Raw genomic sequence first — 64,032 nt, forward strand, 5'->3', positions numbered from 1 at the left:
TTTATGTTTTCGTCAAATAACCTATGGTACCTGAGGTGAATAAGAGTACTGAGCAGTATACTAGTGTTTGTTTTCTAATTTCAAAAAATTTACGTCTAACTAAACAACTTATGCCAGCTGAAGTGTAAGACTTATAAGTAGTACAACCGGATTTATATATTGTAACAACTGTTATAATGTTGTACAACCGGTTACTTTCAATATTTTAAAAAATGGCATATATATCTGTATCATAACATTATCTCAGTATCATCTCAGGTTTATCCTAACGGTCGCCATTGCGCATGCATCCTGCATCTTAAACGAAACGTGAGAACTTACTTTAAGGATAAGCATCTAGGTTATCTAGTTGGGAAAGCTGCTCGTGCATTTAGACTTTCGGAGTTCTACACCACCTTCAACGAAATTAAGAGAGTCAATGCATCTTGTGCCGACTATCTCATCGGTATAGGCTTCGAACACTGGGCAAGATCTCATTTCAAGGGTAATCGATACAACATCATGACAAGTAATGTTGCGGAGACATGGAACTCGGTTTTGCGTGAGGCCCGGGAATATCCCATACTATCTCTCATTGAGTACATTCGCACGAAGCTTATGACATGGTTTGCCAACCGACGAGAGATAGATCCAGAAGGTTCTAACTTCCTTACTCCCCGGGTTCAAGAGATCGTCACTTCAAATTTTGAAAGGAGTGGAATGTTTGGGGTGACAGTAGTCAGAAATGGTGAATATGAAGTGACAGATAAAACTGGCGAAACTTTACACGTCAATCTGAACCGTAAGTGTTGTACGTGCAACGAATTCCAAGCTCTAATGATTCCTTGCACCCACGCCATCGCAGCTGCAACGAGGTACAAAGTCCGAGTAGATTCATTGGTGGGGAAGTGTTATAGTTTGGAAACATACAAGACAGCATATGCGAGAATCATCTACCCCGTGGTGGAAGATGAGGTGATTGAGATAATTTCCAGCGATAGTTCCAACGACCAGCCTGACATAAATCCCCCAGCAAGCCGGAGACCACCGGGTAGACCAAGAAAAAACCGGATTTTATCTCGAGGAGAAATTCAGGTATTTTATGTACTTCTCCAATATATATCTACCACACACAATATTAATTTTATTGTTATAATGCAGACAAGTGGACCTAGGAAGCGCACACTATGCGGCAGATGCAAGCGTCCTGGACATAACAGGGCAACATGCAAAATGGCAATATAATCTTATGCTTGTTTAAATAGGAAAGTTAGAGACTCGGATGATGAAGGTGTATGTACGTTAGGAGGGTTAATGGATGTTTGATGTATAAAGCATCCATTTGTGGGATGTGGCATGATTATTAATATTCCCGAGTTTGTTTAATAAATAAAATCTTCTTTCCATGATAATCCTGAACCACATAAAATGTCCAAATGAAATTTAATCTCGAATTGAGATAAGACCATATTTAGAGGAGAAACTGTTACCAATAGAATTGAAAATAATAATGAAAATTTGTAAACAGTTTGAAAACAAATATTTAAATCCAGTTAGTTGCTCACGAGTAATGGTAACTTAAATATATATCCGGGAACAATAAACCGACCCTGCTTATAGAAATAACAGATTCCAATATATTAAGTGGTTAAAACAAGCGAACTTTTTTATATTTACAAACATGGCGGTATATAGTGAACACATAAAGATTGGTCGTATCACCAAACCCCCTTCAATCTTTAAACATTCCCCAAGCGGACTATTATATGAAATCATATTAATCCGGATATTTCCAATATTACCGTTTTCTGAATTATTATTCGGAAATTCTTGTGGTGATAAGTTATGTTTTTCAATCTACATATATGTCCGCCTTCCATAATCAAATAAAAAACCTGTGTAATCAAAGATACAAATATTACTTCCAAATATGCCTACAAATATTACTTCGAAATTGTCAAAAGATGGTCCAAATAAATTAGTAAATTCATAGACAGTTAATTTTTGGTGATCTTTAAGTAAAAAACCGGGGAAATAGCTTCCCTGGTTAGACATGTCTAAACCTGGTTCCGTTAACAATTTGCTTTAAATATATAAATTACATAAATCCCAAAATAGTTAGACCAGTAGTTCTGTTACGGACAGTAGAAAGACACGTTTTAACAACAAAGAAACGGTGCTAGATATTTTAGTTAGCCCCTTCTAGTTAAAGAAGAAGATTTCGTTTCAGGTTTTATAGATAATGATGAATTAAAATAATAAAAATCATTATCAACCTGTTTTGTCATGTCAGACTGCGTAATGATGATGGTATAACAGTAGGTAGCCTGCAAGCATTTAATGCGGGGGATATGGTGTGATTCTCTGGTTTAATTTAGAACCAAAAAATGACCGGTTTCCAACAAATGTATTTTGCTATAAAAAGGTACATCCATTTACATCTACCGCTACACATAAGTAACCATCAAGTACAGAAAGAAGTTAAGCAAACCGGAGAAAACTCTGAGAAAACTGTAAGTATCTTTAAATTTCAGTTTTTAAAAAAAAAAAATTATGGTTTGATATCGATGCCTTTTTAATAACTGAAAATCGAGGGTTTCTTTTACAATGACAATAGTGGCATTTTTGGGTTGGTGTTTTTTGACTACTCATTGTTGTATGAAAACAGATGGCTCGGCTAGTTGTTATATCCAAAGGAGAGTGGTCTAAATCGCAACAAGGTGTCTGGAGATTTGAAGAAGATGCTACGGTTATGTCTCACTCCATTCTGGTTAGGAGAAATGAAGAATATGCTTCCATAGATCTGAAAGTGCGTGGTCTCTTCAATCTTGGCCGACAATCACCACTTGTTGTCACTTTCCAACTCCCGCAATGGATGCTAGAACCTGATGGTGAAACATGTCCGCCTCACACAATGCGCACAAACGCCGACGTTGACATGCTGCTGAGCGTCCACGAGTGGAACACTGAACCAAAACTGTGTATAGTGAGTGGTCCCCAAGAAGTAGCCAAATACCACTACTTATGCAGGAGTCCGTTTGACATTGGTCGCTTCAGTTTCCTCCAAGAAGGTGTAACCGAGGAACAGCACCTCGCTATGATAAATGGTAAGTATATTAACTTTCAGACAAAATAGTCAGAAAAACCTGTATACTAGAGATTGATATCTATACATATTGCAGATATAATGAGTCGGGGGCGGCTGACGTGCAGCGAAGAGGTCATCAATGAATTTAATGACCCGGAGAAACTCATGCTTATGCATCGGTTTTCGTTGGAAGTTGATAAAGCCACAAACTCTCTAGACCTTAACGTTGGAGTCGACCCTGGAATGGGTGATCACATTGTGCCGATTGCTCCCACTCAACCCGTCGTCAACCAACCAATACAGGATACCAATCCATTTGGTATACTTGAAGATAACGGTAGTATATGTATTCTTACCTATGGTTACATTTGATATCCAATACCCACTACAATTATATGCTTAATGTAGAAAGGAAGTAACGAAATATATGTAAAATGCAGCGAGGATTTCTCCAGTATCAGTCTTGAGAACTGCTTACGATCCCTCAACCTACAGTGGGATTAGTGGTGGATACGTTTCCTATGATCAAGCTCGGTACTGGGCGATGAGAGACAGCTATTATGAAAGCCTAATGGCATCAAGTTACGCGCTACAACTAGGCCGGATATATGGGGTTCCTGGCTCTGAATTTACTGGATATGTTCCCAGCGATCTCAACATAGTCAATTCAGGGGAGCAGGAAATCCCTCAATACCAAGCTCAAGTGGATGTATCTTCCACTGCCTCGTCAACTGAGTTCAATACCGGGCTTCAACTGGGAGGTCAGATCAACAACTCTACACTAGGAAATGGTAGAGGCCATGGTCAAGTTATATCTGAGATAGGTTTGTCGCTCTCAGCCAAAATATAGAAAACCTGGATAATGCCTTGTTATAACCGTTATTTTATTTGATATCCGGTTTTATACTGTGTAAATTGTAATTTAAGCTTTCTCGTTCATCACTGTAATTACATAGGTGAACCATCGAGGCGGGTGTTTGGTGAGGTTAACATAAAGCAAGAGGTGAAAGACGAGACTGAAGTGACGACTCAGGGTGGACAGAGAAATGCAGATGATGCAGTTGAAGGAACTCCCGGTGAAAAAGCCGGAGGCATTTGATGAAATTAAAGTATGGTTGGTTTGGAGTCTGGAAGATCAGTAGCAGTTATGTGTTTATAAATAACAGTGAACGCATGGAAGGTGTCCTTTTTAGGAGTTTCTATATTGGTTGCTTGTAAGATAAACTTTATCTACTATCTGTCCCTGCTTTGTAAGATAAACGTTATCTTATTTTGGGGTGTTTGTAAGATGTGGTAGTATGGGTTCATGTAATATGGTAACTCGTCTGTAACATAAATTAAGAACGTTTTCAATGTGAAATAGTTTGTTTCCCTTATCTGATTTGGATCGGGTGTTATAACAATCTATTGAAGAAGTTACTTAAGAATAAAACCGGTTTTACAATATCCTCTACCTTCAATTCGAAGGAATAACCGGTATTTCAGGATTTTCCTATTTAATATTGCAACGATTGACCGTTTTATCTTTCAACCTCCTAATCTTGGATGCTTTTAACATAACATCAAATGGTTTTAATACTAGATAACAGAAACTGATAAACTTATAAAGGTAAATAAGCATTATCCTGGTTGACATAAATAAGCATTACATAGCAGTAACATATAATATTAGATCCTCAGTAAAAAAGAAAGTCGTCCTACAACTTGGCATGAAACTCGTATATCATAACAGCCGCTCTATGTGCTTCATCGGTGATAATTGACGGAGTTATCCCACGGCATGGGTCAGAACCAAACAAGGAATGTGTTTGAATCAGGAGGGTTGCTGTGATAGCCGCTTCGCCAGGGTTTTCATTCTTGGCAACACCTTGAATCCTTTCTACAATCAGGGGAGTATCAACACCCGCAATAGATATGGAAGATTGTTTTACCAGTAGAGGAAACATTTCTGAGATAGGCAGAAGAGATTGCCGAAGTGCAGAATCCTCGTTTAAGTCAGGGTTGCAATCAAAAACATAAAGCTTTGATGCACTGAAATCCAGACATAATCCTATCCAGTGCTCTTTTCTGATGCATATTGGAAAGTAAAAACGGGTTCCAGGGGTAAAAGCCTGACAGCTATTAGCGAGCCCATCTACTAGACTCTTGCTGAATAGGAAAGCACCCTTATTCTTTTGCTTCTTGAATTTTGCATGGTTCCTACACAACAATGCTGCAAACCGACTGTCCAGAAACGCAGCACTTATGTCCACTTTACCGATACAATGATTATCGAAGGTGGATCGGACAACCCTCATAAGAATATCTACGACCTGAATTTACAGTTAGCTGGTGTCATAAATATACTCCACTTCTCCGTAGATCAGTTTTAAAATAATAACTTGCCTTGCCAGGTAACAAACGAGTTCTGTCCGCTATATCAATAAGGTCTTTATGGGTAACCGAGAGTCCACCAACGTTTATAAAACTGCAATAAAAAGGCTTTACTATATTATTCTACCAATCCACATGTCAAAATATATGAAATATTTCTGATGGATAAAATGAAATTTACCAAGGTTTCTTAAGTAGTGTGGACAGTCGAGCATACTTGTCACGAACAACCGACATATCATAATAGCTACCCCCACAAAGTTGACCTTCTCGAGCACGATTAAGTATGCTACTCCCGCACTGGTAACCGCTAAGTAAATACTGTGGGACTGTCTTGATACGCTTGCTTTTTCGAGAGAGGAAAGTATCTAGATGCGTCTCCAAACCATGATGAGTATTATTCTCTCCCATCTGATCGTGTTCACGCGAGGGTAAAGCATCTTTCTCTTGAGTCAGGCCCAAAGAGAAAGATGGTTGATCGAACTGCAATATCATATATGTGTTAATATTGTTATGACTGCGCTTGTCATAAATTGAGCATTATAATCAAGAAGAGGTCGGAGACCATACATCTGATCTAAGGCGATCCTCCGTTCCGCTGTGCCCCGATAGTGTACTCATTTGAGGTCTGCTATCTCCGACATTCACGTTTGTAGCGGCATAAGCGAGATTTTGTTTCGACTGCCATTTTTGGACCTTCGATTAAATAATGTTATACATCATGTTAAACATAAGGCTTCTCATATTAGTAACAAAAGGTAGTGCTGGGGGTAACTACTCTATACTTACGGGGGCAAACAGTTTTGATCCTGAGGAAGCTTCGTTGTTAAATTCAAAAAGAGGAGTACGTCGAGGAATGGTATTTTTATCTTGATGGGCGAGTACGAGGGTCCCCTTTAAAATAAAAGATATTATGAAGGTAGCAACATTTTGATAAATATCTGTAACCCAAATCAACATATGTAGTAAGTTACAAAATTTAATATAGACATACTTACATTAAGTTCCGGACGAGATATAGACCTGAGTTGATGTTTGCTTTCACCCAGCTTACCACCGGTTGGTAGTGAAGAGATTTCGTCTTGACCACGTCCGTCGGAAACCTAAAAAGTGAAATCGGAATACACTAATTGAAACCGGTAACACACTTATAATTATGGATTTAATATATGTTTACTCAATCTATATGATGAGGCAATCATGAAGCCGGATTTATCTTCAAATAGCCGGTGATTTCTTTCTTACAAATAACCGGTTATGCACTACAGGAAGATTCTTACAGGTGGTTGGTTGGGTGATCCAGGAGGAGTTGAATAATGACTGAGATTTTCCAACACATTAGCGATCACCCTGTTATTCTCGTCATCACCTTCCACTGCAGGTTGGTTGGAACAAGGTGGGATAGATGCATTGGAAGAAGACGGATTGATTGGGTGACACTCTGAAGCAGCATGCCCATTACCGGCCTCGCTTCGACCGGTTAGTTGTTTCGAAGAACTTGGCTTCGAGACATGACCATCTGACAGGATGATATTGTGACACCCTGAAACCTCATGTGCATGACCCTGGGCAAGTGAAACCAGAATTTCCGATTTCATTTGCTTTATCATTCCAGACACAGTGGCTAGAACGTCATCTTTGTACTGTACAGATGACAAAGCTAACTGTTTCATGGAGTCAATGCCAGACGACACTTTGCCTTCGATCCGCTGGAGCTCAGGTTTGAGAAGGGAAAGCACAATTGGTGAAATTTTATCTTCTTCTGCTTCTATGCTCTGTTTCTCCTTCCCTCGGGTCTGCTTCTTCTTGCCATTTGGTTTGGAGTCTTCCCGCATCTTCTCAACATCAGATTTTGTTACTCCACCTTTGAACATATCTTTGGAGAACACAAACTTTTGAAATATAAGCTTCAAAAGGTTGTCAACTTTGATATCAAACACCTCGTCTGGCCAACCCAAAACAGAATCATTGAGTGGCCGATGAGGATCTTCGGGGATAATGCTGTTCACAACAGCCTACACAACATGGAAGTATCCAATTCCGGTTAAATAATTACTACAAGCACGATTAATATAGGTAATAATATTAGTACTAATTATTCAGTTAAATATGATGTTTACCTCCGATTTTCTGTCTACTTCCCTTGCGTGGGCAGGATTCAAAGTCTTCCTCCTTGCCTTGCTAACAGGGGACTCTATTTCATCATCATCACTTTCCGATTCGGAAGAAGAACACGCATCCTGAACCACTTCTGTCAAAGCAGGGACAGCTTCAACAATTACAAGCTGGAGAGCTAGAGCAAAGCCTTTAAGCGCAATGGTATCTTGAGACAAGGATATCTCATCCCTTTTTTTGATACTGGTCATCAGCATATCGAATGCAATACGACCCCATGGAAAAGACAAAAACTCTTCTATGTCTCCAAGTAGCTCAGCGTACTCCTTTAGCATTTTCATCTTAAGATTTGTTGACAGCAACACAGATGAAACTATTGCAAGGCATGCCAATTTCATCCGGATATCTGGATCTGTAACCGTTTTTTTTCGTAGCATCTTCACAGCCTGAGATACTCGCATTTCTTCCATACTCCCAAATAGTTCGGGCCAATAAGGTTTCTCGTTGATATTCTTCTTCTTCATCTTCTGCTTTTTGGGGATTTCACCGCAAGGAAGCCCAGTGACTATGGCAAACTCCCTCAATGAAAACCTAATAGGATTTCCGGCAAACCGAAACCAAGCTTCGTGTTTTTTTTCGACCTTCAACTGTCGAGATAGTAGATATCTAGCAAATCTACCAGAAAATGCAGGTTTTTCGGCTATCTCGATGAGTTTACCAAACGACGACTCTCTCAGGTACTGGATCTCAGCTTCGTTGAGAGCATTAAGTATGGTGTTTATTGCTCGAGAAGACTGGTAAGTAAGCACTCTGACGCCGACTGGTTCCTCGCCATCCGCAAAAACCATCTGAGGTAACTCAACTTCGGGTTCTTCCACGAGATCTTCATGGTAATCGACTATTCTCGAAGAAACCATTTTGATTTTAGAGAAAACAGATTTTTTAGAAACGTCTATGAGCGATTTGTAGAGAAAACAGAGGTTGGTGGCAAATAAATAAGACCTGAGATTTAGTTTCAAAAATCACATATGTTGTAGAACGAAAGTCTGAACGAAAAAATCTAGGGGTCTTTGCACTTTTAACACTTATAGATATTTCAACACCTTATGTTCTTTGCATAATTATCTTTTCCTTTATGCAACCGCCTCAACCTGTTGTGACGTCAGTAATTTGACAGGCGCATGTGCTCCACTCTTTTATCAAATGAGGGATAGTTCTGGGATTACCGAAATTGCTACAGCCCTTTTACCACCTAGCTAATATCGAATATTGAGGTATCTGGAAACCTTTAAAGCTTTACTGGTAGTGTGTACTTAAAATCTTAAGGTTTAATGAAATTAGTTTCTGTAGAGAGATGAAAACAAATTTGACGGTACAATAAGAAGTGTTTGGTAAGTGAGCGATAAAAAATAACAGTGCAGAAAATGTCGACGGTATTTTAGTTGATGCGAAACTTAATGATTTTTTTTAAATGATATTTTTCAGTAGTTGTATACAGAGAATTTTAAATAATTTCAATTCAGTATTACAAATGTTAAATGTATGAACCAAAAAAGTTTATTGGAAAAATAGAATGCGAACTCATTAAATTGTCTCGAGTATTGTTAAAAAACTTAGTGTGTGAACGCATTAAATGTCAAATGATTGTGAAGGCGATACATCAGCATATTCAAAAAATATACTGTAAACACATTAATTACAAATGCTTATCTTTTAATATATAGAAAATTGATAAAAGAGGAAGATAAAAAATAAGAGCGTACGTAGTTTACTATTATAAGAAAATAACATTTAATTATTCAGGTATATTGTAACCATTATCACATAAGTACATAACAACACAATAAATAGTTCATTATTTAACACAAAAAGAAAAGCGGGCTTCATTATATAGACAAAAAGACATCAATTCATTATATAGATTTTGCCTAAGCACATTCCACTATCGAGGGGATCTAAGTTCTTCGATATGTGATTTGCTACGTGGACCCTGCGTACGAATGAATTGACGGTATTGATCGTAGGTCGTGGAGGTGTAGAGAGCTGGTGAATCTACGGTCACTATTTCCTTCAGTGGCTCGATCGGAACATTACCCTTTGGGTTGTAGAAAAACGCCAATGACAACCTCTCTTTTGCAGGGTTCACGATCACTCTGTGCTCTATGCTTTTATATACCGAATTGCTTAGCATCTAACCAGTAAGAAAATGTTCAACGTATGTTAATAAACATATCAATGCAAATAATGCGAGATATTGAATATTCACCTGCAAAATAACCTCACTATCTCGATGTTATCCTCAAACTAATATTCCGTTTGTAGTCATTGAAATTTGATATATTTTTTATCAACACCATCAATTTACTGACGTTGAACCAAATGCCAACTGATACAACGATTATGAGATATGGTCAAAACTAGTTTTTTCGAGAAAAGGTCAAAACAAGTTTATTTTTTTATAATCCAGAAGTATCGAGATCCAATCGACTAGTTTTCTGATAATCTGACCAATGGTGCCAACCACACCCGAGGTCATAACTAGTCTGGAAACATTTGTTTTGTTTTCTAGACTTTAACTACTATAATAATATGCATATCTTTTCATCTTCAGATTATTAAAAAAAGATATTCATTAATATTTATGTCAAAAATGATTGATTTCATAAATCTCAATGTTTTGGATATAGTTATCTTCTTAATATATCTATATATATATATATGATCTGCATTGGTTACTAAGCTAACAAAATGTAGTAAATTTATTGTATTTGTATCCAATACTTTGGGATGGATAAATTATATAAATTAAATCATTTAAAGGTATTTTAACACACTCTATTTATATATGTTTAAAAGAGTTTTTCTTGTGTTCACTCTCTAGGCTAAACCATAGATTCATCAACTAATAATATTTTATTATTTTATATTTAATATTTTTAAAAATGAAATAAAATATTTGTCAAATTATATTATGATTTTAAAATAAAAAATAAAAATAAAATGAATAAAAATAGTAATGGTTGCCAGAAAAACACTAAACCATAAATCTTAAATACTAAATTTTAAATACTAAATACTAAACCCTATATTTTTAGATAAACTTTAAACCTTTTGATAAATCATAATCTTAAATAATAAACACTAAACACTAAATCTTTAAAAAATTAAATATTTAATCCTAAATTCTAAACGCGTGGACAAATCCTAAACCATATGGTTTATGGTTTACCCAAAGGTTTAGAGTATAACGTTTAAGATTTAGTGTTTAAGGTTTAGTGTTTCGCTGACGGTGTTAAAAATATTAAAATAATTTGTTTTTGGAAATTACTATTATTTTTTATTTATTTTTACTTCTTTATTTTAAAAATATAATATAATTTAGAAAATTATTATTATTTGTTTAAAAATATGGGCGGGGCTTTTGAGAAAATAGGATATATGCAACTAATATATGCAGATGAATTATTCATTAGTACATATAGATTATTTTTTTGGTCAAATAGTACATATAGATTATAGGTCAAACTGTGAAGATTCATTTTATTTTGAAATATATTAATTATAAGTGCCTATTTAGCTCAATATCAAAATTTTGGATGGTATTTGCAGAAGTGTGCAAATTTTTTATTAATTGGAGAACCATGTAACTTAACGCACGGCTTCACGATTCTGTCCTTGAGAAGTCACGTGTATGGCAAAATTGAGTAACCTGCAACCGGCAGTTTTGACGATATAACAGGTTATTGAAAAAGTCAACAGAGATTGAAAACCGGTTATTTTTGGCGATGTGAAGTGATGAACATAAGAGAAGAGAGGAAGATATTTTAGTGCTTTTATAATATTTTATTAACAAAAAGATATTTTCGCAGATGATAAGATATTTTTAAGAAAGGAGAGAAGAAGATATTTTTGAAGATGAGATCATTATTTTCAAAATAATGATCACAAATTCAGTAATGGGCCATCGTATGCTCACAAATTAAGCATGGGCCGTGTAACGGTTATATACTACGGGCTTTTAAATTGTTAAGTGGGCCTGATTATATTTTAGAGAACCTTTGATCGAACTGCAATATCCTAATGTTATAAAAATGTAAATAATCGCATTATTTAATTATTCCTGGTCAGCCTATTGCAGCAGCCTCTGAACTTTACGTGTTGTCAGTTTAATGCAGGAGACTGTAATTATTACGAAGGGTTTTGTTTCAAAAGATGCTAAAACCTTTTGAGTTTCCCATAGAACATAACGCCATCTCTCACATCTTCTCATTACTCTCTCACCTTCAAACTTTGAAGTTCACCAAAAGAAAAAAAGTCCAGAAAATGGACGAATCTCCCAACCGCGATGAACCAGTTCGCGATCCTGCGGAACCTCCCCTTCCCATTCCGGAGATGATGTTTGCGGCGGGCGATGAACCGGTAGGTGTCAGAGTTCTTACCTACCAATCCTCTACGGCTATCAATCACATACTAGATTCCCTGGAAGAAGATGAGATCCAGAGATTGCGCTTGTCTCCCTTTGGTAAGATTGTTGACATCGCGGAGAAACCGGGTTTCTCGGGTAGATTTGCTAGATACATGTTGTCTAGACAGTTGAAGGTGGAGAAAAAATATGAGGCTTGGTTTCGGTTTGCGGGGAAACCGATAAAATTTTCTCTTCGCGAGTTCGCGATTGTAACCGGTCTCCACTGCGGTGAATACCCGAAGAAGACGAAGGTGAAGTCAAAGTCGAAGATGAAGGAGAAACCTTATTGGGCCGAGCTATTTGGGAACAGAGAGGAGATTCGGGTTTCGACGGCCCTAAAGATGCTAAGGAAAAAAACGATAACCGATTCAGACATAAGGATTAAGGTGGCTTGTCTCGCGATAGTCTCTTCGGTCCTCCTCTCCACAAACCTCAAAATGAAGATGATGAAAGAACATGCTGAGGCAACAAAAGATCTCGACCAGTTCTTTTCGTATCCGTGGGGTCGCCTAGCTTTTGAAATGCTTATGGGTAGTATAAAGCAAAGAGACGAGGTCGCCTTCTCCAATGATACAATAGCACTGAAAGGGTTTGCATTGGCACTACAACTGGTTATGGTAGAGGCTGTACCATCTCTAACCGAAGTTGTCTTGGAGACTTGTGCATCTTCTGATTCCGATAGCAGCGACGATGGAGATGATATCGTGAAGAAGAGGAACAAACAAAAGACACTGAGCCCCGGGCATGCTCGCAAAGAGGACAAAAAAACTGATGTAAGTTGATGTTTTTGAGTCCTCCGTTTTAGTAATAACAAACACTCGATATTTTTGTTAAATTTGTGTTGTTGGTTAACAGTTAAGCTTTAATATTTCAGGTTTTGGTTAGAAGCATTATCCCTGATGATCCGGATAGACCAATAGATAACGTTATACTTGTATGGGCAGACGAGGTGTGCGACGTTAAAGTAGATAATCTTCTGAAGCTTCTAGCAGAAGGTTACTCTTTCACGGCTACGATGTTCAAAGGTGGCGCTACCAAACTTGACGTTGAGAGATTGCGTGACATAGCAAAGGAGGTGGGTAAGAAGAAGCGGAAAAATAACCCGGTTACACACAAGGAAACGGACGACGACAACCGTATTGCAGGCATTGTGATGTCTATTCTCAAAACGGAGCTCCAAAGAGTTGATGCGAATGTGGCCAAAGCTGTATCAGTTGCCGAAAAAACGGCTGTTCAAGTGGACTCCTTGGAGACCACTATCATGGTTTCAGTCAATAATCAGCTTCAAACCTTCAAGGATGATATCATGCGGTCTTCCATGGACGGTGAGGCCAACCCAAACCTCAGAACACAGAAACCTGGGGGGAACCTAAACACTGAGGTAAATGAGGAAGAAAATGGTGACAACAGTCAACCCAATGGCGACAGAAGATCAACATCAGTGTTGGAGGTAATTGAAAAATACTAGAACTTGCCGTTTGCGATTGTAATATCCGATACCAATATATAGTAACTGGTATCAACCATCATATGATGGTAAAACCGGATATGTATAACAATATATTTTTGTTTTTGGATTGGGGTTGATTGACAGGGGTCTCATGGGAGGGTAGCTAATTCTACTTCACGCTTGAATAACAATGATCAGGGCTTCGAGGCTGACTTCTTATCAGCCAATAGCCACACCAAAGAATCTTCTATGGTCTCGGTATGTATAATGAATTAATTTTTTAGTGGTATAAGTGATTTTAACCACAATAAATGGATTTACTATGTTTTTCGTATAAGTGATTTCAAACATGAAAATTAATTAATATGTTAGGGGTAATAAGTGATTTCGAACATGTTGACTTGTTATTGTGCCGGTTATGAGAATTTAAATTTGTAAATAATATTTAAAAACTCGATAATCAATGTATCAACCTGCTATCTTGATAATTTGATATCTCAGTTAACCGTGCAAAAACCAAATTCGATACCAAGGTTATTATCTGGGGATATTTAGCCAATAAATTTCATTATGTATGTTTGTCCTCAGTTATTAAATATGTTAATCAATTTAAATATGTTGTGTGTCAATTTACAGTCAAGAGCAGAGGTGAATGGGGCCAATGTTTCACGTAAGATCATTGGAGAGCTGTCAGAAGGATCTCATAATGTCCACTATGGTTCAGACAATATTGAGACTAACTTTGGTGGCTCGAAAACTGTGGTATGTTAATTCATTGTCAATATAATAAGCATGAATGTGGTATGACCTACGCCATTTTACAGGCTCCATCTCCATCGCTTCCGGTAGCCACAGAAGAAATCACAACAACCGCCATTTTACAGGCTCCATCTCCATATCCATCGCTTCCGGTAGCCACAGAAGATATGATTGACACAGTTCCAGAACATAGGGAAGAAGAAGCAACAGACGACCCGTCACATCCTCCACTAAGTCCTAAAAGCAAACGCAGTAAGGTGGTTCCAGGTGAACATGTACAAGAGATTGAAAGTGGGGATGATACACTTGCCCGAGCTCGTGAAGCCGACCCTTTTTTTACTGCATACTCCTGCCCTGATTTGGTAATGTCCAAATACACAAAGCTCGTTGGTAAACTAAGCAACAACTTGTAAGTTACCTCAATGCCTCTTATATTATATATTTTGTAATAATTTGAAAACCTGGATATCTAATACGCTATTGTTAAATATGTTTTTGTTTGAATATATAAGTGTTATAAATGTTGCCGGGCTGGCAGTAACTTCCAAGGACATCACGGGAATCGTAGAACTCAGCCGTTCCTTACCAGCTAGGGTATGTCTTCTTTATATTCAGTTTTCTCAGCTACAATCGTGGATATACATTTTGAATCCTGTTTTGTTTTTAAATATACAGATTATTGATATCTTGGTGAGGTTTGTACGGACCACATACAACAGTGCACCGAATTGTAGCCGTGAGAGAAGTCCCAACTTTCTTGACACCAGATATGTTGTGTTGTTGTTGAAGCATTATCCAAAGTTTGAGCGTTCAAGATCACAAGAGTCATATAATTTTCCCAAAGATCTTGTTCACTATCTTGGTCAGGACGAGCCGACAATGGCACCTTTCACTCATCACTACTTTCCGTTTGATCTAGGGAACAAAGACTGGGTTGTTGTGTGTTTCGACCTGAAAGCGTGGAAGTTAACTGTTCTTGAGTGCAATATGGGGCTCCGGTCTGATGAAGAATTGGCGAAACAACTCCAACCCTTCAGAGATATGATCCCCCCACTTTTGAGGCGTACCGGAGTGCTCTCCACTACTGCTTCTTATCCTGCTGTTGTGATAGAGAGGCCTAATGTGGTGCGTCATAACAGCAACCGCTCACACTCTGCCCTAACATCCATATTGCTCATGCAAACGCATGCAAGGTTTGGGATTGAAATCTGCAGGTCTATCACTCCTACTACTCTCAAGGAAGAAGCGCAAAGACTTGTGGTGATGTTGTATGAACTACATGAGAAGCTGTAGAAGACTAGATAACAGAAACTGATAAACTTTCCTATTTAATATTGCAACGATTGACCGTTTTATCTTTCAACCTCCTAATCTTGGATGCTTTTAACATAACATCAAATGGTTTTAATACTAGATAACAGAAACTGATAAACTTATAAAGGTAAATAAGCATTATCCTGGTTGACATAAATAAGCATTACATAGCAGTAACATATAATATTAGATCCTCAGTAAAAAAGAAAGTCGTCCTACAACTTGGCATGAAACTCGTATATCATAACAGCCGCTCTATGTGCTTCATCGGTGATAATTGACGGAGTTATCCCACGGCATGGGTCAGAACCAAACAAGGAATGTGTTTGAATCAGGAGGGTTGCTGTGATAGCCGCTTCGCCAGGGTTTTCATTCTTGGCAACACCTTGAATCCTTTCTACAATCAGGGGAGTATCAACACCCGCAATAGATATGGAAGATTGTTTTACCAGTAGAGGAAACATTTCTGAGATAGGCAGAAGAGATTGCCGAAGTGCAGAATCCTCGTTTAAGTCAGGGTTGCAATCAAAAACATAAAGCTTTGATGCACTGAAATCCAGACATAATCCTATCCAGTGCTCTTTTCTGATGCATATTGGAAAGTAAAAACGGGTTCCAGGGGTAAAAGCCTGACAGCTATTAGCGAGCCCATCTACTAGACTCTTGCTGAATAGGAAAGCACCCTTATTCTTTTGCTTCTTGAATTTTGCATGGTTCCTACACAACAATGCTGCAAACCGACTGTCCAGAAACGCAGCACTTATGTCCACTTTACCGATACAATGATTATCGAAGGTGGATCGGACAACCCTCATAAGAATATCTACGACCTGAATTTACAGTTAGCTGGTGTCATAAATATACTCCACTTCTCCGTAGATCAGTTTTAAAATAATAACTTGCCTTGCCAGGTAACAAACGAGTTCTGTCCGCTATATCAATAAGGTCTTTATGGGTAACCGAGAGTCCACCAACGTTTATAAAACTGCAATAAAAAGGCTTTACTATATTATTCTACCAATCCACATGTCAAAATATATGAAATATTTCTGATGGATAAAATGAAATTTACCAAGGTTTCTTAAGTAGTGTGGACAGTCGAGCATACTTGTCACGAACAACCGACATATCATAATAGCTACCCCCACAAAGTTGACCTTCTCGAGCACGATTAAGTATGCTACTCCCGCACTGGTAACCGCTAAGTAAATACTGTGGGACTGTCTTGATACGCTTGCTTTTTCGAGAGAGGAAAGTATCTAGATGCGTCTCCAAACCATGATGAGTATTATTCTCTCCCATCTGATCGTGTTCACGCGAGGGTAAAGCATCTTTCTCTTGAGTCAGGCCCAAAGAGAAAGATGGTTGATCGAACTGCAATATCATATATGTGTTAATATTGTTATGACTGCGCTTGTCATAAATTGAGCATTATAATCAAGAAGAGGTCGGAGACCATACATCTGATCTAAGGCGATCCTCCGTTCCGCTGTGCCCCGATAGTGTACTCATTTGAGGTCTGCTATCTCCGACATTCACGTTTGTAGCGGCATAAGCGAGATTTTGTTTCGACTGCCATTTTTGGACCTTCGATTAAATAATGTTATACATCATGTTAAACATAAGGCTTCTCATATTAGTAACAAAAGGTAGTGCTGGGGGTAACTACTCTATACTTACGGGGGCAAACAGTTTTGATCCTGAGGAAGCTTCGTTGTTAAATTCAAAAAGAGGAGTACGTCGAGGAATGGTATTTTTATCTTGATGGGCGAGTACGAGGGTCCCCTTTAAAATAAAAGATATTATGAAGGTAGCAACATTTTGATAAATATCTGTAACCCAAATCAACATATGTAGTAAGTTACAAAATTTAATATAGACATACTTACATTAAGTTCCGGACGAGATATAGACCTGAGTTGATGTTTGCTTTCACCCAGCTTACCACCGGTTGGTAGTGAAGAGATTTCGTCTTGACCACGTCCGTCGGAAACCTAAAAAGTGAAATCGGAATACACTAATTGAAACCGGTAACACACTTATAATTATGGATTTAATATATGTTTACTCAATCTATATGATGAGGCAATCATGAAGCCGGATTTATCTTCAAATAGCCGGTGATTTCTTTCTTACAAATAACCGGTTATGCACTACAGGAAGATTCTTACAGGTGGTTGGTTGGGTGATCCAGGAGGAGTTGAATAATGACTGAGATTTTCCAACACATTAGCGATCACCCTGTTATTCTCGTCATCACCTTCCACTGCAGGTTGGTTGGAACAAGGTGGGATAGATGCATTGGAAGAAGACGGATTGATTGGGTGACACTCTGAAGCAGCATGCCCATTACCGGCCTCGCTTCGACCGGTTAGTTGTTTCGAAGAACTTGGCTTCGAGACATGACCATCTGACAGGATGATATTGTGACACCCTGAAACCTCATGTGCATGACCCTGGGCAAGTGAAACCAGAATTTCCGATTTCATTTGCTTTATCATTCCAGACACAGTGGCTAGAACGTCATCTTTGTACTGTACAGATGACAAAGCTAACTGTTTCATGGAGTCAATGCCAGACGACACTTTGCCTTCGATCCGCTGGAGCTCAGGTTTGAGAAGGGAAAGCACAATTGGTGAAATTTTATCTTCTTCTGCTTCTATGCTCTGTTTCTCCTTCCCTCGGGTCTGCTTCTTCTTGCCATTTGGTTTGGAGTCTTCCCGCATCTTCTCAACATCAGATTTTGTTACTCCACCTTTGAACATATCTTTGGAGAACACAAACTTTTGAAATATAAGCTTCAAAAGGTTGTCAACTTTGATATCAAACACCTCGTCTGGCCAACCCAAAACAGAATCATTGAGTGGCCGATGAGGATCTTCGGGGATAATGCTGTTCACAACAGCCTACACAACATGGAAGTATCCAATTCCGGTTAAATAATTACTACAAGCACGATTAATATAGGTAATAATATTAGTACTAATTATTCAGTTAAATATGATGTTTACCTCCGATTTTCTGTCTACTTCCCTTGCGTGGGCAGGATTCAAAGTCTTCCTCCTTGCCTTGCTAACAGGGGACTCTATTTCATCATCATCACTTTCCGATTCGGAAGAAGAACACGCATCCTGAACCACTTCTGTCAAAGCAGGGACAGCTTCAACAATTACAAGCTGGAGAGCTAGAGCAAAGCCTTTAAGCGCAATGGTATCTTGAGACAAGGATATCTCATCCCTTTTTTTGATACTGGTCATCAGCATATCGAATGCAATACGACCCCATGGAAAAGACAAAAACTCTTCTATGTCTCCAAGTAGCTCAGCGTACTCCTTTAGCATTTTCATCTTAAGATTTGTTGACAGCAACACAGATGAAACTATTGCAAGGCATGCCAATTTCATCCGGATATCTGGATCTGTAACCGTTTTTTTTCGTAGCATCTTCACAGCCTGAGATACTCGCATTTCTTCCATACTCCCAAATAGTTCGGGCCAATAAGGTTTCTCGTTGATATTCTTCTTCTTCATCTTCTGCTTTTTGGGGATTTCACCGCAAGGAAGCCCAGTGACTATGGCAAACTCCCTCAATGAAAACCTAATAGGATTTCCGGCAAACCGAAACCAAGCTTCGTGTTTTTTTTCGACCTTCAACTGTCGAGATAGTAGATATCTAGCAAATCTACCAGAAAATGCAGGTTTTTCGGCTATCTCGATGAGTTTACCAAACGACGACTCTCTCAGGTACTGGATCTCAGCTTCGTTGAGAGCATTAAGTATGGTGTTTATTGCTCGAGAAGACTGGTAAGTAAGCACTCTGACGCCGACTGGTTCCTCGCCATCCGCAAAAACCATCTGAGGTAACTCAACTTCGGGTTCTTCCACGAGATCTTCATGGTAATCGACTATTCTCGAAGAAACCATTTTGATTTTAGAGAAAACAGATTTTTTAGAAACGTCTATGAGCGATTTGTAGAGAAAACAGAGGTTGGTGGCAAATAAATAAGACCTGAGATTTAGTTTCAAAAATCACATATGTTGTAGAACGAAAGTCTGAACGAAAAAATCTAGGGGTCTTTGCACTTTTAACACTTATAGATATTTCAACACCTTATGTTCTTTGCATAATTATCTTTTCCTTTATGCAACCGCCTCAACCTGTTGTGACGTCAGTAATTTGACAGGCGCATGTGCTCCACTCTTTTATCAAATGAGGGATAGTTCTGGGATTACCGAAATTGCTACAGCCCTTTTACCACCTAGCTAATATCGAATATTGAGGTATCTGGAAACCTTTAAAGCTTTACTGGTAGTGTGTACTTAAAATCTTAAGGTTTAATGAAATTAGTTTCTGTAGAGAGATGAAAACAAATTTGACGGTACAATAAGAAGTGTTTGGTAAGTGAGCGATAAAAAATAACAGTGCAGAAAATGTCGACGGTATTTTAGTTGATGCGAAACTTAATGATTTTTTTTAAATGATATTTTTCAGTAGTTGTATACAGAGAATTTTAAATAATTTCAATTCAGTATTACAAATGTTAAATGTATGAACCAAAAAAGTTTATTGGAAAAATAGAATGCGAACTCATTAAATTGTCTCGAGTATTGTTAAAAAACTTAGTGTGTGAACGCATTAAATGTCAAATGATTGTGAAGGCGATACATCAGCATATTCAAAAAATATACTGTAAACACATTAATTACAAATGCTTATCTTTTAATATATAGAAAATTGATAAAAGAGGAAGATAAAAAATAAGAGCGTACGTAGTTTACTATTATAAGAAAATAACATTTAATTATTCAGGTATATTGTAACCATTATCACATAAGTACATAACAACACAATAAATAGTTCATTATTTAACACAAAAAGAAAAGCGGGCTTCATTATATAGACAAAAAGACATCAATTCATTATATAGATTTTGCCTAAGCACATTCCACTATCGAGGGGATCTAAGTTCTTCGATATGTGATTTGCTACGTGGACCCTGCGTACGAATGAATTGACGGTATTGATCGTAGGTCGTGGAGGTGTAGAGAGCTGGTGAATCTACGGTCACTATTTCCTTCAGTGGCTCGATCGGAACATTACCCTTTGGGTTGTAGAAAAACGCCAATGACAACCTCTCTTTTGCAGGGTTCACGATCACTCTGTGCTCTATGCTTTTATATACCGAATTGCTTAGCATCTAACCAGTAAGAAAATGTTCAACGTATGTTAATAAACATATCAATGCAAATAATGCGAGATATTGAATATTCACCTGCAAAATAACCTCACTATCTCGATGTTATCCTCAAACTAATATTCCGTTTGTAGTCATTGAAATTTGATATATTTTTTATCAACACCATCAATTTACTGACGTTGAACCAAATGCCAACTGATACAACGATTATGAGATATGGTCAAAACTAGTTTTTTCGAGAAAAGGTCAAAACAAGTTTATTTTTTTATAATCCAGAAGTATCGAGATCCAATCGACTAGTTTTCTGATAATCTGACCAATGGTGCCAACCACACCCGAGGTCATAACTAGTCTGGAAACATTTGTTTTGTTTTCTAGACTTTAACTACTATAATAATATGCATATCTTTTCATCTTCAGATTATTAAAAAAAGATATTCATTAATATTTATGTCAAAAATGATTGATTTCATAAATCTCAATGTTTTGGATATAGTTATCTTCTTAATATATCTATATATATATATATGATCTGCATTGGTTACTAAGCTAACAAAATGTAGTAAATTTATTGTATTTGTATCCAATACTTTGGGATGGATAAATTATATAAATTAAATCATTTAAAGGTATTTTAACACACTCTATTTATATATGTTTAAAAGAGTTTTTCTTGTGTTCACTCTCTAGGCTAAACCATAGATTCATCAACTAATAATATTTTATTATTTTATATTTAATATTTTTAAAAATGAAATAAAATATTTGTCAAATTATATTATGATTTTAAAATAAAAAATAAAAATAAAATGAATAAAAATAGTAATGGTTGCCAGAAAAACACTAAACCATAAATCTTAAATACTAAATTTTAAATACTAAATACTAAACCCTATATTTTTAGATAAACTTTAAACCTTTTGATAAATCATAATCTTAAATAATAAACACTAAACACTAAATCTTTAAAAAATTAAATATTTAATCCTAAATTCTAAACGCGTGGACAAATCCTAAACCATATGGTTTATGGTTTACCCAAAGGTTTAGAGTATAACGTTTAAGATTTAGTGTTTAAGGTTTAGTGTTTCGCTGACGGTGTTAAAATATTAAAATAATTTGTTTTTGGAAATTACTATTATTTTTTATTTATTTTTACTTCTTTATTTTAAAATATAATATAATTTAGAAAATTATTATTATTTGTTTAAAATATGGGCGGGGCTTTTGAGAAAATAGGATATATGCAACTAATATATGCAGATGAATTATTCATTAGTACATATAGATTATTTTTTTGGTCAAATAGTACATATAGATTATAGGTCAAACTGAAGCTTTAACGATTCTTTTGAAAGGAAGCAATTATACGTGGTAAAATTACCCAAAACGAGAAGAGAAAAAATGGACAACATTATTGTTTGACTTAGTAGACGTTTTGGTTTCAGAACGTTTGAAATATGTGAATACTAGTGAACACGTCGTTGGAATTGTTTTTTCCTGATTTTTGACTTTTTCTATTTCCATTAATAGAGGCACGTGTTGATTTAAATTGATGGGCGACGTGGCTTCGCCAATCCCATCAACTTTAATTAAAAAGACTGAAAAGAAGAAGTACAGAGATGCATGCACGTACTTTCATCAAAAGTTCAAAAAAAAAAAGACGAAATCTTTGTTCAAAAATAAGGAAGACGGAATCTTTTTTTTTTTTTGAAAAAGGAAGGAAGACGGAATTTTTGTTCAAAAACAAGGTAAGACTGAATTTTTTGTTCATAAACAAGGAATCCAAGTCTCCTCCACGTGATATTTACTTTTATTTGGTTTCTGTAAAGAATTTTTATATAATGGGAGTATCACTTTAAGTTTTTATTAAGTTTTTTCGTGAAAAATAAAAAATCAAGAAAGCAAATAAAATAAGAGAGGATTACCAAAAAAAAAATAAGAGAGGAAACAAGATAAATATTTAAGAAATTCTTAGATAATTTGGAGAGACTCTAAAACTAAATCTCAAGTTGTGAATGATTCATTTTATTTTGAAATATATTATATATAAGGCCTATTTAGCTCAATATCAAAATTTTGGATGGTATTTGCAGAAGTGTGCAAATTTTTTATTAATTGGAGAACCATGTAACTTAACGCACGGCTTCACGATTCTGTCCTTGAGAAGTCACGTGTATGGCAAAATTGAGTAACCTGCAACCGGCAGTTTTGACGATATAACAGGTTATTGAAAAAGTCAACAGAGATTGAAAACCGGTTATTTTTGGCGATGTGAAGTGATGAACATAAGAGAAGAGAGGAAGATATTTTAGTGCTTTTATAATATTTTATTAACAAAAAGATATTTTCGCAGATGATAAGATATTTTTAAGAAAGGAGAGAAGAAGATATTTTTGAAGATGAGATCATTATTTTCAAAATAATGATCACAAATTCAGTAATGGGCCATCGTATGCTCACAAATTAAGCATGGGCCGTGTAACGGTTATATACTACGGGCTTTTAAATTGTTAAGTGGGCCTGATTATATTTTAGAGAACCTTTGATCGAACTGCAATATCCTAATGTTATAAAAATGTAAATAATCGCATTATTTAATTATTCCTGGTCAGCCTATTGCAGCAGCCTCTGAACTTTACGTGTTGTCAGTTTAATGCAGGAGACTGTAATTATTACGAAGGGTTTTGTTTCAAAAGATGCTAAAACCTTTTGAGTTTCCCATAGAACATAACGCCATCTCTCACATCTTCTCATTACTCTCTCACCTTCAAACTTTGAAGTTCACCAAAAGAAAAAAAGTCCAGAAAATGGACGAATCTCCCAACCGCGATGAACCAGTTCGCGATCCTGCGGAACCTCCCCTTCCCATTCCGGAGATGATGTTTGCGGCGGGCGATGAACCGGTAGGTGTCAGAGTTCTTACCTACCAATCCTCTACGGCTATCAATCACATACTAGATTCCCTGGAAGAAGATGAGATCCAGAGATTGCGCTTGTCTCCCTTTGGTAAGATTGTTGACATCGCGGAGAAACCGGGTTTCTCGGGTAGATTTGCTAGATACATGTTGTCTAGACAGTTGAAGGTGGAGAAAAAATATGAGGCTTGGTTTCGGTTTGCGGGGAAACCGATAAAATTTTCTCTTCGCGAGTTCGCGATTGTAACCGGTCTCCACTGCGGTGAATACCCGAAGAAGACGAAGGTGAAGTCAAAGTCGAAGATGAAGGAGAAACCTTATTGGGCCGAGCTATTTGGGAACAGAGAGGAGATTCGGGTTTCGACGGCCCTAAAGATGCTAAGGAAAAAAACGATAACCGATTCAGACATAAGGATTAAGGTGGCTTGTCTCGCGATAGTCTCTTCGGTCCTCCTCTCCACAAACCTCAAAATGAAGATGATGAAAGAACATGCTGAGGCAACAAAAGATCTCGACCAGTTCTTTTCGTATCCGTGGGGTCGCCTAGCTTTTGAAATGCTTATGGGTAGTATAAAGCAAAGAGACGAGGTCGCCTTCTCCAATGATACAATAGCACTGAAAGGGTTTGCATTGGCACTACAACTGGTTATGGTAGAGGCTGTACCATCTCTAACCGAAGTTGTCTTGGAGACTTGTGCATCTTCTGATTCCGATAGCAGCGACGATGGAGATGATATCGTGAAGAAGAGGAACAAACAAAAGACACTGAGCCCCGGGCATGCTCGCAAAGAGGACAAAAAAACTGATGTAAGTTGATGTTTTTGAGTCCTCCGTTTTAGTAATAACAAACACTCGATATTTTTGTTAAATTTGTGTTGTTGGTTAACAGTTAAGCTTTAATATTTCAGGTTTTGGTTAGAAGCATTATCCCTGATGATCCGGATAGACCAATAGATAACGTTATACTTGTATGGGCAGACGAGGTGTGCGACGTTAAAGTAGATAATCTTCTGAAGCTTCTAGCAGAAGGTTACTCTTTCACGGCTACGATGTTCAAAGGTGGCGCTACCAAACTTGACGTTGAGAGATTGCGTGACATAGCAAAGGAGGTGGGTAAGAAGAAGCGGAAAAATAACCCGGTTACACACAAGGAAACGGACGACGACAACCGTATTGCAGGCATTGTGATGTCTATTCTCAAAACGGAGCTCCAAAGAGTTGATGCGAATGTGGCCAAAGCTGTATCAGTTGCCGAAAAAACGGCTGTTCAAGTGGACTCCTTGGAGACCACTATCATGGTTTCAGTCAATAATCAGCTTCAAACCTTCAAGGATGATATCATGCGGTCTTCCATGGACGGTGAGGCCAACCCAAACCTCAGAACACAGAAACCTGGGGGGAACCTAAACACTGAGGTAAATGAGGAAGAAAATGGTGACAACAGTCAACCCAATGGCGACAGAAGATCAACATCAGTGTTGGAGGTAATTGAAAAATACTAGAACTTGCCGTTTGCGATTGTAATATCCGATACCAATATATAGTAACTGGTATCAACCATCATATGATGGTAAAACCGGATATGTATAACAATATATTTTTGTTTTTGGATTGGGGTTGATTGACAGGGGTCTCATGGGAGGGTAGCTAATTCTACTTCACGCTTGAATAACAATGATCAGGGCTTCGAGGCTGACTTCTTATCAGCCAATAGCCACACCAAAGAATCTTCTATGGTCTCGGTATGTATAATGAATTAATTTTTTAGTGGTATAAGTGATTTTAACCACAATAAATGGATTTACTATGTTTTTCGTATAAGTGATTTCAAACATGAAAATTAATTAATATGTTAGGGGTAATAAGTGATTTCGAACATGTTGACTTGTTATTGTGCCGGTTATGAGAATTTAAATTTGTAAATAATATTTAAAAACTCGATAATCAATGTATCAACCTGCTATCTTGATAATTTGATATCTCAGTTAACCGTGCAAAAACCAAATTCGATACCAAGGTTATTATCTGGGGATATTTAGCCAATAAATTTCATTATGTATGTTTGTCCTCAGTTATTAAATATGTTAATCAATTTAAATATGTTGTGTGTCAATTTACAGTCAAGAGCAGAGGTGAATGGGGCCAATGTTTCACGTAAGATCATTGGAGAGCTGTCAGAAGGATCTCATAATGTCCACTATGGTTCAGACAATATTGAGACTAACTTTGGTGGCTCGAAAACTGTGGTATGTTAATTCATTGTCAATATAATAAGCATGAATGTGGTATGACCTACGCCATTTTACAGGCTCCATCTCCATCGCTTCCGGTAGCCACAGAAGAAATCACAACAACCGCCATTTTACAGGCTCCATCTCCATATCCATCGCTTCCGGTAGCCACAGAAGATATGATTGACACAGTTCCAGAACATAGGGAAGAAGAAGCAACAGACGACCCGTCACATCCTCCACTAAGTCCTAAAAGCAAACGCAGTAAGGTGGTTCCAGGTGAACATGTACAAGAGATTGAAAGTGGGGATGATACACTTGCCCGAGCTCGTGAAGCCGACCCTTTTTTTACTGCATACTCCTGCCCTGATTTGGTAATGTCCAAATACACAAAGCTCGTTGGTAAACTAAGCAACAACTTGTAAGTTACCTCAATGCCTCTTATATTATATATTTTGTAATAATTTGAAAACCTGGATATCTAATACGCTATTGTTAAATATGTTTTTGTTTGAATATATAAGTGTTATAAATGTTGCCGGGCTGGCAGTAACTTCCAAGGACATCACGGGAATCGTAGAACTCAGCCGTTCCTTACCAGCTAGGGTATGTCTTCTTTATATTCAGTTTTCTCAGCTACAATCGTGGATATACATTTTGAATCCTGTTTTGTTTTTAAATATACAGATTATTGATATCTTGGTGAGGTTTGTACGGACCACATACAACAGTGCACCGAATTGTAGCCGTGAGAGAAGTCCCAACTTTCTTGACACCAGATATGTTGTGTTGTTGTTGAAGCATTATCCAAAGTTTGAGCGTTCAAGATCACAAGAGTCATATAATTTTCCCAAAGATCTTGTTCACTATCTTGGTCAGGACGAGCCGACAATGGCACCTTTCACTCATCACTACTTTCCGTTTGATCTAGGGAACAAAGACTGGGTTGTTGTGTGTTTCGACCTGAAAGCGTGGAAGTTAACTGTTCTTGAGTGCAATATGGGGCTCCGGTCTGATGAAGAATTGGCGAAACAACTCCAACCCTTCAGAGATATGATCCCCCCACTTTTGAGGCGTACCGGAGTGCTCTCCACTACTGCTTCTTATCCTGCTGTTGTGATAGAGAGGCCTAATGTGGTGCGTCATAACAGCAACCGCTCACACTCTGCCCTAACATCCATATTGCTCATGCAAACGCATGCAAGGTTTGGGATTGAAATCTGCAGGTCTATCACTCCTACTACTCTCAAGGAAGAAGCGCAAAGACTTGTGGTGATGTTGTATGAACTACATGAGAAGCTGTAGAAGACTAGTCGAGTGAAGTAAGAAGTATATCTGAAATTCTCACAACTTATATCTAAGAAATGTTTGTTTATCTACTGTTTATCTATTTCGTTGAATGCAAGCAACTACGATCGCAAACTATTTTGTATTTCGAGTGTGAAACGTTTATCGGTTTATGTACTACTTTATTTGAACTCCTATTCAGTAAATTGGACACAAATTTGTGTCTACTATTAAGGCAAATGTATTAGTAAGTGTTAATATGAAACCCAATTTAATCGAAAGATATTAGTCATCATAAATTGGTGACCTTAAAATAATGGATAAATGTAGATGAGGAATAACCGGTTATATTTTCAATTGTCTGGGTTTACTGAATATATTCCAGATTCAAAATACTTCTTCAAATGGTACATTTTCAGTTCAAATTCCGAACAACGCCTTAATAGTACATATTCAATTTGAAATACTTCCAATATAATATTTACGATTATTTAATTAGTATACAAAACATAATATAGTTCCATTAATCCCAATATATTATATTAAGACGGTGGTGTTGTTATATTATTTCAGCATTGGAAAACGAAAAACCGGTTTTATATGCTTTTTGTCGTCTGTCAAAGAACATTATCCAGTTTTCAAAACTCCTTCAATGAACATATATTCCCAATATATAAATAGACATTTTTAAATCAGGATAAACATCACATACTATTTGTCACACTCTACAAAGTAATCATACGTTTATCATATCACAGCCACAATAAGAAATATTTTGTGCACCATACAAAATACCAAATATTCTAATCTCGACAGTCTGACATAGTCTGCCATAGTCTGACACAGCTCCATGTGGATTCCCTGTAAGACACATATCTAAACCATAGGCCTGTAAATAGTAGATATATAACATCTGTTCTACCTAAGTGGAATATATTACATACGCTTATTCGTTTACAAAATCTAATCACTGTTCTTTAAAATATCCGTTCTATCATCCCATAACCTGTTCTTACAAACAACTTACTACACTTAAACTATTTAGGAGCAGGGCTAAAATATTTTCCGGTAATCACCCCCACCTAACCTCCTCCTTAGTTATAAACCATGTCGACACAAACTAATCCGGCTTAAAATGTAGGAATTACGGATATGGTGTTAATGTTTATAAAATAACGGTGGCTAAGATTTCATAGAATTTCAATTTCAGTATTGTGGTGATGCTAAAGTTTGGTCGTAAATCACTAAACCCTATATACATTTCCTCAACCAATCAACCAAAATTCAATTTTCATCACTCTACCCTAAACCAAATATCAAATAATCAACCCAACCCCCTATTCAACACTATACCCTAAACCATATAAAAATAATCAACCCTAACCCCGGGGTCATCACTAAACCCTAAACCCATTGTAAATCAATCAACCCAAACCCCGTGTCCAACACTATACCCTAAACCTTCCTGAATCAATCAACCCAAACTTCGTGATCGACACTAACCCCTAAAGCCATTCTCAAATCATCAACCCAAACCCCGTGTCCTCTTATTTCTCCTAGTTAAACAGTGTTCTTCAAGAACCGTCTTAGAAGCTTCTTTCCCAGATACATCGACTCTTAAATGGGAGCGGGAACACATATTACAATCACTCTCATGTAAATTCTACCAAGTACTATATAACATCCGATGACTACGAGAGAAAGATGAAGATTGACAGTAATGAGTGAGCCGTTATCCCGTTGAAGACACAATGGAAATTGTTTAGTAAGAAGAAAGGTATATTATGACTTATTGCCATATGAAAAGGGGAATGAATTTTTGTGGTACATCGCTTGTCATGTATATATAGCGACTTGCAAATTGTGGGTAAACCCTACTATCAATGTATGTAGCACCATTTCATCTTTGGAGTATTATAACCCCATTACATCCTATCCACTTTACCACTCGTATCCCTTTTCGACGTGGCGAGCTTTGGTGTTCACAGTTGTAAGTGATTTTTTCAGATTTTTTATATGCTTTTTGTCGTCTGTCAAAGAACATTATCCAGTTTTCAAAACTCCTTCAATGAACATATATTCCCAATATATAAATAGACATTTTTAAATCAGGATAAACATCACATACTATTTGTCACACTCTACAAAGTAATCATACGTTTATCATATCACAGCCACAATAAGAAATATTTTGTGCACCATACAAAATACCAAATATTCTAATCTCGACAGTCTGACATAGTCTGCCATAGTCTGACACAGCTCCATGTGGATTCCCTGTAAGACACATATCTAAACCATAGGCCTGTAAATAGTAGATATATAACATCTGTTCTACCTAAGTGGAATATATTACATACGCTTATTCGTTTACAAAATCTAATCACTGTTCTTTAAAATATCCGTTCTATCATCCCATAACCTGTTCTTACAAACAACTTACTACACTTAAACTATTTAGGAGCAGGGCTAAAATATTTTCCGGTAATCACCCCCACCTAACCTCCTCCTTAGTTATAAACCATGTCGACACAAACTAATCCGGCTTAAAATGTAGGAATTACGGATATGGTGTTAATGTTTATAAAATAACGGTGGCTAAGATTTCATAGAATTTCAATTTCAGTATTGTGGTGATGCTAAAGTTTGGTCGTAAATCACTAAACCCTATATACATTTCCTCAACCAATCAACCAAAATTCAATTTTCATCACTCTACCCTAAACCAAATATCAAATAATCAACCCAACCCCCTATTCAACACTATACCCTAAACCATATAAAAATAATCAACCCTAACCCCGGGGTCATCACTAAACCCTAAACCCATTGTAAATCAATCAACCCAAACCCCGTGTCCAACACTATACCCTAAACCTTCCTGAATCAATCAACCCAAACTTCGTGATCGACACTAACCCCTAAAGCCATTCTCAAATCATCAACCCAAACCCCGTGTCCTCTTATTTCTCCTAGTTAAACAGTGTTCTTCAAGAACCGTCTTAGAAGCTTCTTTCCCAGATACATCGACTCTTAAATGGGATAGCGGGAACACATATTACAATCACTCTCATGTAAATTCTACCAAGTACTATATAACATCCGATGACTACGAGAGAAAGATGAAGATTGACAGTAATGAGTGAGCCGTTATCCCGTTGAAGACACAATGGAAATTGTTTAGTAAGAAGAAAGGTATATTATGACTTATTGCCATATGAAAAGGGGAATGAATTTTTGTGGTACATCGCTTGTCATGTATATATAGCGACTTGCAAATTGTGGGTAAACCCTACTATCAAATGTATGTAGCACCATTTCATCTTTGGAGTATTATAACCCCATTACATCCTATCCACTTTACCACTCGTATCCCTTTTCGACGTGGCGAGCTTTGGTGTTCACAGTTGTAAGTGATTTTTTCATACCCATTACATCCTATCCTCTTTACCACTCATATCCCCTTTCGACGTGGCAAGCTTTGGTGGTAACAGTTGGAAGTGATTTTTTCAAGTTATGGAAGGCCAACGAAGTGACCCCAAGTTATAGAATCAAATGAAAGGAAGGAAACCGGTTAGCAGAAAAGTTTAGTGGTCGTATAGTTCCATTTTTTTTCTTAATGTTACAGGTCTTGACCTTAAGTAATATAATCAAATGAAACTAAAAGAGACAATGATACATAGGAAATTATAATTATAGATCATCAATTATAGGAATATTAACCTCTTATTTCGTATTTTATTACATAAATATTGAACAACAGGTTTACTTTGGTTTAATTAGGGATAATATGTACCCGGTTACAATAAGAATAAGACCGGTTATGTTTTCAACCAAGGTCATAAGCGGGTAAACCAAGGTCATAACCGGTACTATTAATATTTATTGGTTTTAACTGAAATATGAAGCACAAAACCGGATAAATTGAACCAATTATAAATCAAAACGGTTTTGATAGTAGTTCACTACCCATATAGGTAACCAATTTATAACTTCGAATTGGTTCAACTGAGTACGTAACCGGATTAAAACCAATAATTGAGGTAGTAGATATTTATAAAAAATTTGTGGACTGACTATTTTAGAAATAATTTTCGGTCTCTTATTCCAATTGTCAAATCATAATGTCTACAATATACCCAACATGTAGGTAGGGTAGGAGCATTAAATGAAGTGATTCTATGAAGATACGCATGTAAATGGTTGTGTATGTATGGGCGAAATAGTACCCAGAAACTCTCTTTATATAGACCTTAACTCCACCTCCTGAAAACCCACACATCATCCAAATAATAAGCATAAATACGTCAGTACTTCAACTACTGTGAAGCTGAAAAGTAATAAATTACTTGGGTTGACGGAGACATTCCTGGTAATAATTGTTTTCGTAATTTTGTCGTTAGCTTCAATAAATATGAAACTAATTCGGTATTAGTTTACTGCATCTTTATATCCACAGATGGGTCAACTGTTACGTGTTATTAGTGGCCAATGGACAAAATGTTCGGATGGGGAATGGCGATTCCATGGCGATCCTTCCGCTGTTGAACATTATATATTAACCAAGACCAACGACGGAATACACACGTTAATCTCATTGGTAAGAGAAGAGTTGGAGATCGAACAAGAAACACCTATGGTTTTGTCATATCGTCTACCCTCTACTATGCTCTTACCGGAAGGGTCTACATCTGCACCAACAAACATAGTTGACGCAGAGGACGTTGAACTAATGTTCAGTGTGCAAGAGTGGACCAAGGAGGTGGAGTTATGTGTCACGTATGGATCTGCCAAAGTTGCAAAGTATCAATTTCTATGCAGAGAACCATTCACAGTAGGTGACATATCGTTTTTAAGTGACGGATCAACAGAGGAAGAACACCTTGCGGCAATTAGAGGTTACAGAAGTCTACCAAGATAAAATATTTGACTTAAACATATTCTCATTAATTTTTTTTACTTTATTGAAGAGCTTGTGGGAGAAGACGAGTTCGACTGCACTGGACTTGCACACATATTCAATGAGAAGAACATGGTTACTGTCTACCGATTGTCACTGGAGATTGAAAAGGCCAGATCCACGTTTGGTGAGATCAATAATGGAAATGACGAGGTAGATAAGATTAGTAGTGATGACGATCGACAGAGGAAGAACATTCAAAACCGATTTGAAAAAGTCAATCCGACGGTTTTCCCAGAAGACCAAGGTAATTTAGGTTTTTACTAACATATAATTGACGGCAACAACCAGATTAATATTTATATAACCTGATTTAATTAGGAAAAACCTCCGATTATGAAAAATTTGAAATCATACATCCATGCAGAATTTCGTACAACTCCTCAACGAAATCATCGTCCTACTACTCCAAATTACTCATACACCCGGAATGAAAATAACGAAGTTAACCAATTCTGCGAATCAGATGAGAGAGATAATGACGTTGGTGAGGACTGTTGGAATGAATTCATCAATCTAGAATTTGAAGATAGCAGGACCGAAAGTTTTAATAAGGGTGACAATGAAATTTTAATAACTCTATCAAATGATATAAGTGGAGACGGTCATGCATCCCCGATAAACCAGCCTCCCATTGTTCATATTGGAGAATCATCAACCGATTCCACTCCTGGTTCGTTGAGAAACCTCCAATTTCCCTATCAAAATGACCTTAATTTTTGCAACGGTGGAGGGAACGAGCAGGACAAATTACAGGATGTCAACGATGAAGGTAGGCGGATATTATTATAATAAACTTACATTAACATATAACTCGAGATCTCTTTATGACCACATAATTTTTTTAAATTCAACAATTAACTTCCACTTACTGATATGATGCAGCTGCATTAGAAAGAGGAAGAATGAATAATATGGAGACTGGAGAGGGAGCGAGTGAGGTTATGGGACCACATCATGAGGATCCGATTGAAGTTGACCTGACTGTCGAAGAAGATTCTTTCGTCCTCCGTAATTCCAATGGTTCGTTAACACATAATTTGTAGCTTCAATATGACTATCTCGCTCTGCTGTTATATTTAAAAAAATAAAAGCTGGTTATTTGTTTCCTTTTCATTAGTTGATGTATTGACTAATCCGGTGGTGAAACTTTAAATAAATAACAACTACACAGTATTTTAATATACATACATATTTGCAGGAAATAAGATACATAATCCAGATGTCATCTATATTGGAATGATCTTCAAAAATAGAGAAGAGTTCAAGCACCATATGGCTATGTATGCAATAAGAAATAAATTCCGATTTCGAAACACTCGATCATCGCCAGGTGGAATGATCCTCAGATGCTTCTGTACTACCTGTAACTGGCGAGTGTATGCTGTCATTGTGAAGAATACAGAGTTATTTGAAATTAGGACGATTGATCCTCAACATTCTTGTTCCGTTGACGACCGCTGTGGATACCAATCACAAGCAACACATACGGTGATCGGTGGAATGATGAAAGCAAGGTTCGCCGGAAAGGGTGGTGGTCCACGACCAACCGAGATAATGCAGGCCATGGAAGGGGATCACGACGTTCACATTTCATATTGGAAAGCATGGAGGTCTAGAGAAGTTGCTTTGGAGTACGCTAAGGGTTCTTGTGGAGCATCTTACAACCTATTGCCATCTTACCTAAACAAGCTCGTCAGTTCAAATCCTGGTAGCATTGCAGACGTGCATACGGAATATGCAGAGGGGATTGGTCATCGTTTCAAGTACATGTTCATGGCTTTGTCTGCCAGCATCGAAGGATACCAATACATGAGAAAAGTTGTTATTGTGGATGGAACACACTTAAGGGGCAAGTACGCTGGGTGTTTACTGACTGCATCGGCCCAAGATGGGAATTATCAAGTCTTCCCATTGGCTGTTGCTGTGGTGGATGGAGAAAATGATAAAGCTTGGGAATGGTTTTTCCGAAAACTGAAATTGTTCATAGCAGATAGCGAGGAAGTTGTTTTTGTTTCAGATCGTCATCCTTCTATATATTGTGGACTTGCAAAGGTAAGTTTTTTCTTTGCATTTCATTAAATTTATGTTTTCGTCAAATAACCTATGGTACCTGAGGTGAATAAGAGTACTGAGCAGTATACTAGTGTTTGTTTTCTAATTTCAAAAAATTTACGTCTAACTAAACAACTTATGCCAGCTGAAGTGTAAGACTTATAAGTAGTACAACCGGATTTATATATTGTAACAACTGTTATAATGTTGTACAACCGGTTACTTTCAATATTTTAAAAAATGGCATATATATCTGTATCATAACATTATCTCAGTATCATCTCAGGTTTATCCTAACGGTCGCCATTGCGCATGCATCCTGCATCTTAAACGAAACGTGAGAACTTACTTTAAGGATAAGCATCTAGGTTATCTAGTTGGGAAAGCTGCTCGTGCATTTAGACTTTCGGAGTTCTACACCACCTTCAACGAAATTAAGAGAGTCAATGCATCTTGTGCCGACTATCTCATCGGTATAGGCTTCGAACACTGGGCAAGATCTCATTTCAAGGGTAATCGATACAACATCATGACAAGTAATGTTGCGGAGACATGGAACTCGGTTTTGCGTGAGGCCCGGGAATATCCCATACTATCTCTCATTGAGTACATTCGCACGAAGCTTATGACATGGTTTGCCAACCGACGAGAGATAGATCCAGAAGGTTCTAACTTCCTTACTCCCCGGGTTCAAGAGATCGTCACTTCAAATTTTGAAAGGAGTGGAATGTTTGGGGTGACAGTAGTCAGAAATGGTGAATATGAAGTGACAGATAAAACTGGCGAAACTTTACACGTCAATCTGAACCGTAAGTGTTGTACGTGCAACGAATTCCAAGCTCTAATGATTCCTTGCACCCACGCCATCGCAGCTGCAACGAGGTACAAAGTCCGAGTAGATTCATTGGTGGGGAAGTGTTATAGTTTGGAAACATACAAGACAGCATATGCGAGAATCATCTACCCCGTGGTGGAAGATGAGGTGATTGAGATAATTTCCAGCGATAGTTCCAACGACCAGCCTGACATAAATCCCCCAGCAAGCCGGAGACCACCGGGTAGACCAAGAAAAAACCGGATTTTATCTCGAGGAGAAATTCAGGTATTTTATGTACTTCTCCAATATATATCTACCACACACAATATTAATTTTATTGTTATAATGCAGACAAGTGGACCTAGGAAGCGCACACTATGCGGCAGATGCAAGCGTCCTGGACATAACAGGGCAACATGCAAAATGGCAATATAATCTTATGCTTGTTTAAATAGGAAAGTTAGAGACTCGGATGATGAAGGTGTATGTACGTTAGGAGGGTTAATGGATGTTTGATGTATAAAGCATCCATTTGTGGGATGTGGCATGATTATTAATATTCCCGAGTTTGTTTAATAAATAAAATCTTCTTTCCATGATAATCCTGAACCACATAAAATGTCCAAATGAAATTTAATCTCGAATTGAGATAAGACCATATTTAGAGGAGAAACTGTTACCAATAGAATTGAAAATAATAATGAAAATTTGTAAACAGTTTGAAAACAAATATTTAAATCCAGTTAGTTGCTCACGAGTAATGGTAACTTAAATATATATCCGGGAACAATAAACCGACCCTGCTTATAGAAATAACAGATTCCAATATATTAAGTGGTTAAAACAAGCGAACTTTTTTATATTTACAAACATGGCGGTATATAGTGAACACATAAAGATTGGTCGTATCACCAAACCCCCTTCAATCTTTAAACATTCCCCAAGCGGACTATTATATGAAATCATATTAATCCGGATATTTCCAATATTACCGTTTTCTGAATTATTATTCGGAAATTCTTGTGGTGATAAGTTATGTTTTTCAATCTACATATATGTCCGCCTTCCATAATCAAATAAAAAACCTGTGTAATCAAAGATACAAATATTACTTCCAAATATGCCTACAAATATTACTTCGAAATTGTCAAAAGATGGTCCAAATAAATTAGTAAATTCATAGACAGTTAATTTTTGGTGATCTTTAAGTAAAAAACCGGGGAAATAGCTTCCCTGGTTAGACATGTCTAAACCTGGTTCCGTTAACAATTTGCTTTAAATATATAAATTACATAAATCCCAAAATAGTTAGACCAGTAGTTCTGTTACGGACAGTAGAAAGACACGTTTTAACAACAAAGAAACGGTGCTAGATATTTTAGTTAGCCCCTTCTAGTTAAAGAAGAAGATTTCGTTTCAGGTTTTATAGATAATGATGAATTAAAATAATAAAAATCATTATCAACCTGTTTTGTCATGTCAGACTGCGTAATGATGATGGTATAACAGTAGGTAGCCTGCAAGCATTTAATGCGGGGGATATGGTGTGATTCTCTGGTTTAATTTAGAACCAAAAAATGACCGGTTTCCAACAAATGTATTTTGCTATAAAAAGGTACATCCATTTACATCTACCGCTACACATAAGTAACCATCAAGTACAGAAAGAAGTTAAGCAAACCGGAGAAAACTCTGAGAAAACTGTAAGTATCTTTAAATTTCAGTTTTTAAAAAAAAAAAATTATGGTTTGATATCGATGCCTTTTTAATAACTGAAAATCGAGGGTTTCTTTTACAATGACAATAGTGGCATTTTTGGGTTGGTGTTTTTTGACTACTCATTGTTGTATGAAAACAGATGGCTCGGCTAGTTGTTATATCCAAAGGAGAGTGGTCTAAATCGCAACAAGGTGTCTGGAGATTTGAAGAAGATGCTACGGTTATGTCTCACTCCATTCTGGTTAGGAGAAATGAAGAATATGCTTCCATAGATCTGAAAGTGCGTGGTCTCTTCAATCTTGGCCGACAATCACCACTTGTTGTCACTTTCCAACTCCCGCAATGGATGCTAGAACCTGATGGTGAAACATGTCCGCCTCACACAATGCGCACAAACGCCGACGTTGACATGCTGCTGAGCGTCCACGAGTGGAACACTGAACCAAAACTGTGTATAGTGAGTGGTCCCCAAGAAGTAGCCAAATACCACTACTTATGCAGGAGTCCGTTTGACATTGGTCGCTTCAGTTTCCTCCAAGAAGGTGTAACCGAGGAACAGCACCTCGCTATGATAAATGGTAAGTATATTAACTTTCAGACAAAATAGTCAGAAAAACCTGTATACTAGAGATTGATATCTATACATATTGCAGATATAATGAGTCGGGGGCGGCTGACGTGCAGCGAAGAGGTCATCAATGAATTTAATGACCCGGAGAAACTCATGCTTATGCATCGGTTTTCGTTGGAAGTTGATAAAGCCACAAACTCTCTAGACCTTAACGTTGGAGTCGACCCTGGAATGGGTGATCACATTGTGCCGATTGCTCCCACTCAACCCGTCGTCAACCAACCAATACAGGATACCAATCCATTTGGTATACTTGAAGATAACGGTAGTATATGTATTCTTACCTATGGTTACATTTGATATCCAATACCCACTACAATTATATGCTTAATGTAGAAAGGAAGTAACGAAATATATGTAAAATGCAGCGAGGATTTCTCCAGTATCAGTCTTGAGAACTGCTTACGATCCCTCAACCTACAGTGGGATTAGTGGTGGATACGTTTCCTATGATCAAGCTCGGTACTGGGCGATGAGAGACAGCTATTATGAAAGCCTAATGGCATCAAGTTACGCGCTACAACTAGGCCGGATATATGGGGTTCCTGGCTCTGAATTTACTGGATATGTTCCCAGCGATCTCAACATAGTCAATTCAGGGGAGCAGGAAATCCCTCAATACCAAGCTCAAGTGGATGTATCTTCCACTGCCTCGTCAACTGAGTTCAATACCGGGCTTCAACTGGGAGGTCAGATCAACAACTCTACACTAGGAAATGGTAGAGGCCATGGTCAAGTTATATCTGAGATAGGTTTGTCGCTCTCAGCCAAAATATAGAAAACCTGGATAATGCCTTGTTATAACCGTTATTTTATTTGATATCCGGTTTTATACTGTGTAAATTGTAATTTAAGCTTTCTCGTTCATCACTGTAATTACATAGGTGAACCATCGAGGCGGGTGTTTGGTGAGGTTAACATAAAGCAAGAGGTGAAAGACGAGACTGAAGTGACGACTCAGGGTGGACAGAGAAATGCAGATGATGCAGTTGAAGGAACTCCCGGTGAAAAAGCCGGAGGCATTTGATGAAATTAAAGTATGGTTGGTTTGGAGTCTGGAAGATCAGTAGCAGTTATGTGTTTATAAATAACAGTGAACGCATGGAAGGTGTCCTTTTTAGGAGTTTCTATATTGGTTGCTTGTAAGATAAACTTTATCTACTATCTGTCCCTGCTTTGTAAGATAAACGTTATCTTATTTTGGGGTGTTTGTAAGATGTGGTAGTATGGGTTCATGTAATATGGTAACTCGTCTGTAACATAAATTAAGAACGTTTTCAATGTGAAATAGTTTGTTTCCCTTATCTGATTTGGATCGGGTGTTATAACAATCTATTGAAGAAGTTACTTAAGAATAAAACCGGTTTTACAATATCCTCTACCTTCAATTCGAAGGAATAACCGGTATTTCAGGATTTTCCTATTTAATATTGCAACGATTGACCGTTTTATCTTTCAACCTCCTAATCTTGGATGCTTTTAACATAACATCAAATGGTTTTAATACTAGATAACAGAAACTGATAAACTTATAAAGGTAAATAAGCATTATCCTGGTTGACATAAATAAGCATTACATAGCAGTAACATATAATATTAGATCCTCAGTAAAAAAGAAAGTCGTCCTACAACTTGGCATGAAACTCGTATATCATAACAGCCGCTCTATGTGCTTCATCGGTGATAATTGACGGAGTTATCCCACGGCATGGGTCAGAACCAAACAAGGAATGTGTTTGAATCAGGAGGGTTGCTGTGATAGCCGCTTCGCCAGGGTTTTCATTCTTGGCAACACCTTGAATCCTTTCTACAATCAGGGGAGTATCAACACCCGCAATAGATATGGAAGATTGTTTTACCAGTAGAGGAAACATTTCTGAGATAGGCAGAAGAGATTGCCGAAGTGCAGAATCCTCGTTTAAGTCAGGGTTGCAATCAAAAACATAAAGCTTTGATGCACTGAAATCCAGACATAATCCTATCCAGTGCTCTTTTCTGATGCATATTGGAAAGTAAAAACGGGTTCCAGGGGTAAAAGCCTGACAGCTATTAGCGAGCCCATCTACTAGACTCTTGCTGAATAGGAAAGCACCCTTATTCTTTTGCTTCTTGAATTTTGCATGGTTCCTACACAACAATGCTGCAAACCGACTGTCCAGAAACGCAGCACTTATGTCCACTTTACCGATACAATGATTATCGAAGGTGGATCGGACAACCCTCATAAGAATATCTACGACCTGAATTTACAGTTAGCTGGTGTCATAAATATACTCCACTTCTCCGTAGATCAGTTTTAAAATAATAACTTGCCTTGCCAGGTAACAAACGAGTTCTGTCCGCTATATCAATAAGGTCTTTATGGGTAACCGAGAGTCCACCAACGTTTATAAAACTGCAATAAAAAGGCTTTACTATATTATTCTACCAATCCACATGTCAAAATATATGAAATATTTCTGATGGATAAAATGAAATTTACCAAGGTTTCTTAAGTAGTGTGGACAGTCGAGCATACTTGTCACGAACAACCGACATATCATAATAGCTACCCCCACAAAGTTGACCTTCTCGAGCACGATTAAGTATGCTACTCCCGCACTGGTAACCGCTAAGTAAATACTGTGGGACTGTCTTGATACGCTTGCTTTTTCGAGAGAGGAAAGTATCTAGATGCGTCTCCAAACCATGATGAGTATTATTCTCTCCCATCTGATCGTGTTCACGCGAGGGTAAAGCATCTTTCTCTTGAGTCAGGCCCAAAGAGAAAGATGGTTGATCGAACTGCAATATCATATATGTGTTAATATTGTTATGACTGCGCTTGTCATAAATTGAGCATTATAATCAAGAAGAGGTCGGAGACCATACATCTGATCTAAGGCGATCCTCCGTTCCGCTGTGCCCCGATAGTGTACTCATTTGAGGTCTGCTATCTCCGACATTCACGTTTGTAGCGGCATAAGCGAGATTTTGTTTCGACTGCCATTTTTGGACCTTCGATTAAATAATGTTATACATCATGTTAAACATAAGGCTTCTCATATTAGTAACAAAAGGTAGTGCTGGGGGTAACTACTCTATACTTACGGGGGCAAACAGTTTTGATCCTGAGGAAGCTTCGTTGTTAAATTCAAAAAGAGGAGTACGTCGAGGAATGGTATTTTTATCTTGATGGGCGAGTACGAGGGTCCCCTTTAAAATAAAAGATATTATGAAGGTAGCAACATTTTGATAAATATCTGTAACCCAAATCAACATATGTAGTAAGTTACAAAATTTAATATAGACATACTTACATTAAGTTCCGGACGAGATATAGACCTGAGTTGATGTTTGCTTTCACCCAGCTTACCACCGGTTGGTAGTGAAGAGATTTCGTCTTGACCACGTCCGTCGGAAACCTAAAAAGTGAAATCGGAATACACTAATTGAAACCGGTAACACACTTATAATTATGGATTTAATATATGTTTACTCAATCTATATGATGAGGCAATCATGAAGCCGGATTTATCTTCAAATAGCCGGTGATTTCTTTCTTACAAATAACCGGTTATGCACTACAGGAAGATTCTTACAGGTGGTTGGTTGGGTGATCCAGGAGGAGTTGAATAATGACTGAGATTTTCCAACACATTAGCGATCACCCTGTTATTCTCGTCATCACCTTCCACTGCAGGTTGGTTGGAACAAGGTGGGATAGATGCATTGGAAGAAGACGGATTGATTGGGTGACACTCTGAAGCAGCATGCCCATTACCGGCCTCGCTTCGACCGGTTAGTTGTTTCGAAGAACTTGGCTTCGAGACATGACCATCTGACAGGATGATATTGTGACACCCTGAAACCTCATGTGCATGACCCTGGGCAAGTGAAACCAGAATTTCCGATTTCATTTGCTTTATCATTCCAGACACAGTGGCTAGAACGTCATCTTTGTACTGTACAGATGACAAAGCTAACTGTTTCATGGAGTCAATGCCAGACGACACTTTGCCTTCGATCCGCTGGAGCTCAGGTTTGAGAAGGGAAAGCACAATTGGTGAAATTTTATCTTCTTCTGCTTCTATGCTCTGTTTCTCCTTCCCTCGGGTCTGCTTCTTCTTGCCATTTGGTTTGGAGTCTTCCCGCATCTTCTCAACATCAGATTTTGTTACTCCACCTTTGAACATATCTTTGGAGAACACAAACTTTTGAAATATAAGCTTCAAAAGGTTGTCAACTTTGATATCAAACACCTCGTCTGGCCAACCCAAAACAGAATCATTGAGTGGCCGATGAGGATCTTCGGGGATAATGCTGTTCACAACAGCCTACACAACATGGAAGTATCCAATTCCGGTTAAATAATTACTACAAGCACGATTAATATAGGTAATAATATTAGTACTAATTATTCAGTTAAATATGATGTTTACCTCCGATTTTCTGTCTACTTCCCTTGCGTGGGCAGGATTCAAAGTCTTCCTCCTTGCCTTGCTAACAGGGGACTCTATTTCATCATCATCACTTTCCGATTCGGAAGAAGAACACGCATCCTGAACCACTTCTGTCAAAGCAGGGACAGCTTCAACAATTACAAGCTGGAGAGCTAGAGCAAAGCCTTTAAGCGCAATGGTATCTTGAGACAAGGATATCTCATCCCTTTTTTTGATACTGGTCATCAGCATATCGAATGCAATACGACCCCATGGAAAAGACAAAAACTCTTCTATGTCTCCAAGTAGCTCAGCGTACTCCTTTAGCATTTTCATCTTAAGATTTGTTGACAGCAACACAGATGAAACTATTGCAAGGCATGCCAATTTCATCCGGATATCTGGATCTGTAACCGTTTTTTTTCGTAGCATCTTCACAGCCTGAGATACTCGCATTTCTTCCATACTCCCAAATAGTTCGGGCCAATAAGGTTTCTCGTTGATATTCTTCTTCTTCATCTTCTGCTTTTTGGGGATTTCACCGCAAGGAAGCCCAGTGACTATGGCAAACTCCCTCAATGAAAACCTAATAGGATTTCCGGCAAACCGAAACCAAGCTTCGTGTTTTTTTTCGACCTTCAACTGTCGAGATAGTAGATATCTAGCAAATCTACCAGAAAATGCAGGTTTTTCGGCTATCTCGATGAGTTTACCAAACGACGACTCTCTCAGGTACTGGATCTCAGCTTCGTTGAGAGCATTAAGTATGGTGTTTATTGCTCGAGAAGACTGGTAAGTAAGCACTCTGACGCCGACTGGTTCCTCGCCATCCGCAAAAACCATCTGAGGTAACTCAACTTCGGGTTCTTCCACGAGATCTTCATGGTAATCGACTATTCTCGAAGAAACCATTTTGATTTTAGAGAAAACAGATTTTTTAGAAACGTCTATGAGCGATTTGTAGAGAAAACAGAGGTTGGTGGCAAATAAATAAGACCTGAGATTTAGTTTCAAAAATCACATATGTTGTAGAACGAAAGTCTGAACGAAAAAATCTAGGGGTCTTTGCACTTTTAACACTTATAGATATTTCAACACCTTATGTTCTTTGCATAATTATCTTTTCCTTTATGCAACCGCCTCAACCTGTTGTGACGTCAGTAATTTGACAGGCGCATGTGCTCCACTCTTTTATCAAATGAGGGATAGTTCTGGGATTACCGAAATTGCTACAGCCCTTTTACCACCTAGCTAATATCTAGACGAAACTTTACCATCTAGTGCAAATTCCCTATATATAATGCATAATTTAATTTTATTATTATTTTTATAGTTGAAAAACTCATACAAGATAATCAATGATGATGCTATTATCATCTAGTTACTAGTGAAAAAGATAGATTATGGTTAGCATGCAAAGCTAGCAAATAAAATATATGATTTTAAGTTTTTAACTAGTTCGAGTTTCGGTTCAAATGACCCCGTTATATTAAAAAAATTAATACTGAAATAAACATAATAGATACTTACTTGAATTTGGTCACCAATGTTAACGATGAGAGCATGAGGAGCTGGTTGGACTGAGATCCAAGCATCGTCGGATCCACGGACCTGAAGACCGGTGACATATTCGTCCGGCAAGAGAATCGTCAATCCTCCGGGATCAGAGTGCGGAGAGAGGCCGAGAGTCAGCTCCGGCTGAGGACATATTGGATAGTAATTAACCCTCAAGCATCCTCCTGCTTCCTCTTTACCACCAAACGCATTTTGAAGTCTATCTTCTTGTAATCCCAAGTTTCTCGACAATATCTTCATCAAGTTCTCGCACAATTTCACCATTTCCTTGCAATAATCCTCTAAGGTGTCTCTACATAATTTTAATTTTAGTATAACAAGCAGAAAAAATGTTGTTATTATTATATTTTCTAATAAATAGTTTGACCCAACAACTAGTATTATGTGAACATGTTCTAAGTCGTGAATTATAAGTGTATCTACGTGTTATCATCGTTTCTTTTACTCAGACTATTTTTATCCGGGTATTTAAAGGGGTCCTATGGGGGTTTAAAGGGCTTGGGCCCTACAAAAGCATAATAATCGGTTACAAAATAATAAATTAAGGATTGATCTTGGTTAGTTTTTTGTACGGTTTGCGGATTCCACTAATACTTGATGCCCCGCGGTTGATTTTTTTTTCAAAAAAAAATTTTAATCAGACAAATTTTTTTCTTTAAGAAACTCTCTAACAATTTCAACGATAATCATGCTTTTATTCTCACCGCGTCGAAAAATAAGTGCATCTTTTTTTAAAAAAAAATATTAATATTAAAAGTACGAAGATTAAAAGTGTTCTAAAAAAATAATATTAAAAATTGTAATCCCACGATTGTAAAGTTGTAAAAGTACGAAGATTAAAAGAAAATAAGTGCATCTACGTGGTAAAAAAAATATTAAAAATTGGGAGACTACGTGGATTAATATTAAAAAAATAAGATTAAAAGAATATTATTTTTAATCCCATTAATAGTCAAAAAATAAGTGCATCTACGTGGTATTTAAAAGTGTTCTTAAGATTAAAATAATAAGATCAGTGTAAAAGTACAAAGATTAAAAGAAAAACAAAGAGAGATCAAGAGGACACAAACTGCTCTCAAAAGAGAGATTTAAAAAAATGAGAGACTACTCCAGTATAGCTATCATGTTATTGTTGGTCTGATTTTTATTATATCTATAATTTAATTAAAACATTGAAACATACTAGTTTTACATTGAGAGAATTTGAAAAATCCGTTAATTAGAGACTCTGCTGTTGAGTACATATATAATTTTTTCAATTGAGAAACTTCTTATACAAAATTAAATTAAAACTAAACTATTATCAAAATATTAATATTTTTATCACTAAGAATTCGACGTGGTAGTCATTAGAAATGCTAAGACCATCTCCAACCCATCTCTATTTTCATCTCTATATTTTTTTCTAAAATAGAAAATTTCTATTATAAAGGTGAATTTGTTCCAATGTATGCCTCTATAATATAGTTCCTCTATTTATAGAGAAAAATATAGAGATATGCTATTTTCACCTCTAAATATAGAGACAAAAAATAACGTTCCTCTATTTTTTTCCTCTAAAATAGAGGAACTTTATTATAAATACATACATTGGAGCAAATTTACCTTTATAATAGAGATTTCTATTTTAAAAGAAAATATAAATGTATATATTGGAGATTTTCTTAGAGAGTTATCATAAATTAACCCACTAAACAGTACTGTACTAATAAGTCAGTTTTGTTCTATTATATAATTATTTGTACAACAGATATAATTTCTCAAACGGTTAAAGAAAAAGAAGATAATTTATCATAAATAAAAATCCTAGGTTTGATCGATGTAGTTCGAAGTAATAGTTAATCGTGGGATTACAATTTTTTTTTAGAACTATTTTTTAACTTAACAGAAGTGATAAGCTTATTTCTGAATATAATATACCGGCAATGAAGAGGCAAAGATGGCCACTTGGTGTAATCCTTCAAAGACAAAGGCTGATAATGAAGATAAAAGTAGTCGCTCCAGTCAAGGATAGCACCCTTCTCAACTCCAAGCCGGCTTCCATATCCCTCGTAAGTTTTTGGCGAATTAGCATGCGCGTTTTTAAGCTCCATGGGAAGATGAAAGAACTCTTTCCATGTTTCTTTAGCTCGGTCCATGAGTTGAGGACTCATCCCATGGTTCACCACTTGAAAGAATCCCCATTCTCTACAAGCTCTCGAGATCTCGTCAAGCGTTTTGGCCTGTAAAGTTATGTTGTTTGTGTATAGGCCACCTAAGTCAATGATGGGTATGGCGGCTGTGTGAGGGTTGTGTTTGTTATGGTGGTCTTTAGAGGGTAAGTATGGACGTTGAGATAGAGGCTTGACGTAGCGGTTTGGTATGGCGTGGAGGTTGCTTTCGGATAAGGATTGGACACGAACAATAGGCTCAGGCCAGTCTTGGAATGTGTTCATGGCCTTGGTTATTTTTTAAGGGGCTCAAGGAGATGAAAAGAGGAGGTGAGGATGAAACAAAGGGTATTAAGAAAGTTATATATAGACAGAAAGGAGAGAGCTAGAAGCATGCATAGCTAATGATTTTATAAAACTAAATTACAATTAATATGCAGAAATAACCAATTAGAATATTCGTACAACGGTTGAAAACTCATCCTATCGACGGTTGAAAAGGTAAATATGATTAAATTTTATGCAACTTATTTTCTTAGGACCAAAAGCAAACGTTGTGTTTGTAGTTGAGAGATTAGCTATTTAAAATGAAGTGCCGGTTTCCAATTAAATCTCAACGAGTCAATGGTTAGACACATGCATAAACAAGGTACAAACGACAAAAGGGGAGATCTACGGGATAGATGCCTAGCATGCAACAGCCTACCAATTTATTACAAGTACAAAAAAATAAAAAGTGTCTAGATGAGGCCGACTAAAAATAAAAAGTATCTGGATGAGGCCGACTTTATATAAATGTCGATGCCAATTGCGGAGGAACATTTTCCGAATTTCCCACGTTTATGTCAGACTAATAAATATAAGGAAAATTTGCCAAAACGAAATAAAATTTTAGCACGTCCCTTTAATATAAAACTATTTTTTGTCCATTTTTCCCTTTTTACCTTTTTTATTTCTTAAACTTAATGAAATAAATATTTGTATAAACCAAAAATTGTAAAAATATAAACAAATGATAAAACATTCATATATACAATTTTTTTTGAAAAATATGAAAAATAAAAAATTTAAGTTACATTCTACTAAAAGTAAATTTTGTCTTCTACGAAAAATGAGTTAGTAGAAACTGAATTCGAGTAAACCAGTTCATCTACTTTTTTTTATAACGAGCAATCTACTGTTAACTAAATTTTTAAATATGAGGAATGTAAATTCTACTAATTATAAAGATAGGTATTTTTCTTGCGAATATAATTTTTACTTTTATTAAGTATTCTAGAATTCTCGGAATACGAAATCCATTACTCAAACGGTTTCATGGAATAGAAATTGCATTCGAAATTTCTGTATTGGTTCTACGCAGTGTAGAAATTGACTTTTACGGATAAGAAAACATGATTTTTTCAAAAATTAAGGAGATTTCAGTTAAAAATATTCTAAAAGTATTTTTAATATTCTAACTTCCTAAAACGCGTATATTTGGTCATAGAACTATCATTAAAATATTTTTAATCTTTGTACTTGCCTAAAATGTTACAAACATATATTTTTTATTTTTTATATATTTACAAATATATATATATATATATATATACTCAACATTTTTTATATATTTACAAACATACATATTTTGACTAAAAATTACATGTGTATAATTATTTTTATTTTATTAATATATTTATTCATATAATTATTTGAAACTAAATTATGTATATCAAGGGGAATATATAAAGTATACATGCTATGTATGAGAATATTTTATTTTTAACTAAAATTATGTATTAAATAATAATTGAATTTAAGTATATAAGTATCGTAAACATATTAATATAAGTGTTATTTATTATAACTAATTAAATTACAAAATTATTATCAAATATGATTAAACATTTAAAATTTTAAAATAAAAATTTAAGATATTTAAATAATTTAAAAAAATTTAACATAACTAAATATAGTTGAATATCGATTAAATATCTTTAATCTATATATTTTGCAAAATATGTTTGTAAATTTAAATATACAGTTTATATAAAAATATTTAACTTTTTGTGCTCTTTATGTTACTTAAATTTTTATTTATATATTTATTTCTTTTTATAAATGTATTTATTTATCTAATTATTTTTATAAAAAATACATTAATACAAAATAAACGTGAAATGTATTATTTTATTAAATATTCTAAAATGTCGACTTAAATTATATTTTTATATATAATTTTAATTAAATTTTTATTTTTATTTTTAATATTTAAATACTTTTAAAATGTTATTTATTTGATTAATCAAAGGTCAATTCTGGGATTATGGAAAAATTTATACTATAAAGACAAATTATTGCTGATTTTATTCTACTATGAGACAAAGATGGTAAATTTTCATTCTATTTTGGCAAATTTCTCTAAATATAATCTAATGGTAGTCTAGTAGTAATTTTTCAGGTTTCTGTTCACGTTTGATTTCTGTTAAACTAAATTACTTTTAGCCAATATAAATTTAGATTTCATCTCAAATGGTTAACATAGTAGACCCGGTTGACAAGGAAAGCAAAAATATTATATTACATAACCAACAACATTTTGGTTTTATGTTGCAGTATATGTGAAATTAAACTATTTGATTTTTTTTTGTTTTCATGTGTGTGCGAAATCTAATTTCCATGTCGTTCTCAAAATGGGAGTTAGAGCGAGCAAGCCTAATGCTTTGTAATTGTCTGCTAGAAAAATAGCTTTTCTGGAAATAAACTTAATTTTGATCAATAAGAGTATCTCTATAATAAAAATCTCTAAAATAGAAGTAAAAATAGAGATGATTTTTTTTTTTCAATGTGTTTCTCTATAATAGAGGAATGATATATTTGCCTCTATAAATAGATGAATGCTACTTTTCCTCAAATATAGAGGAAAAAATAGCACTCATCTATTTATAGAGGCAAATATAGCATTCTTCTATTATAGAGAGACACATTGAAACAAAAACTTAATTTCTATTTTTTCTATTTAGAGATTTCTATTATAGAAAGGTGGAGATGGTCTAAGTTGTTGAAAATCATACTCGGTTAATAATATGTTTATATCTATTTCTATGTCTAGAAGACAGTTTGAATAAATGAGAAATCTCCATAGTTTTTTTTTTGAACATTGAAATCTCCATAGTTTAGCTCAGCTAGCAATTCAATATTAGTTAAGACTTGAGATATCCTTTGTTCAAACAAAAGAATGGAGACTCCAATACCTATTTTTCTATCCTAAATATGAAGTTGTCATTTAACATTTAAATAAAAATAAAATATGATCAGTAAATTTTTACAATAAAATCTGTAAGTGACTTAACAAGTGCACTGCAGCCCTAAAACATGTCTGAATGTATAGTTAGTTGTGAGCTACATAAGAGTCATCGCATAATTGATGTAAAAAGACAAGTGCTCCTTTCTGCTGTATGATCGACAGAAGCTGAAGGAGAATTGCAAATCGGTTAATGGGATTAACTCGTAAGGCCATCTGAATAGTATTTATACATTAAAAGACAAATCAGATATAGACACCATTTTCGGTGTGAGATGATGTTACGTAATCCAAAATTGGTTAGTAGAAAATGGTTAAGATCATCTAGAAATTGCATGCGTATGCATTTCGGAGCCGTAACCTAATTCAGCACGACGTTATCTCATTTCCCATGCATTGAAATTAAAGACTTATTTGGATGTCCCATTAACATTTTATCTCACGCCTTGGTCTCCCATGTATGGAAGCATCGAAACAACCTGATTCACAACCACGTCTCAGCTAGACAGCTACTGCAGAAACAGTTTTATTATATGGTCTAGACAGGGAAGTCAAGAATACTATGACGGCAAGGAAGACTAGGAAAGTTTTTAACCGCCTTATGCACCTTATTCCTCTAGCTTAGATAGCTACCATCAGTGTTGTAATTTCAGTTTTTTTTCACTGTTTTTATTTGTTTTTGCCAGAGTGCAATAGGCTTAGTATTCTGCAGTTTGTAAAATCTTCTCATCATTATATGATATTTACAAGTTAGCAAAAAAAAAATCATTTTTTCTCGTCCAACTTCATTTAAATGAAGCATAACGATATCCATGTACGAAAATAAAAATAAAAATTCTGAATCAAAAAGATGACAAAATATTTGATTCTAACAAGTAACTAATTTGAACCACACAAGCATGGTCGAGTGGTACGGCGAGCTTGGAAAGATGCTAAACACTCCGGGTTCGAAAACTTACTAAATTCAGATTTATCCGTTTGTATGGCCAGGCGATATGAGTATCTAATTTCCATTGCGAATAATCGGATCTGTTTGGCGTCGGTGGACAGGTCTCCAAAGAATTAGTCGGTTGGATTTCGGTCCGCCGGACACCTCTAATTTATCCAAAAAAAAACTAATTTGAGCAATATAGATAATAAAACTACATGGTGAAAACAAAAGAGAAAAAGACAACAAAACAATATAGTATATTTATGTGCAATCACGTGGTAGATGTTGAGCTTTGTCATATTGATCAACTGGGAGATATGTTTTGAGCCTTTTACTTACCACAAAATTATTATTGTTACTCTCTCTGTTTTCCAAATGCAAGTAATTTTATCAAAAGAATTTGTTTCACAATATAAGTAGTTTACATATTTCAATACATATTTTCATTTATTGGATATTGTGTGATCAATGAAATAGTGTTAGTTTTTTATATAGGCCTATTTAGCTCAATATCAAAATTTTGGATGGTATTTGCAGAAGTGTGCAAATTTTTTATTAATTGGAGAACCATGTAACTTAACGCACGGCTTCACGATTCTGTCCTTGAGAAGTCACGTGTATGGCAAAATTGAGTAACCTGCAACCGGCAGTTTTGACGATATAACAGGTTATTGAAAAAGTCAACAGAGATTGAAAACCGGTTATTTTTGGCGATGTGAAGTGATGAACATAAGAGAAGAGAGGAAGATATTTTAGTGCTTTTATAATATTTTATTAACAAAAAGATATTTTCGCAGATGATAAGATATTTTTAAGAAAGGAGAGAAGAAGATATTTTTGAAGATGAGATCATTATTTTCAAAATAATGATCACAAATTCAGTAATGGGCCATCGTATGCTCACAAATTAAGCATGGGCCGTGTAACGGTTATATACTACGGGCTTTTAAATTGTTAAGTGGGCCTGATTATATTTTAGAGAACCTTTGATCGAACTGCAATATCCTAATGTTATAAAAATGTAAATAATCGCATTATTTAATTATTCCTGGTCAGCCTATTGCAGCAGCCTCTGAACTTTACGTGTTGTCAGTTTAATGCAGGAGACTGTAATTATTACGAAGGGTTTTGTTTCAAAAGATGCTAAAACCTTTTGAGTTTCCCATAGAACATAACGCCATCTCTCACATCTTCTCATTACTCTCTCACCTTCAAACTTTGAAGTTCACCAAAAGAAAAAAAGTCCAGAAAATGGACGAATCTCCCAACCGCGATGAACCAGTTCGCGATCCTGCGGAACCTCCCCTTCCCATTCCGGAGATGATGTTTGCGGCGGGCGATGAACCGGTAGGTGTCAGAGTTCTTACCTACCAATCCTCTACGGCTATCAATCACATACTAGATTCCCTGGAAGAAGATGAGATCCAGAGATTGCGCTTGTCTCCCTTTGGTAAGATTGTTGACATCGCGGAGAAACCGGGTTTCTCGGGTAGATTTGCTAGATACATGTTGTCTAGACAGTTGAAGGTGGAGAAAAAATATGAGGCTTGGTTTCGGTTTGCGGGGAAACCGATAAAATTTTCTCTTCGCGAGTTCGCGATTGTAACCGGTCTCCACTGCGGTGAATACCCGAAGAAGACGAAGGTGAAGTCAAAGTCGAAGATGAAGGAGAAACCTTATTGGGCCGAGCTATTTGGGAACAGAGAGGAGATTCGGGTTTCGACGGCCCTAAAGATGCTAAGGAAAAAAACGATAACCGATTCAGACATAAGGATTAAGGTGGCTTGTCTCGCGATAGTCTCTTCGGTCCTCCTCTCCACAAACCTCAAAATGAAGATGATGAAAGAACATGCTGAGGCAACAAAAGATCTCGACCAGTTCTTTTCGTATCCGTGGGGTCGCCTAGCTTTTGAAATGCTTATGGGTAGTATAAAGCAAAGAGACGAGGTCGCCTTCTCCAATGATACAATAGCACTGAAAGGGTTTGCATTGGCACTACAACTGGTTATGGTAGAGGCTGTACCATCTCTAACCGAAGTTGTCTTGGAGACTTGTGCATCTTCTGATTCCGATAGCAGCGACGATGGAGATGATATCGTGAAGAAGAGGAACAAACAAAAGACACTGAGCCCCGGGCATGCTCGCAAAGAGGACAAAAAAACTGATGTAAGTTGATGTTTTTGAGTCCTCCGTTTTAGTAATAACAAACACTCGATATTTTTGTTAAATTTGTGTTGTTGGTTAACAGTTAAGCTTTAATATTTCAGGTTTTGGTTAGAAGCATTATCCCTGATGATCCGGATAGACCAATAGATAACGTTATACTTGTATGGGCAGACGAGGTGTGCGACGTTAAAGTAGATATTCTTCTGAAGCTTCTAGCAGAAGGTTACTCTTTCACGGCTACGATGTTCAAAGGTGGCGCTACCAAACTTGACGTTGAGAGATTGCGTGACATAGCAAAGGAGGTGGGTAAGAAGAAGCGGAAAAATAACCCGGTTACACACAAGGAAACGGACGACGACAACCGTATTGCAGGCATTGTGATGTCTATTCTCAAAACGGAGCTCCAAAGAGTTGATGCGAATGTGGCCAAAGCTGTATCAGTTGCCGAAAAAACGGCTGTTCAAGTGGACTCCTTGGAGACCACTATCATGGTTTCAGTCAATAATCAGCTTCAAACCTTCAAGGATGATATCATGCGGTCTTCCATGGACGGTGAGGCCAACCCAAACCTCAGAACACAGAAACCTGGGGGGAACCTAAACACTGAGGTAAATGAGGAAGAAAATGGTGACAACAGTCAACCCAATGGCGACAGAAGATCAACATCAGTGTTGGAGGTAATTGAAAAATACTAGAACTTGCCGTTTGCGATTGTAATATCCGATACCAATATATAGTAACTGGTATCAACCATCATATGATGGTAAAACCGGATATGTATAACAATATATTTTTGTTTTTGGATTGGGGTTGATTGACAGGGGTCTCATGGGAGGGTAGCTAATTCTACTTCACGCTTGAATAACAATGATCAGGGCTTCGAGGCTGACTTCTTATCAGCCAATAGCCACACCAAAGAATCTTCTATGGTCTCGGTATGTATAATGAATTAATTTTTTAGTGGTATAAGTGATTTTAACCACAATAAATGGATTTACTATGTTTTTCGTATAAGTGATTTCAAACATGAAAATTAATTAATATGTTAGGGGTAATAAGTGATTTCGAACATGTTGACTTGTTATTGTGCCGGTTATGAGAATTTAAATTTGTAAATAATATTTAAAAACTCGATAATCAATGTATCAACCTGCTATCTTGATAATTTGATATCTCAGTTAACCGTGCAAAAACCAAATTCGATACCAAGGTTATTATCTGGGGATATTTAGCCAATAAATTTCATTATGTATGTTTGTCCTCAGTTATTAAATATGTTAATCAATTTAAATATGTTGTGTGTCAATTTACAGTCAAGAGCAGAGGTGAATGGGGCCAATGTTTCACGTAAGATCATTGGAGAGCTGTCAGAAGGATCTCATAATGTCCACTATGGTTCAGACAATATTGAGACTAACTTTGGTGGCTCGAAAACTGTGGTATGTTAATTCATTGTCAATATAATAAGCATGAATGTGGTATGACCTACGCCATTTTACAGGCTCCATCTCCATCGCTTCCGGTAGCCACAGAAGAAATCACAACAACCGCCATTTTACAGGCTCCATCTCCATATCCATCGCTTCCGGTAGCCACAGAAGATATGATTGACACAGTTCCAGAACATAGGGAAGAAGAAGCAACAGACGACCCGTCACATCCTCCACTAAGTCCTAAAAGCAAACGCAGTAAGGTGGTTCCAGGTGAACATGTACAAGAGATTGAAAGTGGGGATGATACACTTGCCCGAGCTCGTGAAGCCGACCCTTTTTTTACTGCATACTCCTGCCCTGATTTGGTAATGTCCAAATACACAAAGCTCGTTGGTAAACTAAGCAACAACTTGTAAGTTACCTCAATGCCTCTTATATTATATATTTTGTAATAATTTGAAAACCTGGATATCTAATACGCTATTGTTAAATATGTTTTTGTTTGAATATATAAGTGTTATAAATGTTGCCGGGCTGGCAGTAACTTCCAAGGACATCACGGGAATCGTAGAACTCAGCCGTTCCTTACCAGCTAGGGTATGTCTTCTTTATATTCAGTTTTCTCAGCTACAATCGTGGATATACATTTTGAATCCTGTTTTGTTTTTAAATATACAGATTATTGATATCTTGGTGAGGTTTGTACGGACCACATACAACAGTGCACCGAATTGTAGCCGTGAGAGAAGTCCCAACTTTCTTGACACCAGATATGTTGTGTTGTTGTTGAAGCATTATCCAAAGTTTGAGCGTTCAAGATCACAAGAGTCATATAATTTTCCCAAAGATCTTGTTCACTATCTTGGTCAGGACGAGCCGACAATGGCACCTTTCACTCATCACTACTTTCCGTTTGATCTAGGGAACAAAGACTGGGTTGTTGTGTGTTTCGACCTGAAAGCGTGGAAGTTAACTGTTCTTGAGTGCAATATGGGGCTCCGGTCTGATGAAGAATTGGCGAAACAACTCCAACCCTTCAGAGATATGATCCCCCCACTTTTGAGGCGTACCGGAGTGCTCTCCACTACTGCTTCTTATCCTGCTGTTGTGATAGAGAGGCCTAATGTGGTGCGTCATAACAGCAACCGCTCACACTCTGCCCTAACATCCATATTGCTCATGCAAACGCATGCAAGGTTTGGGATTGAAATCTGCAGGTCTATCACTCCTACTACTCTCAAGGAAGAAGCGCAAAGACTTGTGGTGATGTTGTATGAACTACATGAGAAGCTGTAGAAGACTAGTCGAGTGAAGTAAGAAGTATATCTGAAATTCTCACAACTTATATCTAAGAAATGTTTGTTTATCTACTGTTTATCTATTTCGTTGAATGCAAGCAACTACGATCGCAAACTATTTTGTATTTCGAGTGTGAAACGTTTATCGGTTTATGTACTACTTTATTTGAACTCCTATTCAGTAAATTGGACACAAATTTGTGTCTACTATTAAGGCAAATGTATTAGTAAGTGTTAATATGAAACCCAATTTAATCGAAAGATATTAGTCATCATAAATTGGTGACCTTAAAATAATGGATAAATGTAGATGAGGAATAACCGGTTATATTTTCAATTGTCTGGGTTTACTGAATATATTCCAGATTCAAAATACTTCTTCAAATGGTACATTTTCAGTTCAAATTCCGAACAACGCCTTAATAGTACATATTCAATTTGAAATACTTCCAATATAATATTTACGATTATTTAATTAGTATACAAAACATAATATAGTTCCATTAATCCCAATATATTATATTAAGACGGTGGTGTTGTTATATTATTTCAGCATTGGAAAACGAAAAACCGGTTTTATATGCTTTTTGTCGTCTGTCAAAGAACATTATCCAGTTTTCAAAACTCCTTCAATGAACATATATTCCCAATATATAAATAGACATTTTTAAATCAGGATAAACATCACATACTATTTGTCACACTCTACAAAGTAATCATACGTTTATCATATCACAGCCACAATAAGAAATATTTTGTGCACCATACAAAATACCAAATATTCTAATCTCGACAGTCTGACATAGTCTGCCATAGTCTGACACAGCTCCATGTGGATTCCCTGTAAGACACATATCTAAACCATAGGCCTGTAAATAGTAGATATATAACATCTGTTCTACCTAAGTGGAATATATTACATACGCTTATTCGTTTACAAAATCTAATCACTGTTCTTTAAAATATCCGTTCTATCATCCCATAACCTGTTCTTACAAACAACTTACTACACTTAAACTATTTAGGAGCAGGGCTAAAATATTTTCCGGTAATCACCCCCACCTAACCTCCTCCTTAGTTATAAACCATGTCGACACAAACTAATCCGGCTTAAAATGTAGGAATTACGGATATGGTGTTAATGTTTATAAAATAACGGTGGCTAAGATTTCATAGAATTTCAATTTCAGTATTGTGGTGATGCTAAAGTTTGGTCGTAAATCACTAAACCCTATATACATTTCCTCAACCAATCAACCAAAATTCAATTTTCATCACTCTACCCTAAACCAAATATCAAATAATCAACCCAACCCCCTATTCAACACTATACCCTAAACCATATAAAAATAATCAACCCTAACCCCGGGGTCATCACTAAACCCTAAACCCATTGTAAATCAATCAACCCAAACCCCGTGTCCAACACTATACCCTAAACCTTCCTGAATCAATCAACCCAAACTTCGTGATCGACACTAACCCCTAAAGCCATTCTCAAATCATCAACCCAAACCCCGTGTCCTCTTATTTCTCCTAGTTAAACAGTGTTCTTCAAGAACCGTCTTAGAAGCTTCTTTCCCAGATACATCGACTCTTAAATGGGATAGCGGGAACACATATTACAATCACTCTCATGTAAATTCTACCAAGTACTATATAACATCCGATGACTACGAGAGAAAGATGAAGATTGACAGTAATGAGTGAGCCGTTATCCCGTTGAAGACACAATGGAAATTGTTTAGTAAGAAGAAAGGTATATTATGACTTATTGCCATATGAAAAGGGGAATGAATTTTTGTGGTACATCGCTTGTCATGTATATATAGCGACTTGCAAATTGTGGGTAAACCCTACTATCAAATGTATGTAGCACCATTTCATCTTTGGAGTATTATAACCCCATTACATCCTATCCACTTTACCACTCGTATCCCTTTTCGACGTGGCGAGCTTTGGTGTTCACAGTTGTAAGTGATTTTTTCATACCCATTACATCCTATCCTCTTTACCACTCATATCCCCTTTCGACGTGGCAAGCTTTGGTGGTAACAGTTGGAAGTGATTTTTTCAAGTTATGGAAGGCCAACGAAGTGACCCCAAGTTATAGAATCAAATGAAAGGAAGGAAACCGGTTAGCAGAAAAGTTTAGTGGTCGTATAGTTCCATTTTTTTTCTTAATGTTACAGGTCTTGACCTTAAGTAATATAATCAAATGAAACTAAAAGAGACAATGATACATAGGAAATTATAATTATAGATCATCAATTATAGGAATATTAACCTCTTATTTCGTATTTTATTACATAAATATTGAACAACAGGTTTACTTTGGTTTAATTAGGGATAATATGTACCCGGTTACAATAAGAATAAGACCGGTTATGTTTTCAACCAAGGTCATAAGCGGGTAAACCAAGGTCATAACCGGTACTATTAATATTTATTGGTTTTAACTGAAATATGAAGCACAAAACCGGATAAATTGAACCAATTATAAATCAAAACGGTTTTGATAGTAGTTCACTACCCATATAGGTAACCAATTTATAACTTCGAATTGGTTCAACTGAGTACGTAACCGGATTAAAACCAATAATTGAGGTAGTAGATATTTATAAAAAATTTGTGGACTGACTATTTTAGAAATAATTTTCGGTCTCTTATTCCAATTGTCAAATCATAATGTCTACAATATACCCAACATGTAGGTAGGGTAGGAGCATTAAATGAAGTGATTCTATGAAGATACGCATGTAAATGGTTGTGTATGTATGGGCGAAATAGTACCCAGAAACTCTCTTTATATAGACCTTAACTCCACCTCCTGAAAACCCACACATCATCCAAATAATAAGCATAAATACGTCAGTACTTCAACTACTGTGAAGCTGAAAAGTAATAAATTACTTGGGTTGACGGAGACATTCCTGGTAATAATTGTTTTCGTAATTTTGTCGTTAGCTTCAATAAATATGAAACTAATTCGGTATTAGTTTACTGCATCTTTATATCCACAGATGGGTCAACTGTTACGTGTTATTAGTGGCCAATGGACAAAATGTTCGGATGGGGAATGGCGATTCCATGGCGATCCTTCCGCTGTTGAACATTATATATTAACCAAGACCAACGACGGAATACACACGTTAATCTCATTGGTAAGAGAAGAGTTGGAGATCGAACAAGAAACACCTATGGTTTTGTCATATCGTCTACCCTCTACTATGCTCTTACCGGAAGGGTCTACATCTGCACCAACAAACATAGTTGACGCAGAGGACGTTGAACTAATGTTCAGTGTGCAAGAGTGGACCAAGGAGGTGGAGTTATGTGTCACGTATGGATCTGCCAAAGTTGCAAAGTATCAATTTCTATGCAGAGAACCATTCACAGTAGGTGACATATCGTTTTTAAGTGACGGATCAACAGAGGAAGAACACCTTGCGGCAATTAGAGGTTACAGAAGTCTACCAAGATAAAATATTTGACTTAAACATATTCTCATTAATTTTTTTTACTTTATTGAAGAGCTTGTGGGAGAAGACGAGTTCGACTGCACTGGACTTGCACACATATTCAATGAGAAGAACATGGTTACTGTCTACCGATTGTCACTGGAGATTGAAAAGGCCAGATCCACGTTTGGTGAGATCAATAATGGAAATGACGAGGTAGATAAGATTAGTAGTGATGACGATCGACAGAGGAAGAACATTCAAAACCGATTTGAAAAAGTCAATCCGACGGTTTTCCCAGAAGACCAAGGTAATTTAGGTTTTTACTAACATATAATTGACGGCAACAACCAGATTAATATTTATATAACCTGATTTAATTAGGAAAAACCTCCGATTATGAAAAATTTGAAATCATACATCCATGCAGAATTTCGTACAACTCCTCAACGAAATCATCGTCCTACTACTCCAATTACTCATACACCCGGAATGAAAATAACGAAGTTAACCAATTCTGCGAATCAGATGAGAGAGATAATGACGTTGGTGAGGACTGTTGGAATGAATTCATCAATCTAGAATTTGAAGATAGCAGGACCGAAAGTTTTAATAAGGGTGACAATGAAATTTTAATAACTCTATCAAATGATATAAGTGGAGACGGTCATGCATCCCCGATAAACCAGCCTCCCATTGTTCATATTGGAGAATCATCAACCGATTCCACTCCTGGTTCGTTGAGAAACCTCCAATTTCCCTATCAAAATGACCTTAATTTTTGCAACGGTGGAGGGACGAGCAGGACAAATTACAGGATGTCAACGATGAAGGTAGGCGGATATTATTATAATAAACTTACATTAACATATAACTCGAGATCTCTTTATGACCACATAATTTTTTTAAATTCAACAATTAACTTCCACTTACTGATATGATGCAGCTGCATTAGAAAGAGGAAGAATGAATAATATGGAGACTGGAGAGGGAGCGAGTGAGGTTATGGGACCACATCATGAGGATCCGATTGAAGTTGACCTGACTGTCGAAGAAGATTCTTTCGTCCTCCGTAATTCCAATGGTTCGTTAACACATAATTTGTAGCTTCAATATGACTATCTCGCTCTGCTGTTATATTTAAAAAAATAAAAGCTGGTTATTTGTTTCCTTTTCATTAGTTGATGTATTGACTAATCCGGTGGTGAAACTTTAAATAAATAACAACTACACAGTATTTTAATATACATACATATTTGCAGGAAATAAGATACATAATCCAGATGTCATCTATATTGGAATGATCTTCAAAAATAGAGAAGAGTTCAAGCACCATATGGCTATGTATGCAATAAGAAATAAATTCCGATTTCGAAACACTCGATCATCGCCAGGTGGAATGATCCTCAGATGCTTCTGTACTACCTGTAACTGGCGAGTGTATGCTGTCATTGTGAAGAATACAGAGTTATTTGAAATTAGGACGATTGATCCTCAACATTCTTGTTCCGTTGACGACCGCTGTGGATACCAATCACAAGCAACACATACGGTGATCGGTGGAATGATGAAAGCAAGGTTCGCCGGAAAGGGTGGTGGTCCACGACCAACCGAGATAATGCAGGCCATGGAAGGGGATCACGACGTTCACATTTCATATTGGAAAGCATGGAGGTCTAGAGAAGTTGCTTTGGAGTACGCTAAGGGTTCTTGTGGAGCATCTTACAACCTATTGCCATCTTACCTAAACAAGCTCGTCAGTTCAAATCCTGGTAGCATTGCAGACGTGCATACGGAATATGCAGAGGGGATTGGTCATCGTTTCAAGTACATGTTCATGGCTTTGTCTGCCAGCATCGAAGGATACCAATACATGAGAAAAGTTGTTATTGTGGATGGAACACACTTAAGGGGCAAGTACGCTGGGTGTTTACTGACTGCATCGGCCCAAGATGGGAATTATCAAGTCTTCCCATTGGCTGTTGCTGTGGTGGATGGAGAAAATGATAAAGCTTGGGAATGGTTTTTCCGAAAACTGAAATTGTTCATAGCAGATAGCGAGGAAGTTGTTTTTGTTTCAGATCGTCATCCTTCTATATATTGTGGACTTGCAAAGGTAAGTTTTTTTTTGCATTTCATTAAATTTATGTTTTCGTCAAATAACCTATGGTACCTGAGGTGAATAAGAGTACTGAGCAGTATACTAGTGTTTGTTTTCTAATTTCAAAAAAATTACGTCTAACTAAACAACTTATGCCAGCTGAAGTGTAAGACTTATAAGTAGTACAACCGGATTTATATATTGTAACAACTGTTATAATGTTGTACAACCGGTTACTTTCAATATTTTAAAAAATGGCATATATATCTGTATCATAACATTATCTCAGTATCATCTCAGGTTTATCCTAACGGTCGCCATTGCGCATGCATCCTGCATCTTAAACGAAACGTGAGAACTTACTTTAAGGATAAGCATCTAGGTTATCTAGTTGGGAAAGCTGCTCGTGCATTTAGACTTTCGGAGTTCTACACCACCTTCAACGAAATTAAGAGAGTCAATGCATCTTGTGCCGACTATCTCATCGGTATAGGCTTCGAACACTGGGCAAGATCTCATTTCAAGGGTAATCGATACAACATCATGACAAGTAATGTTGCGGAGACATGGAACTCGGTTTTGCGTGAGGCCCGGGAATATCCCATACTATCTCTCATTGAGTACATTCGCACGAAGCTTATGACATGGTTTGCCAACCGACGAGAGATAGATCCAGAAGGTTCTAACTTCCTTACTCCCCGGGTTCAAGAGATCGTCACTTCAAATTTTGAAAGGAGTGGAATGTTTGGGGTGACAGTAGTCAGAAATGGTGAATATGAAGTGACAGATAAAACTGGCGAAACTTTACACGTCAATCTGAACCGTAAGTGTTGTACGTGCAACGAATTCCAAGCTCTAATGATTCCTTGCACCCACGCCATCGCAGCTGCAACGAGGTACAAAGTCCGAGTAGATTCATTGGTGGGGAAGTGTTATAGTTTGGAAACATACAAGACAGCATATGCGAGAATCATCTACCCCGTGGTGGAAGATGAGGTGATTGAGATAATTTCCAGCGATAGTTCCAACGACCAGCCTGACATAAATCCCCCAGCAAGCCGGAGACCACCGGGTAGACCAAGAAAAAACCGGATTTTATCTCGAGGAGAAATTCAGGTATTTTATGTACTTCTCCAATATATATCTACCACACACAATATTAATTTTATTGTTATAATGCAGACAAGTGGACCTAGGAAGCGCACACTATGCGGCAGATGCAAGCGTCCTGGACATAACAGGGCAACATGCAAAATGGCAATATAATCTTATGCTTGTTTAAATAGGAAAGTAGAGACTCGGATGATGAAGGTGTATGTACGTTAGGAGGGTTAATGGATGTTTGATGTATAAAGCATCCATTTGTGGGATGTGGCATGATTATTAATATTCCCGAGTTTGTTTAATAAATAAAATCTTCTTTCCATGATAATCCTGAACCACATAAAATGTCCAAATGAAATTTAATCTCGAATTGAGATAAGACCATATTTAGAGGAGAAACTGTTACCAATAGAATTGAAAATAATAATGAAAATTTGTAAACAGTTTGAAAACAAATATTTAAATCCAGTTAGTTGCTCACGAGTAATGGTAACTTAAATATATATCCGGGAACAATAAACCGACCCTGCTTATAGAAATAACAGATTCCAATATATTAAGTGGTTAAAACAAGCGAACTTTTTTATATTTACAAACATGGCGGTATATAGTGAACACATAAAGATTGGTCGTATCACCAAACCCCTTCAATCTTTAAACATTCCCCAAGCGGACTATTATATGAAATCATATTAATCCGGATATTTCCAATATTACCGTTTTCTGAATTATTATTCGGAAATTCTTGTGGTGATAAGTTATGTTTTTCAATCTACATATATGTCCGCCTTCCATAATCAAATAAAAAACCTGTGTAATCAAAGATACAAATATTACTTCCAAATATGCCTACAAATATTACTTCGAAATTGTCAAAAGATGGTCCAAATAAATTAGTAAATTCATAGACAGTTAATTTTTGGTGATCTTTAAGTAAAAAACCGGGGAAATAGCTTCCCTGGTTAGACATGTCTAAACCTGGTTCCGTTAACAATTTGCTTTAAATATATAAATTACATAAATCCCAAAATAGTTAGACCAGTAGTTCTGTTACGGACAGTAGAAAGACACGTTTTAACAACAAAGAAACGGTGCTAGATATTTTAGTTAGCCCCTTCTAGTTAAAGAAGAAGATTTCGTTTCAGGTTTTATAGATAATGATGAATTAAAATAATAAAAATCATTATCAACCTGTTTTGTCATGTCAGACTGCGTAATGATGATGGTATAACAGTAGGTAGCCTGCAAGCATTTAATGCGGGGGATATGGTGTGATTCTCTGGTTTAATTTAGAACCAAAAAATGACCGGTTTCCAACAAATGTATTTTGCTATAAAAAGGTACATCCATTTACATCTACCGCTACACATAAGTAACCATCAAGTACAGAAAGAAGTTAAGCAAACCGGAGAAAACTCTGAGAAAACTGTAAGTATCTTTAAATTTCAGTTTTTAAAAAAAAAAAAATTATGGTTTGATATCGATGCCTTTTTAATAACTGAAAATCGAGGGTTTCTTTTACAATGACAATAGTGGCATTTTTGGGTTGGTGTTTTTTGACTACTCATTGTTGTATGAAAACAGATGGCTCGGCTAGTTGTTATATCCAAAGGAGAGTGGTCTAAATCGCAACAAGGTGTCTGGAGATTTGAAGAAGATGCTACGGTTATGTCTCACTCCATTCTGGTTAGGAGAAATGAAGAATATGCTTCCATAGATCTGAAAGTGCGTGGTCTCTTCAATCTTGGCCGACAATCACCACTTGTTGTCACTTTCCAACTCCCGCAATGGATGCTAGAACCTGATGGTGAAACATGTCCGCCTCACACAATGCGCACAAACGCCGACGTTGACATGCTGCTGAGCGTCCACGAGTGGAACACTGAACCAAAACTGTGTATAGTGAGTGGTGTCCCAAGAAGTAGCCAAATACCACTACTTATGCAGGAGTCCGTTTGACATTGGTCGCTTCAGTTTCCTCCAAGAAGGTGTAACCGAGGAACAGCACCTCGCTATGATAAATGGTAAGTATATTAACTTTCAGACAAAATAGTCAGAAAAACCTGTATACTAGAGATTGATATCTATACATATTGCAGATATAATGAGTCGGGGGCGGCTGACGTGCAGCGAAGAGGTCATCAATGAATTTAATGACCCGGAGAAACTCATGCTTATGCATCGGTTTTCGTTGGAAGTTGATAAAGCCACAAACTCTCTAGACCTTAACGTTGGAGTCGACCCTGGAATGGGTGATCACATTGTGCCGATTGCTCCCACTCAACCCGTCGTCAACCAACCAATACAGGATACCAATCCATTTGGTATACTTGAAGAAACGGTAGTATATGTATTCTTACCTATGGTTACATTTGATATCCAATACCCACTACAATTATATGCTTAATGTAGAAAGGAAGTAACGAAATATATGTAAAATGCAGCGAGGATTTCTCCAGTATCAGTCTTGAGAACTGCTTACGATCCCTCAACCTACAGTGGGATTAGTGGTGGATACGTTTCCTATGATCAAGCTCGGTACTGGGCGATGAGAGACAGCTATTATGAAAGCCTAATGGCATCAAGTTACGCGCTACAACTAGGCCGGATATATGGGGTTCCTGGCTCTGATTTACTGGATATGTTCCCAGCGATCTCAACATAGTCAATTCAGGGGAGCAGGAAATCCCTCAATACCAAGCTCAAGTGGATGTATCTTCCACTGCCTCGTCAACTGAGTTTCAATAC

General features: G+C 36.8%; 6 protein-coding genes across 7 annotated transcripts; 2 read left to right on the forward strand and 4 right to left on the reverse strand.

Moving 5' to 3' along the window:
* Window positions 1-4,707: 4,707 nt before the first annotated feature.
* Window positions 4,708-8,667, reverse strand: LOC130500997 (uncharacterized). The gene is made up of 4 exons (XM_056995907.1): window positions 6,230-8,667; window positions 6,011-6,136; window positions 5,622-5,923; window positions 4,708-5,534 (listed from the first exon to the last, which is right to left on the reverse strand). The coding sequence occupies exon 1, from the start codon at window positions 8,470-8,472 to the stop codon at window positions 7,540-7,542; it is 933 nt and encodes a 310-aa protein (XP_056851887.1). The 5' UTR covers window positions 8,473-8,667; the 3' UTR covers window positions 4,708-5,534; window positions 5,622-5,923; window positions 6,011-6,136; window positions 6,230-7,539.
* Window positions 8,668-11,878: 3,211 nt separating this feature from the next.
* Window positions 11,879-15,522, forward strand: LOC130500999 (uncharacterized). Its single transcript, XM_056995910.1, has 7 exons — window positions 11,879-12,793; window positions 12,895-13,470; window positions 13,615-13,728; window positions 14,107-14,232; window positions 14,295-14,638; window positions 14,742-14,823; window positions 14,905-15,522. The coding sequence occupies exons 1-7, from the start codon at window positions 11,879-11,881 to the stop codon at window positions 15,520-15,522; spliced, it is 2,775 nt and encodes a 924-aa protein (XP_056851890.1).
* Window positions 15,523-15,701: 179 nt separating this feature from the next.
* On the reverse strand, window positions 15,702-19,661 carry LOC130500996 (uncharacterized). The gene is made up of 4 exons (XM_056995906.1): window positions 17,224-19,661; window positions 17,005-17,130; window positions 16,616-16,917; window positions 15,702-16,528 (listed from the first exon to the last, which is right to left on the reverse strand). Exon 1 carries the CDS (start codon window positions 19,464-19,466, stop codon window positions 18,534-18,536), a length of 933 nt encoding a protein of 310 aa, XP_056851886.1. The 5' UTR covers window positions 19,467-19,661; the 3' UTR covers window positions 15,702-16,528; window positions 16,616-16,917; window positions 17,005-17,130; window positions 17,224-18,533.
* Window positions 19,662-20,353: 692 nt separating this feature from the next.
* On the reverse strand, window positions 20,354-45,938 carry LOC108838202 (jasmonate-induced oxygenase 3). 2 transcript variants are annotated; one of them, XR_008939449.1, is made up of 4 exons: window positions 45,275-45,938; window positions 43,310-43,646; window positions 20,816-20,935; window positions 20,602-20,740 (listed from the first exon to the last, which is right to left on the reverse strand). XR_008939449.1 is itself a non-coding variant. In XM_056995908.1 (3 exons), the coding sequence occupies exons 1-3, from the start codon at window positions 45,787-45,789 to the stop codon at window positions 20,492-20,494; spliced, it is 1,101 nt and encodes a 366-aa protein (XP_056851888.1). In that variant the 5' UTR covers window positions 45,790-45,929; the 3' UTR covers window positions 20,354-20,491. The 2 variants fall into 2 exon arrangements, 1 of the variants encoding a protein (XP_056851888.1); XM_056995908.1 differs by lacking the exon at window positions 20,816-20,935 and having other exon boundaries at window positions 20,354-20,740; window positions 45,275-45,929.
* On the reverse strand, window positions 38,927-43,296 carry LOC130500998 (uncharacterized). Its single transcript, XM_056995909.1, has 4 exons — window positions 40,449-43,296; window positions 40,230-40,355; window positions 39,841-40,142; window positions 38,927-39,753 (listed from the first exon to the last, which is right to left on the reverse strand). Exon 1 carries the CDS (start codon window positions 42,689-42,691, stop codon window positions 41,759-41,761), a length of 933 nt encoding a protein of 310 aa, XP_056851889.1. The 5' UTR covers window positions 42,692-43,296; the 3' UTR covers window positions 38,927-39,753; window positions 39,841-40,142; window positions 40,230-40,355; window positions 40,449-41,758.
* Window positions 45,939-50,972: 5,034 nt separating the features above from the next.
* LOC130501000 (uncharacterized) lies at window positions 50,973-54,616 on the forward strand. The gene is made up of 7 exons (XM_056995911.1): window positions 50,973-51,887; window positions 51,989-52,564; window positions 52,709-52,822; window positions 53,201-53,326; window positions 53,389-53,732; window positions 53,836-53,917; window positions 53,999-54,616. The coding sequence occupies exons 1-7, from the start codon at window positions 50,973-50,975 to the stop codon at window positions 54,614-54,616; spliced, it is 2,775 nt and encodes a 924-aa protein (XP_056851891.1).
* Window positions 54,617-64,032: the final 9,416 nt, after the last annotated feature.

This window comes from Raphanus sativus, unplaced genomic scaffold (assembly GCF_000801105.2).
Source record: "Raphanus sativus cultivar WK10039 unplaced genomic scaffold, ASM80110v3 Scaffold0075, whole genome shotgun sequence".
Classification (NCBI taxonomy): Eukaryota; Viridiplantae; Streptophyta; class Magnoliopsida; order Brassicales; family Brassicaceae; genus Raphanus; species Raphanus sativus.

Excerpts from the sequence above, each read along its gene's own strand:
- LOC130500998 (XM_056995909.1), bottom strand. The coding sequence starts at position 42,691 with ATGGTTTCTTCGAGAATAGTCGATTACCATGAAGATCTCGTGGAAGAA.
- LOC130500997 (XM_056995907.1), bottom strand. The coding sequence starts at position 8,472 with ATGGTTTCTTCGAGAATAGTCGATTACCATGAAGATCTCGTGGAAGAA.
- LOC130501000 (XM_056995911.1), top strand. The coding sequence starts at position 50,973 with ATGGACGAATCTCCCAACCGCGATGAACCAGTTCGCGATCCTGCGGAA. Across the intron at positions 52,565-52,708 it reads GATCAACATCAGTGTTGGAG|GGGTCTCATGGGAGGGTAGC; the intron begins GTAATTGAAAAA and ends GTTGATTGACAG. Across the intron at positions 52,823-53,200 it reads AAGAATCTTCTATGGTCTCG|TCAAGAGCAGAGGTGAATGG; the intron begins GTATGTATAATG and ends GTCAATTTACAG.
- LOC130500999 (XM_056995910.1), top strand. The coding sequence starts at position 11,879 with ATGGACGAATCTCCCAACCGCGATGAACCAGTTCGCGATCCTGCGGAA. Across the intron at positions 13,729-14,106 it reads AAGAATCTTCTATGGTCTCG|TCAAGAGCAGAGGTGAATGG; the intron begins GTATGTATAATG and ends GTCAATTTACAG. Across the intron at positions 14,824-14,904 it reads GCCGTTCCTTACCAGCTAGG|ATTATTGATATCTTGGTGAG; the intron begins GTATGTCTTCTT and ends TTAAATATACAG.
- LOC108838202 (XM_056995908.1), bottom strand. The coding sequence starts at position 45,789 with ATGAACACATTCCAAGACTGGCCTGAGCCTATTGTTCGTGTCCAATCC. Across the intron at positions 43,647-45,274 it reads TCTTTGCCTCTTCATTGCCG|AGACACCTTAGAGGATTATT; the intron begins GTATATTATATT and ends AAAATTATGTAG. Across the intron at positions 20,741-43,309 it reads ACATTGGTGACCAAATTCAA|ATGCTAAGCAATTCGGTATA; the intron begins GTAAGTATCTAT and ends CTTACTGGTTAG.
- LOC130500996 (XM_056995906.1), bottom strand. The coding sequence starts at position 19,466 with ATGGTTTCTTCGAGAATAGTCGATTACCATGAAGATCTCGTGGAAGAA.